This window comes from Balaenoptera borealis (genome assembly GCF_965194805.1).
Source record: "Balaenoptera borealis genome assembly, chromosome: 11".
Taxonomy (NCBI): Eukaryota; Metazoa; Chordata; class Mammalia; order Artiodactyla; family Balaenopteridae; genus Balaenoptera; species Balaenoptera borealis.
The window spans coordinates 42382943-42455031 of record NC_138868.1 but is presented as its reverse complement, the minus strand read 5'-3'; the positions used below and the strand labels follow the sequence as shown (position 1 = coordinate 42455031).

Here is a 72089-nt window from a genome sequence, read left to right as displayed (position 1 = left end):
CTTCCTGAAAGCTTTGGCCCAGAAATGACACACGTCCTTTCTGCTTACATTCCACGGGCAAAAAACGATATGCATGGTCACACCTGGGCGCAAGGATGGCTAGAAAATGTAATCCCTGCCCAGGTAGCTGCTCCTGGCAACAATTTGTATCAAGGAGAAGGAACTGAAATTCTGGAGGACACGCCAAGTATGCAAAGAAAAAGTTTGGAGAATATACACTAACCTATTAACAGTGATTACCTCTGGGGAGTAAGATTAGAAAAGATGGAGAGTCTTTCACTTTTTACTTTAAACAAGTAATATTTTATGAACACATATCAATTATATAATTAAGAAAAGAACGACGGGCAGGTTCATTGGAAATTTCCGAGCAAATACATGTTATGTGTTGTTACGTTTATTATTGTTCTCTTGTCCAGTCCTAGAGTCAGAAAATACCACGTAAGGAAAGAAGGCCTCTCTTACATGTCCTTCATTAGAGGCAGACAGGTGTTAGGGTAGGGGTGGCATGGGGGAGAGCAGAGATTTTTTCCCTTAAAAATGTGTTTAACCCATTGTATAGCACAGGGAACTATACTCAGTATCATAGATAGATAGATAGATAGATAGATAGATAGATAGATAGATAGATAGATAGATAGATAGATAGATAGAGATACATCAAACTGAATCACCTTGCTGTACACCAGAAAGTAACACAACATTGTAAATTAACTATACTTCATTTAGGAAAAAAATTCTTTTTAAAGTTAGGTGACTTGCTCGTAGTCATGAAGCTAGCAGAATCCAAACCCAAATCTGAGTCCAGACCCAAGCAGAATTTTTTACAACCTGAACTGTCTCTCAGCTAACGAGAAATACCCCACATTTTCTGCAATAACTGAATTTCTTACCAGATCCTCACATTAAAAAGGAAAACGTAGAGAGATCCTGTGTGACATCCATTCCTGATATACACTGGGGGCAGCATTTAGAGATGTTTCTGAGTAATTTAAGATTGCTTATAGCCAAACTCTTCAGAAAATGTCTCATTGATAAATAATTGGCATATTTGCTCGGCATAGATGTAGAACACATCTATATTGTAGAGCACACTTCCAAAAAGAAAAGAAAAAATAAAGGACTTTTACACCTAACCCCAGACATTGACGTCCTGTTTTGGCGTTAGAAAGTATTACTTTTTAAAACTTCTTTGATATAATTTGGACCCTCTGAACTACGGCAGCACTGTCCTGGAGTGCTGATGGATGCTCCTGGGGGGAGTGTGATGAGCTTGATGGAAACAGAAGAATCATTTTGAATGCAACATAGCAGGTCTTACCTGTTAACCTGAGAGCCTGAGTCTTTTAAACTTTTGAAGACAAGGCATAGTAGGAAACACCTCCCAAGGAAGCTAAAATGGAAAATATTTCGCAAATGGCTTTTGGTACATGCTCTGATCTGCAGATTCAATCATGGAGGAGAGAGTGTTCTCCAAACCATTACTATAATTCAGTGCAAGATGTTTGTAATGTTCTTTGAATAGTGGAAAAAATTTTTTTTCACAAAAGACCAGGCAAGTTTGTTGGTAGCTGCTCTCCTTTTCTCATTTCATTACAGTTTTCCCTATTCAGTGTTTCACCATGTGTGTTTTACTTGTAAGGTCGTAACTCAGTTAAAGCATTCAAGCACTTCAACCTTGTACATTAAAGGCTATCATCAATAAATTCAAATGGGGTTTAAAAATTTGTTTAATATTTGTACCAAAGGAAACTTTAGAGAGGATACAAATTTAGGAAGCTATGGAGTGGTACACTCATACAGACCTACAGGGAAACACTCCATACGCATTTCTATAAATACACAGTGTATTTACAACATGTGTAAAAACATAAATGTAGTTCTCAAAAAACTGAGATGCCATGTCTTAATTCTTTGCCAGATGGAAAGGCCACTCAGATTTTCTAATTTTGTTTGAACACAAATTATTTAACATTTTGCATGTAGTGAATAAGAGGTAATCCTATATATACACTACCAAACGTAAAATAGATAGCTAGTGGGAAGCAGCCGCATAGCACAGGGAGATCAGCTAGGTGGTTTGTGACCACCTAGAAGGGTGGGATAGGGAGGGTGGGAGGGAGGGAGATGCAAGAGGGAAGAGATATGGGAACATATGTATATGTATAACTGATTCACTTTGTTATAAAGCAGAAACTAACACACCCTTGTAAAGCAATTATACTCCAATAAAGATGTTAAAAAAAAAAAGAGGTAATCCTTAGCATGAAAGGGAGAAGGAAAAGATTTACAATCAATACTGTGTAGAAGGAAAGCAAAATTACAAATGCCAGCCTGCTCTGCATTTGGGTACTGGAGGGACAGGGGGTCAGATGAGGAGGGAATAGAAGGAGAGAAAGAACAGGAGGAGAAAGAAAGGAGGATCTGTGAAGGATGCAACCATTCCTAGGACCCCCAACAGGTGATAGTCTCTGAGGAAGAGGAGAGAAATCTGGGTCTGAATCATTTATTCATTCAATAAATTGTTATTGTGTGTCTACTACAGGCCAGGATTCTTCTAGGCACTAGAAATACAGCATTGAACAAACCAAAATCTCTATTTTCTAGAAGAAGGAGACACAAGAAACAAATGAAGCCAGAAGTATATGATGTATCAGGTGGTGAGAAGTGCTTTAGCTAAAACTAATGCAGGGTGAGGGAGATAGGAAGTGCAGAGGAGAGGAGTGGAAGAGTATTATTTTATGTAAGGTAAAGAGTATTTATTTATGTAAGGAATGTGTATTTATGTAAGGTATTTATGTAAGGAATGTGTATTTATGTAAGGTAGTTATTTATGTAAGGAATGTGTATTTATGTAAGGTAAAGAGTATTTATTTATGTAAGGAATGTGTGTGTTTTTTTTATGTAACTGGTCTCATGGTCAAGAAGGACCTCACTGGTAAGGAGCCTTTTGAGCAAAGGCCTGAAGAGACCCTTGTGAGCTAGCATGCAAACAATGAAATAGTTATCATTGCAGAGGATGCTGTTGGTTGTCCAGCCAACATCCAGATATTCCTCCCTTCTCTCTAACAGAACCCCTCTCCACTTGCCAGGATGCAACCTCATGACCAGGAGAAAGCTGGACTCCATCTCTAACTCCAGAGGTGGATCCCAATTTGTCTAAGCCAGTCCTGGCAACTCAACCTCAGTTACCAGTGACGAGTTCAAGAAGCCAGGCTTAAGCCAGTTAACACAGGGAATCCCCCTGGTCACTGTCATTGGTCCAGGGGCAGGCACATAACCTAAGCTGGCCTAAGCAGATTGAAAGAAGGGATTTATGTTTCTGTTGGGGGCGAGGGGGAGGAGGTTTGTTCTCTGTTGTGATGAATGTGAACAAGGAAGCATGTTGTCACAGTTGCTCAGGACATGGTGACACGGCCATCTCCAGACAATGAGGGAAGCCAGGCTACAGACAAAGCCAATACAAAGGAGAGAGCAGAGCTAGAACTGCAGAGAAACAGAGTCAGAGCCCCGATTATCCCATGCCTGGAGGCTGCTCTACTTCAAGCCTTCCTATTATAGAAGATGAAGAATCTCCTTACTGTTTATGCCAGTTTGAGTTAAGTTTTCTGTTCCTTGGTACTTAAAGGTTCTTAACTGTGACAATAAAAATAATAGCAGCTAACATTTCTTGAGCATTACCTTGTGCCAGGCCCAGTCCTTCAATTTATAATTTCATTTGATGTTCTCAACAATCTTATGAAGCAAAAAAACTATGTCCTTATTTGTAAGATGTAAGTGACTTTCCCCAAGATCATATGGTTAGTAAGTGGCAGAAGCAAAACCTTTCACAGCTCAGTGCCTGCACTCATAATCACTATGATAGTTCAATCAATATGCGAGGCAGAGAAATAAAAAGAGGAAGGATTATGTGAAGAAGCCAGAGGAAGAGGCAGGGGAAAATCAAGTTGCTGCTGTAAAAAAGGGGGAGAGGCAAAAACCAACACAAGGGCTTCCCTGGTGGCGCAGTGGTTGAGACTCTGCCTGCCAATGCAGGGGACAGGGGTTCGAGCCCTGGTCTGGGAAGATCCCACGTGCCGCGGAGCAACTAGGCCCATGAGCCACAATTACTGAGCCTGCGCGTCTGGAGCCTGTGCTCCGCAACAAGAGAGGCCACGATAGTGAGGGGCCCACGCACCGCGATTAAGAGTGGCCCCCACTTGCTGCAACTAGAGAAAGCCCTCGCATAGAAACGAAGACCCAACACAGCCATAAATAAATAAATAAATAAATAAATAATTAAAAAATAAAAACAAACCAACACAAGTCCTCCATGGAGGAAATGTACTATACATTAATAATTACATGACAAGGCTATGAGTGATGCATGTCTTAAGAGCTTATAGTCAACGACTAGGTGGGAGAAATGAATCACTTCAAGGACATCTATCCAGGAACATCTCCTGTAAGGAAGCCTATGAACTAGCCTTGATGCATGGGTGTGATTATGTTAGGTGAGGAGAAGAAGGCCTTTCCGATACATGGAAAGGGGTGAACAAAGGCAGGGAGGTGAGGGTCCTTTGGAGATTTTCCTGGTTTGGTGGGAAATTTTGGGAACTAAATCTGGAATTTAGATGGGGGCTAGATCCATAGATGACAGTCTGCTGAAGCACTAATCCTTTATGCAGATTTTTTCCATTTTTGAACTCAAAGAAGAGAATACGAATTTTGATAGGTCCAGGGGTAGGATTATTCTCCCCACGTTACCAGTGGGGTAACCCAGGTCCAGTGCCAGAAGGACCTGCAGAGGGGTCATCCCACCCAGAGACAGAGCAGCACAAGACGCCCAGTGTTCTGCCGAGGACTGTGCCCCCCACCAACCGAGCACCCACCCACAGCAAAACCAAGTCTACGGTTAGAAACCACCAGGACAACAGCTGTGACTCAGCCCCATAGCCGGCCCCCAAGGAAACCTTTGGAGGGAACTCTGGGAACAACCATCCAGGCTGAGAGAAGGTATCTGACTTGCACGATGGTTAAGAGCAAAGACTCTGGAGTCAGACAGGCCTGGTTTTGAATCTGTTTCATGACTTCGGATGATACCTTAGGCAAATTAAATAACTTCTCAGAGCTTTAGTTTCCTCATCTGTAAAAGAAACTGGAGAACAGTACCTACCTCATAGGATGGTTAATGAGGTCTGAATGAGGTCATGTAATGCATATTAAGAATTTAGCACAACGTCTTTTCCAGAGAGGGTTCCATAAATGTGAGTTTGAGGGTGGTACAATGTGATGTAGGCCCTAGAGTCAGACAGACTTCCAGAGGTCAAATCCTGGCTCCAGTACAACTACTGTATTTCATTAATTCTGTAATGTATGCTCCCCACCCCCACCCCCTTATTTTAAACATCTCTGCATCAAAGCATCTTAGCACTGTAACGTGGTTTAATTGCCAATGTCTCTTAGCAGTACAAGAGACAATAGTGAGACTTACAATCAACGTCTTACATTGGGCAGATAACAATCTTCTGGTACTTCAGTTTCTTCAGTTGTAAAATGGGGATAACAATAGTATTTACTTTACAATGTTGTCAGGAGGGGTAAATTAGATTTATTCTGCAAATTTCTGTCACATAGTGAGGGCTTAATAAATTCCATGCATTGCTACTATCTTTATGACTATTACCTAAATGAGATAATGGGGGTGGTGGGAGTCACATGGGCTGAGGTGCCAGAGGCAGAAGCAGCCCGAGGGGGTGTGCAGAAGTGAAGGTAAGTATCAGAGGGGCAGTGTCAATTCTCAGATTCAGGAGGGGAGTGTGAGGAACAGTAGGAAGCCACACAAGAAGCCAATGGGGTGTAAGGTGGATCAGGGCATTTGGTTTTCAGATGAAGACTGGAAACAACGCTGGGGTACCCAGGCCCAGTGGGGATGGGATGGTGAGTTAAAAGGGCTGGTCAGGCTGGGCTGCTCCTCTACTTGATTTCTTTGAACTCTCATGTTCTCTAACTATAATAGCCATCATTTATTAAGTGCCACCATGTGCCAGGCACTGTGCTAGTTGATAAGTCCTATCTCATAAAATCCTGTTGTCAACTCTATGAGATAATTTTATTAGGTCGATTTTATAGAAGAAACCAAAGCTCAAAGAGGTGCTTTAACGTGTTCAAAGTCACATGGCTATTATGAGCCAGAGCTGGAATTTGAATCAGGTTTTTTGACTTTACATCCAGTCCTGAAGTCCCCTTGCTATACTGCCTCTTGAACTACACTCTCCACCATCTCTCCATGTGTTGACAAGTAATTTTCCTCTCTCCTCACTTCCACTCCTCCTTCCTCCCCCTACAGGTCTCCACCTCCCCGGCCCACAAATGCCAAGCTCACAAGTCATCTGTTTTGCCAAAATTCTGTTCTGATTTGATAAACTCTGGCCGGGCCAGCTCACTCAGCATGATTCAGCCAGAGAGAATAGCGAGGCTGCATGCTTGGCATACCCATCGTCTGAGCTCAGGCAGAATGGGCGGCGCAGGAACCTCAGCCTGACAGATGGCTCCACTCGGCTGTCTCCCCGGGCCCGATGCCAGGGGCAGCGCTCGCTCTCTGCAGGGGGGTGGGTGGGCGCCAGGTCCTGTGATTCTCACATGCGTGGCTGTGTGTGCGTGCCTGTGGTTACATATGGAGCATGCGTGGGCCAGGCTGTGTGCCACCCAGGCCGCATATTTGTATGTGGCCGGTTTGTGTGTGCATGTGTATCTGTGTGCATGCAGATGAATGGGTATGTGTGTGCCTGGCTGCGTGTTTCTGGGTGTGCATGTTGTGTGTATGCAGAGGTGTGTGTGCATTTGAATTTTGAGTTTGCATTCATTCTGGTATGTGTGCTCAAGAACGTGAAATGTTGAGAGGGACAGAGAGAAAGAGAGAGAGGACGGTCCTATGCCTTGAGAAGTCAGCCTTTTGAACGTCCCTGTTTGCGGTGGAGAGCTCCTGCACACAGCCCCCTCCAGCTCTCTCCTCATCCCAGAACTGAGTGACATGAGTCGCAATCATCCCATTCCCCATGGGAAGTCATCCCATTCCCAAGGTGAAGTTTAAGCTCTGAACTGAGCTTCAGGTTTCTGAAAACAACTTCCTGGCTACGGTTTCTCTCGAAGGTAGAGGTACTTAAATTCTTGTGAATCCGGCCCCCTCTGAAAATCTGTTAACTAGAATGGATCTCCTTTTAAGGAAAATATCCTCAAAACATATAATTTCACATATCATACAGAGAGCTCAAGGGGCCCTCCAAAGCCTATTGTGGACCTCTCTGGGGGGGAGAATTCTTAGGGTTTGGAAGGGTTGAAATAGAACCAGGAGAGAGAGATTCCCTGGAGGCTAACAGTGAATGAAATTTTTTAAATGAGGGAGTGATCATTAGTGTCAAGGGCTAGAAACAAGTCAAGTAAGGGGAAGATTGATGTAAAATCATGCAAAATCAAAAGATAGAAAGAAAACTATAAGGAAATATGAAATACACAAAACACTAACCAGAGTTATTACTATAGGGGAATTATGGGAGTTTTTATATTCTTTTTCACATGTGTTATCTAAATATTCCCAGACCAATCCAATGAGTGTGTACCAAATTCGCACAATAAGAGAGAATACCTGGCGGAAATTGTGGAGGCTATTGGAATAGACGACTTCCACTTCCAGCCAAGATGGCATAACAGGACTGGATTTAACCTCTTGCCTAAAATAATTATAAAACAAGACAAAATATATGAAATGACTGTTTTCAGATATTGGACAACAAGCAATGGAGGGCACTGATTCCTGAAAGAGGGAGGAAAAAAAAGGAGTCCTAATACTAGAAATATATACTAGATAGGACTAACAGATTAGACACTGAGGAAGAAAATACAGACATATCTCAGAGATACTGGAGGTTCAGTTCCAGACCACCACAATAAAGTGAGTATCTCAATAAAGCGAGTCACAAGCATTTTTTGGTTTCCCAGTGCATATAAAAGTTATGTTTAGGGCTTCCCTGGTGGCGCAGTGGTTGAGAGTCTGCCTGCCAATGCAGGGGACACGGGTTCGAGCCCTGGTCTGGGAAGATCCCACATGCCGTGGAGCAACTGGGCCCGTGAGCCACAACTACTGAGCCTGCGCGTCTGGAGCCTGTGCTCCACAACAAGAGAGGCCACGATAGTGAGAGGCCCGCGCACCGCGATGAAGAGTGGCCCCCACTTGCCGCAACTAGAGAAAGCCCTCGCACGAAACGAAGACCCAACACAGCCAAAATAAATAAATAAAGTGAAAAGAATCAAATTAAAAAAAAAAAAAGTTATGTTTACACTCTACTGCACTCTACTAAGTGTGCAATAGCATTATGTCTAAAAAAAACAATGTACATACCTTAATTAAAAATCACTTTATTGCTAAAAAAATGTTAACCATCATCCGAGCCTTTGGCAAGTCATATTGGTTACATCAAAGATCACTGATCACAGATCACCGTAACAAACATAATTATGAAAAACTTTGAAATATTGTGATAATTACAAAAATGTGACACACAGACAGGAAGTGAGCAAATGCTGTTGGAAAAACGTCATCAATAGAATTTCTTCATGCAAGGTTGCCACAGACCTTCAATTTGTAAAATGCACAATATCTGTGAAGCACAATAAAATGACGTATGAATGTATTAGTGAATTTGAAAACATAACAATAGAAATTAAACACAGGAAAAAACACTGAAAAAAATATGGAGCATCACTGAGCTACTAGAAAACTTCCAGGGGCCAAATATATGTATAATTTGAAATCCTGAAAAAGGATGATAAGAGGACCGAAGAAATATTTAAAGAATGAATGCCCAAAATTTTGCACATTTGATGAAAGCTGTAAACCCACACACAGATCCAAGAAGCTTATGAACCCCAAAGCAGAAGAAATATGTAGAAAACACACTAAGGATCAGTATCTCAAAAATATATCAGCACTCTTACATTCATTGCAGCTTTATTCACAATAGCCAAGATACGGGTACAACCAAAATGTTTATTAATGGGATACTATTCGGCCTTAAAAAAGAAGGAAATTCTGCTATTTGTGACAATATGGATGAACATGGAGGACATTAGTTTAAGTGAAATAAGTCAGACACAGAAAGACAAATACTGCATAACATCACTTACATGTGGAATCTAAAAAAACTTGAACTCATAGAAGCAGAGTAGATCAGCAGTTTCCAGAGGCTGGAGAGAGGGGGAAATAAAGAGATGTTGGTCAGGGGCTTCCCTGGTGGCGCAGTGGTTGAGAATCCGCCTGCCAATGCAGGGACACCAGTTCGATCCCTGGTCCGGGAAGATCCCACATGCTGCAGGGCAGCTAAGCCCGTGTGCCACAGCTACTGAACCTGCACTGTAGAGCCTGCAAGCCACAACTACTGAGCCCATCTGCCACAGCTACTGAAGTCTGTACACCTAGAGCCCGTGCTCTGCAACAAGAGAAGCCACTGCAATGAGAAGCCTGCACACCGCAACAAAGAGTAGCCCCTGCTCGCCGCAACTAGAGAAAGCCCACGCACAGCAACAAAGACCCAGCACAGTCAAAAATAAAATAAATAAAATTGAAACAAAAAAAAAAGAGATGTGGGTCAAAGGATGCAAAGTTTCAGGTGTACCAGGATGAATAAGTTTTGGGGATGTAATGTACAGCATGGTGACTATAGTTAATAACACTATATTGTATATTTGAAATTTCCTAAGAGAGTAGATCTTAAAAGTGTTGTTGTCATCACGCACACACACACACACACACACACACACACACACAAAAGGTAACTATGTGAGGTGATGGAGTTGTTAATTAGCTTGATTTTAGTAATTATTTCACAATATATATGCATATCAGAACATCACATTGTACACCTTAAATATTTACAATTTTCATTTGTCAATTATACCATAATAAATCTGGAGAAAAAAAGAAAACACACTAAGGTACAGCATAATACTTATACCAATGATAAAGAAAAAAGTCTTCAAATGGTTAGAGAAAAAAACATGTTGCATACAGAGGTATAAAGATAATGACAACAGATGTCTCATATGAAATGATGCAAGCCACAGGAGAGTAACATTACATTTTTAATGTGCTGAAAAAAAAGTGTCAACCTAGACTTCCACACCTAGAAAAATCTCTCTCAAAAATAAAGGAAATCAACATTTACTATGAAGCCACAGTTATGAAGGGATGGTGGTATTGGCCATATGATGTCACTTGTATGTGGAATCTAAAATATGACACAAATGAACTTATCTATGAAACGGACTCACAGACATAGAGAACAGACTTGTGGTTGCCAAGGGGGTAGGGGGTGGGAGAGAGATGGATTGGGAATTTGGGATTAGCAGATGCAAACTATTATATATAGAATGGATAAACATAAGGTCCTACTGTATAGCCCAGGGAACTATATTCAATATCCTGTGATAAACCATAATCAAAAAGAATATGAAAAAGAATATATATATGTATAACTGAATCACTTTGCTGTACAGCATAAATTAACACAACAGTAATTAATAAAACATTTAGTTGTAACTCAACTATACTTGAATAAAATAAATTTTTAAAAAAGAGATGATGGTATTGGCACGAAGATACACATTTAGATCAATGGAACTGAAATAATAGTCTAGAAGTAAAACCTTACATTTATGGTCAAGAACAATTCAGTGGGGGAAAGGATAGTCTTTTCAGCAAATGGTGCTGAGACAATTGAATATCCACATGCAAAAAAATTAACTCAGGCATTTACTTTACACTATACACAAAATGTATTCAAATGGATCATATACCTAGATGTAAGAGCTAACATTATAAGACTTCTAAGAGAAAATGTAGGAGAAAATCTTCATGGCCTTGGGTTGGGTAAAGAGTTTTTAGAATGACATTAAAATCATGAACCTAAACGAAAAACTGATAAATTGGACTTTATCAAAATAAAAAACTTTTGTGCCTCAAAGACACCATTAAGAAAATGAAAAGACAAGCCATAGGTTAGGATAAAATACTTGCAAATAATACATCTGATAAAGGACTTGTATCTAAAATATATAAAGGGGCTTCCCTGATGGTGCAGTGGTTAAGAATCCGCCTGCCAATGCAGGGGACATGGGTTCAAGCCCTGGTCTGGGAAGATCCCACATGCCGCGGAGCAACTAAGCCCGTGTGCCACAACTACTGAGCTTCCGCTCTAGAACCCGTGAGCCACAACTACTGAGCCCATGTGCCACAACTACTGAAGCCTGTGCGCCTAGAGCCTGTGCTCTGCAACAAGAGAAGCCACCTTAATGAGAGGCCTGCGCACCGCAACGGAGAATAGCCTCCTCCGCTCGCTACCACTAAAAAGAAAGCCCGCATGCAGCAACGAAGACCCAAGGCAGCCAAAAATAAATAAATAGATAAATAAATTAAAATATATATATATATAAAGAACTCTTAGAACTCAATAATAGAAACAAACCAATTTTGAAATTGGCAAAAAATTCTGAGAAACATTTTACCAAAGAAGATAAACAAATGGCTGATGAGCACGTGAAAAGATGCTCGATATCATTTGTCAATCGTGTGCAAATTAAAACCACAATGAGAAGCAAATGATGTACTCACCAAAAGGGCAATAATAAAAAAGATATGCAACACCAAGTGTTGGGGAAGATGTGCAGAAATTGGAACCCCCTGCATTGCTGGTGGGAATGTGCAATAAAATGGTACAACCACTTTGGAAAACAATTTTTCTGTTTCTCAAAAAGTTAATCACAAACTTACCACACAACACAGAAATTCTATTTATATAAATCTACCCAAGATAAATGAAAACTTATGTCCACACAAAGACATGTATGCAAATTTTCATAGCAGTATTATTCATAAGGCCAAAAATGGAAACAATCTAAATGTTCATCAATTGGTGAATAAACAAAATGTGGCATATCCATGTAATGGAATATTATTATTTAAAAGGAATGAACTATTAATACATACTACAACATGGATGAACCTCAAAAACATGCTAAGTGAAAGAAGCCAGAAGTAAAAACTACCTATATGATTCTATATATATGAAATACCTAGAAAGAGCAAACTTAAAGAGATAGAAAGTAGATTAAATGGTTGCCTAGGTCTGAGGTAGAAGTGTAGATTAATTATTAAATGGGCATTGGGGAACTTTTTAAAGTGATGGGAAATGTTCTAAAATTGGATTACAGTGATTATTGCACAAATCTACTAATTTACCAAATCACTGAAATTTTACATTTCCAATGGGTGAATTTTGTGGTACTTAAACTATACCTCAATAAACCTGTTTCAAAGAAACAAAGAAGAAATAATTTTGGACATAAAAAAGTTGAAAAAAGTCATTATCAGCAAACCAGCACTAGAAAAAAGGTTAAAGGAACTACTCCAGCAAAAGGAAAATCATACCAGGTGGAAATCTGGATCTACACAAAGGAATAAAGAGTACTAGAAATAAAAATATATGAGTGTATTAGTTATCTATTGCTGTGTAACAAATTACTCCAAACCTTAATGGCTTAAAACAACAAACATTTATCTCACTGTCTCTATGGGTCAGTCTTGGGAGACAATTCTCCATTGCATATCTGCACATCTTGTATCAACTTTGTTCCATACTATCTTTTTAAGGATGTTTGTATAGTAAAGAGCCTAGGAGGATGGAGAAGGTGTCTTCCTCCATGGCAGAGGGCAGATTCTTTTCTTGTTCCATCTAATAAGAAAATGTCTTTGTCTGGGGCAAAGGTTGAGCTGGTTTGCTGGCAGCCTCCAGCTTTTAACCATACACTATGAATGTCAAAGTTGATTTCAGGATGTTTTCTCTTGTGTGCTCTAAACACAAACTTAAATAGTTACTATTATGTTATTATGCTCCAAGAAATACCTATCCCAGGGGCTGGGGGGTACAAAAATGGAAAAGATTGTCTAGTGGGAACAAGGTAAATGTTGGAGGAGAGAACTTCAAAGTAGAGAAATACACTGCATAGCAGGACATGGTCTGATAAAGGCTCTTTGGTGTGCAAGACTGTGGCTAAGTTAGCTGAGGGAACCAGAGCTTCCTGTCCCTTGGAGATGACCTGAAGATAGGATTATGCTAAAAGCTGACATGGGTCCTTCAGTGAGAAGAGAAACCATAGTGTGGCACCCACAGAGCCATTGCCCTACTGTCATTCAAGCTTAAAGGAAACAAACCCACAGACAGGTCTTGACACTGGTGATGGTGAGAACATCCTTGGGTGTCCCAACAGCTTGGAAATGAAATTTCCAAGAAGGCAGAAAATAAGGAGAACTTGTTGGCTTTATTATTTTTTATTATAATTATAAAAGTAATGTGTGCTTATTATAAAAATTTTGAATAATAGAGAATATAAAGTTGTAAATAAAACCCTTTCCCTGCCAATCCCACTCTTCAGAGACACCTAATATAAAACAATAATCCCTTGCCCTGCCTCTCCCCTCCCCATTCCCCTAAGTCTCCTTCCCCAGAAGTAACAATTTTAGATCCTTAGCTGTTTCTTCTGGCATTTATAAATCTCTGTTTTTCCTAAATAATATGTTCTTATTGCTACCTTTTGATTAATCAGTTTTAGACATAGGGTAGTGACTCCTTTTTAACAGAATTTAGCTCTCTTCACCTCCATCCCTTCTGTTTCTTCTCCCCCATCCTACCAATAGAATTTTATTACAATTTTTGGTTAAATCAGTTGTCATTGTGCCTATGCAAATGCTATTTACAATTGACTGTTGAAGTATACCAAAATTATATACTTTTTCCTACTTTTGCTTTTCCTAAAGTTAACAATTGCCTTGGTTTTTTCATATGCTTCATTTTCTTTGTAATTATTACCTATAGCTAACTCTTCTGATAAATTCCAATAATCTTTCACTACAGTATTCCTCGTGGTCAATGGCATCAGGTAGTCTATCAGTTCAAATTTTCCTCCTGAAGACAGCCCTCTTGGAGACCTTCATTTTCCTAAGGGAACTGTTTGCACTCTAGCCCTCATGCTCAGATCTCTTCCTGGGACTTTCCTTCCCTGTCATCCTGGGAATTCTTTTTTTTTTTTTTTTTTAACTTTTCCTGAGTTGGAGTCCCTGTTGCCTAGAATTGGTATCTTCCTCTTTCTTGGGTTACACCCCTATTTGGGAGCTCACAGGTACCAAGGGCTTCACCAGTTTTAGCCCAGTGAGAGCCCACAATGTTGCTCTTTTGAATCACCTTGCTCTCATCAGGACTGGTTGTCCTCTACACCTAGTGCAAAGCTGTGATCCTAGGACTTCTCTTCATTGTCACCTCTCAGGTGCTCTTAATCTCCTTCTTTGTTGGAACTTCTGTTTTCTTGGCTAGTATTTTCTTATTTTGATGAGAAAGGGTGATTTCAGACACGGCATGCCTGAATATGTCTTCATTTTATCCTCACACTTGATTATAGTTTCACAGGGTATAGAATTCTCAGTCAGAAACTATTTGCCTATAGAATTTTTAAGGTTTTGCTCCATTCTGTTCTGGCTTCCAATGTTGCTGTTAAGAATCCTGAAGCCATTCTGATTCCTGAGTGTATGTAACCTATTGTTTCTTATTGAAGCTTTTAGAATCTGAAAGTACACAATGATGTTCTGAATTTCACCAGTTTCCACATATGGATATATTTTCAGTCAATGTGCTAGATACTCTGTGAGTCCTTTCATTCTGGAAAAATGAGACCTCAAGTTATGGGAAAATTTCTTGAATTATTTCTTTTATGATTTCCTTCCCTCAGTTACTCCTGTTCTTTGAGTGCCTATTATTTGAATGTCAGAATTGTGGACTTGTCCTTTAATTTTCTTATCTTTTCTCTCCCACCATCCATCTCTGAATTTTCCCCTTACTTTCTGGGAGGTTTTTTCAATTTTAACTTCCTGCCTTCCTACTGAATTTTGCATTTCTACTATCATGGTTTCAGTTTCCACAGGCCCTGTTTTGTTCTCTGAATGTTCCTTTATTGAAAAATAGCAAGGAAATTCTTCTCTTATCTCTTTGAGCATATTAATGATAGTGATTTAGAAGTTTTCCTTTTCCTGTGTTATCTTTCTTTCCTTTAAGTTACTTTTATCTGCTTGTTTGTTTTGGTCTTTATCTTTCCTGTTAGAGGTTTTACTCAGATGTTTGTTAATTTTTGACTGTCTGCTCTGGTTGAAGAAGGGACACAAGATAGATTTGAAGCTTTGAGCACATGGGTGAGGCTTGCTGGAGTTTCACTGTGGGATAACCTGACTAGGCCATTTGTTGGGCAGCCCCCCCAGTGTTAGTATGCTCTATCTGTTTCCCCTTTGGCTGATCAGATCCTTCAGAAAAAATGTTTTAATCATCTGTTCAGAGGGTAGATACCTGGCTGCTTGTCTTCTGGGAGCCAGGAAGGGAAAGAGAGCTAGGAGGTCTCAGCATTCAGCTTCACTAGACATATATTTATTAGGCCACAACTGTGCCATGCAGCCCTTAATACAGGGAGTTTTCTTCTTTTTTTTATTTTCTTAATTTTTTTTTTTTTTTTTGGCTGCGTCGGGTCCTAGTTGAGGCACACAGGATCTTCGCTGAGGCATGCAGTTTTCTCTCTAGTTGCAGCATGTGGGTTTTCTCTCTCTAGTTGTGGCACATGGGCTCCAGGGAGCATGGGCTTCTGTAGTTTGTGGCACATGGGCTCTCTTGTTGAGGCACAAGAGCTCAGTAGTTGTGGTGCGTGCGGGCTTAGTTGCCCTGCGGCATGCGGGATCTTAGTTCCCCAACCAGGGATTGAACCCGCGTCCCCTGCATTGGAAGGCAGATTCTTTACCACTGACCACCAGGGAAGTCCCGTTCTTCTTCTCTTTAAAAAAATCCTTTCTAGACTGAAATAACCCAGCAGTCTTCCTCTAGAGTGGAGTAAAGGCAGTTACTCAGGGGGGATAAAACATGAAGGAAACTGTAAGAATCCATTTCTTAGGCAGTGTTCAATCAATTTTCTTAAATTTATTTCTCACTTCCTTTGTCCTCAGTTCCTGAGCTTTTTGAAGATTCTGTGGTATAGACCAGGTTAGTTGTCTGCTTTTCCCTCTCTATGTGTAGGATTTCGTTTCTTAGATCTGCCAGGTCAGTTTACTACTTGTCCATCTGCATTCCAGATTCCAAATTTTTATTGCTGTTGTCTCCTTTCCCCCCAACCTTGTGAATCTCTGTTATTATAAATCCCTTTACTATGGTTTTAATGGGTTTTCAGGAGGGAGTAAAATTATATGTGTGCAGTCAATCCACCACCTTTAACTGAAAGTTCTTAAACACTTTATGTTAACTCATGGATGCAACTCTGAAGGCTGGAATTATTGTCCCCATTTTACATGTTAGAGGGAAGTAACTTATCCAAGATCACACAGCAGGTACAAACTCGGGTCTGTCTTAAAACATTTTCTATTTATATACAAGTATATAGAACAGAAGTTGCAAACTGGAAACCTGCAGACCGACACAGCCTATAGAGATTTTTGTTGGGCCCCCAGAGGATTTTTAAACTCAGGAAATTTCGCATAAAAATCAAGTGTTTGGCTTTGCTTGAAAAACCCAAAGATCGGGACTTCCCTTGTGGCACAGTGGTTAAGAATCCACCTGCCAATGCAGGGGGCATGGGTTCGAGCCCTGGTCCAGGAAGATTTCACATGCCACAGAACAACTAAGCCCACGTGCCACAACTACTGAGCCTGCACTCTAGAGCCCCTGAGCCACAACTACTGAGCCCGCATGTCACAACTACTGAAGCCCGCGCGCCTAGAGCGCATGCTCCACAACAAGAGAAGCCACCGCAATGAGAAGCCCACGTGCCGCAATGAAGAGTAGCCCCCGCTCACCACAACTAGAGAAAGCCTGTGCGCAGCAACAAAGACCCAATGCAGCCAAAAATAAATGAATAAAATAAATTAATTAAAAAAAAAAAAAAGGAAAAAGAAAAACCCAAAGATCTGGCAACAATGGATTGCATTCCAGCAGGACAAAATCAGATGGAATGGAGTTGCATCTGCTCCCTTTAAATGTGGGACCCTCTCTCTAGTTTGCTACAGTCCCAGCACGTCTTAGGCTTTACTGTAATACTCATATGTTACCTGCCTGGGTCCTGTTTTAATTTGCACATTTTATAAATTTTTAGTAAAAAAAAATGAGTCTTACTAGACAACTGTTCTGAACCTTGCTTTTTCACTTAATTTTAGTAAGTACTGCTTTGTGTCTGTTTATCTGCCCCGCTTACAGCTGTTGTCCTCTTACGATGCAAATGAATCAGATACACAAGTGAAGGCCTCCTGCAATCAGGTCCTTGCTATTTGAGCCTTTTTCCCCTTCACCCAGAGTTGACTGATCCACGGATAGGCACCTAACCCAAGCTGAGACAACCAAATACTCTCCTGGGAATTTGAAACTTGGACCATCAAAATTACCAGAGCTGCTCTCATTCCTTCCCTAAAAGGTTTGGTTATCCAGTAATTCATTAGTTTCTATGAATGAACTACCCCTTCCAATAAATTTCTTTTTCTTTTGCTTAAGCCAGAGTTGCATGCTAATTTCTTATAAACCCTTCTCCCCTTTTCCCTACTGATGCTGCTACTCTTTCCAAGCTTTATAAAAGCAATACCATTAACAACTTTAAATTAAAACAGCTTTAATGAGATGTATCAATAATTCACATACCATATAATCCAGCCATGTAAAGTGTAAAATTCAATAGTTTTTAGTATATTCAGAGTTGTGCAACCATCATCACAATCAATTGTAGAACATTTTCATCACCCCAAAAGAAACTTTGCACCCATTAGCAGTCATTTCCTATTTCCCCTCAATGCCCCTCCACACTTAGCCCCAGGTAACCATGAATCTACTTGCTGTTTCTATAGATTTGTCTATTCTGGATCTTTCATATAAATGGAATCATACAATAAGTGGTATTTTGTGACTGGCTTCTTTCATTTTGCATAATGTTTTCAAGGTTCATCCAAGTTGCACTGTGTATCAGGATTTCATTTCTTTTTATTGCCAAATAATATTCTATTGTATGGATATACCATATTTTGCTTATCTATGTTTTTATTTATTTATTTACTTTTGGCAGTGTTGGGTCTTCCTTGCTGCGCGCGGGTTTTCCCTAGTTGCAGCGAGGCGGGGCTACTCTTTGTTGCGGCGCACGGGCTTCTCACTGTGGTTGCTTCTGTTGTTGCAGAGCACGGGCTCTAGGCACGCAGGCTTCAGTAGTTGTGACACACGGGCTCAGTAGTTGTGGCTTGTGGGCTCTAGAGCGCAGGCTCAGTAGTTGTGGTGCATGGGCTCAGTTGCTCCACGGCATGTGGGATCTTCCTGGACCAGGGATCCAACCTGTGTCCCCTGCATTTGCAGGTGGATTCTTAACGACTGTGCCACCAGGGAAGTCCCTTGCTTATCTATGTTGATGGATGTTTAGGTTCTTTCCACTTTTTGGCTATTATGAATAATGTTGCTGTGAACATCCATGTACAAGTGTTTGTGTGAATGTATTTTCATTTCTCTTGGATTTATACCTAGGAATGGAATCACTGGGTCATATAGTAACTTGATGTTTAACTTTCTGGGGAACTGCCAGACTTTTTTCCAAAGCAGCAGCACCATTTGACATTTCTACCAGCAGTGTATGAGGATTCCAGTTTCTCCAAATCCTTGTTAACACTTACTATATCTGTCCTTTTGATTACAGTTATCTTAGTGGGTGTGAAGTGGTGTCTCACTGTAGTTTGTTTTGCATTTCCTTGATGTCTAATGATGTTGATCATCTTTTCATCTGCTTATCGGCCATTTGTATATCTTTTTTGGAGAAATGTCTATTTAGATCCTTTGCCCATTTTTTAATTGGGTTGCCTTTTTATTATTGTGTTGTAAGAGTTCTTTATATATTCTGGTTACAAGTCCCCTATCAGATATATGATCTGTAAACATTTTCTCACATTCCATGGGTTGTCTTTTCACTTCCTTCATGGTGACCTTGGAGGTACAAAAGTTTTAAGTTTTGAAGAAGCCTAATTTGTCTATTTTTTTGTCACTTGTGATAATTAACATTTCAACATATACTCTTCCAGATATTTTCTATGTATTTGAACAAATATGAGATGATGTATACTTCATTGCTTTATGTACTTAATAAATTGTGAACAATTTCCATGACTGTACATCATTATTGTCTTCATAGTATACATTGCACGAATTTACCACAGTCTGTTTAAGCAGTTGCCTAGAGATAGACATTTAGGTCATTTCCAATATTTTGCTATTATAAGCAATCCTTGTACAAGCATCTTTGCATACATGCCTAAATTACTTGATGGGTGAAACCAGGACTGAGGCATGTGACAGATGCGTGATGAAGGTCAAAGAGGAGGAGAGCTCATCAATCTTGTATTGAGTAAAGTGTAAGCTGTGTAAAGAAGAAGACTTGAAGGTAAATCTGGAAAGGTAGATTGCAGCTAAATCGCTGACAGTCTCGAATGTCAGTTTGATAAGCTTAGATTTGGAAAGCCATAGAAGCCTTTTAAGTGGGGTTTTGACTTGATAAGAGCCATTCGATTTCACTTTGATAGTGTGAGAAAAAAGCTGACCTCCAAAACCTATGTTCTAGAGAAATTGGAGGAAAACCAAGAGATGCTAGTATCATAGCAGCCAGAAGAGAAGAAGCTTCAAGAAGGGAGTAGCCAACTAGGTCATATGATACAGAGAAATCAAATTACATGATTTAGCAATAAAAGAATTGTGCCATTTGCCTGAGTAAAATGTCAGTGGAGGGACTTCCCTGGTGGTCCAGTGGGTAAGACTCCACCCTCCCAATGCAGGGGGCCCGGGTTCAATCCCTGGTCGGTGAACTAGATCCCGCATGCGTGCCGCAACTAGGAAGTCCGCGTGCCACAACTGAGTCCACATGCTGCCACTAAGAAGTCCACATGTCGCAACTAAAAGATCCCGCATGCTGCAATTAAGACCCGGTGCAGCCAAAATAAATAAATAAATAGATAAATATTTTTTTAAAATGTGGATAGAGAGAAGTCTGAGAGCTAAAAGTGTGTCAGAAATAAAGTAATTCTTTTTAAAAAAAAAGCACACAGGAGGTGAGGAGGTAGAGGCAGTAAATGTATTAGTTAGGCTAGGCTATCCTGTAACGACAAACCACCCCCAAATTTCAGCACCTTATGGTGTTTCTTTCTTACACCCTATGTATTGGACGGACTGATCTACACTGTCACTTAGGAGCTCAGAGTGATGAAGGCTCCATCACCTTGACGTTGTAACTTGTGGAAGACAGAACCCCCTCTACAATTGCCTCAGCCATTGAAGAGCTCACTGGAAGGTCACATGCCAGCTACTCTATGCTTTGGTCCAGAATGAGATACCAGCCCCAGTCAAAGAAGCTGGGGAATGTGGGGAGTACCTGGAATATGGGGTGAGCACCACTATCCCTGCTACAGGCAGTGTAGACTATATAAAATTTGTTATAAAAGGGAAGGAGAGAGATAAGGTAGTAGCTAGGGTGGCAGGAGGTGAGTGGATTTTGTTTTTTGTTTTTCTGATTGTAAGAGAATTGAGTTTGTTGACAGGACAGGAGTTGGTAAGCAATGGAGCCTGCTACTGGTCCTGGAGAAGGTGGAAGGGGGAACGATGGGCTTCAGAAAGAAGACCTGGCCCTCCTTCTTTGAGATTGGCAGGAAGGAAGGGGAGGAAGTATAATTAGCTTATATGTGGGTGCATGAGCAGGAAACTGAGGAAGTTCACACCTGATACTTTTAGTTTCCTAAGAAGTAGGAAGGAGGTCAATTGCTAAAAGTGGTGCTAGTGGTGATACTGGTGGGAGGAATCTGAAGCAGGTTATCAGCATTTTGGAGTTTGGAGGCTCTTAAACCTATCTCCATCAGCCCTTGAGTGGACAATTACAATAGCTTCTTATCTGGTTTACTTACCTGCACTCAACCCTGTTAATATACTACTAGTGGGTTGACCTTTTTTAAAAGACACGGCAAATCAGATGATGCCATCTTCTGCATAAAATCCTACAGTGGTTCAAAAATCCTTAAAATGGCCCAAAGATGTGGCTCACATTGACTTTTCCAACCTTGCCCTCAATCCCCTTCATACACTCTCACAAGGTCCCCTTTCATTCACTCCGTCCTCTTGTCTCAGGCCCTTCACAGATACCCTTCCCACTACTTGGAAAGCCCTTCCATTCTGCTTCTGCTCCTTTCAGTAAGCTAATTTGAACTCTTCCTTTAGGCCGGAAATTAAATGTCACTTTCTCAGGGAGACCTTCCCTGACCCTTCAGACTAGGGTACCTCTTCATATAGTATGCTCTTGTACCTGGGAGTTTTTTCCTTTGCAGCCCTCTTCACAACCGTAATTATATGTTTGTATATAGTGGACAAGGTCTCTCTCTTCCTCTAGACTATAATTCTATGAAGGTAGGCACTGCGTCTGCTGTTTCTGTCTACTGTTATATGTTTAACACGTAGCACATCACCTGGTGTATAACAGATGATAAATAAATCAGTTTTGTTAATTAATGAATTCATATCTATTGTGACGAGATGACCAAGGTTGCAATACCTCTGAGAGTCTTGTCAAGGATAAAGACCACAGAATTGCTTTAGACCCAATCTGTGTGATTGAACTCAGCACCGCAGGTATAGAGGTGGAGAAAGCAGAAGGTTGCACTGATATGAAGTTTAGAGTTTTCAAAAGAGGTATGATGGAAGAAGGAGGATAATGCTGGCTTTCATGCTGTGCTCTAAAATCTAGGCAGAGTAGGGAAGGAAGGGAAGTATTAAGGGAAGTGATGGACTTGGGAGGACAGAAGCCTGGTGGTATCCTGGATGCCAAGGGGCAGGTGCGGTGGGGTAAGAGTGAGAGAGCTAGGGAGCCAGGAGATGACAGTCAGAGGGTTAGTATACTAGATCTTAAGATCCCTACAGTGGAGTGGCTCCAGGTCTAGAGAAGGCCCAGGGTATAACCGTGGTGTGAAGTGGTGGTTATTGTTGCCAACACTATGGAAGAAAGAGGCTAGGATGTTAAATGGCTTCACGTGGTACAGTCATCTGGGTGATGGCAGGACTTGAAGTAGAGAATTTAGGGACAGAGGTGGTCAGAAGGTAGCATAAATGGCATGAGCCTCAAACACAGGCCCTCCCCTTGTTCCTTCCATCCTTGGATCACTCATTCAAGAGTCGAGGCCCCAGGACAGAATGTCTGATGGGCTGAGCTGGATGGCATAAGCCTCGAAGGAGAAGTGAATTTTGCATGTGATAGAAATGTGGTGGTAGGTTAGTGTCAATGGGGAATGACGAGGCTGCCAGTGGAGGCTCCAGTGGAATATGTGAGGTAGCTTCTAATCAAGAGACTGGAAGAGGGGCTTCCCTGGTGGCGCAGTGGTTAAGAATCCTCCTGCCGACTTCCTGTCTTACTGCAAAGCTCATGGCGGCGCGCTGCTCACTGGCTACCAGGCACTGCGCGCCGAGGGCTTCCTGTGCGACGTGACTCTGGAGACCGAGGGCAACGAGTTCCCGGCGCACAGGTCGCTCCTCGCGTGTTCCAGCGACTACTTCAGGGCCCTGTTCAAGAGCCACACCCGGGAATCCCGGGCGCCCGTGATCCACCTGCATGTGCCGTTGGCGGCCGGCCTGCAGCGCCTGCTGGACTTCATCTACACCGCCTGGCTGCCGCTCTCCATGGACACCGTGGAGGACACGCTGGAGGCCGCCAGCTACCTGCAGGTCACCGAGGCCCTGGGGCTGTGCGGCTGCTACCTGGAGCGCCAGCTAGGCCCGGAGAACTGCTGCTTCGCCGCCAGCGTGGCGGCGCGCTTCGGCCTGGTGCACACGCTGGGCGCGGCCGAGCGCTGCACTGTGAGCCACCTGCGGGAGCTGCTGGCGCGGGGCGCGGGCCCTGCCGGGCTGCTGGAGCTCAACCCCGCGTCGCTGAGGGCCGTGCTGGGTGCCCCTGACGTGGCGCGCGTGCCCGAGGCCCGGCTACTGGGCCTGGGCCTGGCCCTGGCCCTGGCCCTGGCCTGGCTGCGGCAGGAGCAAGAGGGCGAACGGCTGGCCCACTGCGCCGCGCTGCTCGAGCGCGTCCGCTTCGGCCTGGTGCCCACCGACATGCTGCGGCGCGTGTACTCGGGCTCCGGCCTCACCCTGCCCTCCCAGGTCAAGGGCCTCATCATCCAGGCCCTCAACTACCACACGTCGCCCTCCCGCCAGCCGCTCATGCAGGGCGAGCAGACCACCGTCCGGAGCCCCCAAACCCGCATCTTGTTGGTCGGGGGGTGCAGGGGGCGGGAGGTGGTGACCGAGGAGGTCGTGGTCCCCCGGCGGGCAGCCAGGGGGAGGGGCGCCGCGCAGGAGCCCGAGGAAGAGGAGCAGGTGGAGGAGGAGGAGGAGTGGGAGCTTACCCAGGACGTGGTGGCCTTTGACGTGTACAACCACCGGTGGCGCAGCCTCACGCGGCTTCCCGCTCCGCTACTGGGGCACAGCGTGTGTGCCGCGGGCAACTTCCTGCTCGTCCTCGGCGTGGAGAGCCCGTCGGGCGGCGGCTCCTCCCCCACAGCCGACGGCCTGCGGGCGGTCATGGCCCAAGTGCACCGTTATGACCCGCGCTTTCACGCTTGGACGACTGTGCCCGCTATGCGGGAAGCGCGGTCCCATTTCTGGTGCGGCGCCGTGGCCGAGGGGCTCCTGGCCGTCGGGGGCCTGGGCGCGGGCGGCGAAGCGCTGGCTTCAGTGGAGATGTACGACCTGCGCCGGGACCGCTGGACGGCGGCCGGGGCGCTGCCGCGGGCCCTGCACGGCCACGCCGGGGCCGTCGGGAAGTGCGGCGCCGTGTACGTCTCCGGGGGCAAGGCGGGGAGAGGAGAGGGCGGCGCGAGCAGCCTCCGGGACGTGTTCTCCCTGGGCCCCGGGGAGCAGGCGTGGAGCAAGAGGGCGCCCATGGGCACGGCCCGCTTCGGGCACCACATGGCCGCACTGCGCGGCGCGGTGTTCGCCTTTCTGGGGCGCTATGAGCCCTTCTCCGAAATCGAGCGCTACGACCCCGGCACCGACCAGTGGACTCGGCTGCGGCCGCTACCCTACGACCGCTTCTGCTATAGGCTGGCCGTGGTGGAGGAGACGGTGCTGCTGCTGGACTCACGCCAGGTGCCTACCCGCAATGTGGTGGGTTATGACCTCGACCTGGACCGCTGGGAGGACACTGGCTGCGCGCTGCCTTGGGCCTGGAGCGGCCTGCAGTGCGCAGTGCTGCAGCTGGCCGAGGGTGGGGATGAGGAGAGGGAGGGAGAGGCCGGAGAGGCGCCAGATTTAGTGCTGGGCTTAATGGGTTAGTGAGCAAGTCGCCCCTGACCAGGCTTACAGAGCAACCCGTGCGTGGGCTTTTCCTTAGGCTTGGTCAAAGAGGAACATTTCCCCTTACTCTGAGAATGGGAGACAGGACGGGTCAAATTTAGAAGGATATATGAATCATCTTCATTGAACTGGGGATTTCTAGAAATTCTCATGCTGGGCTAGAGATGGACTTTGAAAATAAAACATGACCCTATTTTCCCTCTTGTAGTTAGTGTTTCCCAGGCGCTAAACAGTGATTACTTCTGTGCCAAACAGCCAAAAAACGTACCATAAGAAGTTATGTACAAGACCAGAAAATTGTTAGCTATAAAGACTGTAATAAATGGTTCTAGAAGATGGCATTATCTGAATAAATAAATATTTATCTGAATAAATAGTGAAGGGAAAGTGCCTTGGTTAAACACATGCAATCACTGTAGGGAGAATTATGATTTTATGATCCAGAATCATGGTTATAGTTCTGCTCTGATGGTTTAATATAGATATAGAACTGAGAGGGAAAAAATCTCTAAGAAAGCACCATTTTTTTTTTGAGAAAATAACCTAGGTTAAGTTTTTCTGTACTTCATCCTTACTTACCCTAGTCTGCTTTTGCCCTGGCTTTTGGCAGCTCATTGGTTTTATTTCTGCAGCCCTTAGCCATAATAATCAGGCTTCTTTGGTTTAGTGGAACACCTAACAAAAACAAAACTCTATTTTGTTCATCCTCTTTAAATGTTCATTCTGCAGACATGCTGTAGGTAATATTTGTAAAAAAATATTTTTTAAGTTTATTTTTAATGGTACCCCCCCCCCACCCTCTGCCCCACATTCCCAAAAGAATCACAGAGAAACTAAAGAGGAGTAGGTGAAATTTTAAAGTTCCTGTCAGGTAAATGGGAAACCAGCTTGATTTTGTAGGATCTCAGAGAAGATTCTTGTATACACTGGACAGGTGCTTCTTCTGGCTTGTACCACCAATGGAGTGACAAAGTTAAAACTTGTAACCGGGGGTGGGGTGGCGGGGTGGTGGCGGCTGTGTGATTAGGTCACAAAGAAATGTGATGAGGACTGCATGAATAAAATAGGTGCTTTATAAGGAAAAAAAAGAAAAAAAAAAAAAGAATCCTCCTGCCAATGCAGGGGACATGGGTTCAAGCCCTGATCCGGGAAGATCCCACATGCTGCAGAGCAACTAAGCCCGTGCGCCACAACTACTGAGCCTGCGCTCTACAGCCCGTGCTCTGCAACAAGAGAAGCCACCGCAATGAGAAGCCTACGCACTGCAATGAAGAGTAGCCCCACTCACCGCACCTAGAGAAAGCCCGCGTGCTGCAACGAAGACCCAACGCAGCCAAAAGTAAATAAATAAAATAATTTCTATAAAATAAATAAATAAATGCATAGTGAAAAACTACAGTGAAATTAAAAAAAAAAAAGAGAGACAGTGAGACTGGAAGAGAACATAGAGGAGGTATGACCTTGAGGGAGAGCCAAGTTACCACTTAGCAAGTTTTCTTTAGATGAAGAGAGTAATCTGCCATGAACTTACAGTTTATAGGAGAGGTTTTCGTCTGTTTACTTGTTTTCCAACAGATTGAGGGTGGTTCCAGCAGTGAAAGTAAAAGTAACAACATGTAATAAAGAGAGGGCAGCCTCTGGGTCAGAGATCAGAGTTCCATTTCTTGCCCCATCACTTACTTGTTGAGCATCCTTAGCCAATTTCTTCACCTCTTTGAGCTCAGTTTTCACATTTGCGAACTGATCAAAGTCATAACCGGCTTACTATGAGGATCGAATACAGAATCAGATGCAAAACTGCATTGCAACCTGTAAAGTGTTGCCCACATGTGAGTTATTATCATTATGGTACAGTGAGTTAATGGTAGCCTGTGGATGAAAGTTCTTTAACTCTTGACTCTCACCTTAGAACAGTGTGGGAGGAAGGTGGGGCAAAGGCTCTCTCCATTTTACAGGTTCATCTATTCAGGAAACCTCACTGAGTGCTAATCCCATGTTAGTTACTGAGCTGGAAAGGGATAGTAAGATGAATCAGACACAATCCACACCGCTGGAGTTTATAGACTAATGCAGGAGACAGAGCGGTAACATGCTGAGCTGTGCTATGTGGTGTAATATTGGAACAGAGAGTGTTGTGTGAGCACAGAAGAAAGAACAACTAGGGAGAACCTGAGAGAGCTCTGTAGTACAAGTGGCATGTGAGCTGGGAATTGAAGATTAAGCCAGAGAAGAGGATATGCCATGCCAAGTAAGTTAGTGGTGGAAATCCACATAGAACCCAGGGCCACAAACAGGTAGTTACATGCCACCTCCCCAGTGCTCTTGGAAAGGGAAAAAAAGCCTCTTTGGTCCCACAGAGGAGCTTATTCTCTGCTTTGCTAAGGGCCTGGCTGCCATGGGAACGACACCATTTTTGCTTAGTCCCTTTGCAGTTTGCTGTCAACAACTTACTGTCCGGGTGCAAAGGCACAGCTCAGATCCCCCAGATATGAGGCATCATGCTTGTTTCCGCCTCCTAGCCTCTTCCCAATTGTCTGATGATGCCTGTTACTGGCTGACTGCCCTGCCTTATATGGGAACCAATGAGAGGCCAGCAGGTCAACTTGTGAGCATTTCTCCCAGGAAACCAGCAGGGCTTCAAAGGAATCATGACTTGTCGCACACCCCATCTCCCCTCACTGTTTCCTTCAATAACCTTGAGGAAAAACCAGATCCTGTCTGGTTCCCTTCCTCCTCAGTCCCTTAGTTCCCAAACTCTGATGGTACCCTTCTCATTTTTTCAAAGGGCATTGGTGAGGACCAACCTCATTCCCAGAAACTTGGGCCCTTGTCATGCTTAATAGCCAACAGTAATAAAAACCATGGCCTATCTATTTTATAGATGACGAAACTGAGCCTCAGAGAAGGTAAGAGGTGAGGGCCTTAGTTTGGGGGAGCCCTGTTGGAAGGACACCGGAACATGGGACCTGGACTGCAGCCTAAGGCATGAGAATAATGACAGCCAAATTTTGGCTGTCCAGCATCCATTTCCTCCTAACAGCACCTTGATCTCTGTACACACTATATGCAGTCTTGGTGGGAGTGGACATGCAGATGCCTATCTCCACTCCAGTCACTGAAGGGCTACAGAGTTCTACCCTGTGAGGTTGAAGGGAAATAGCAGAAGTTATCTTCCTGCTGAGACAAGCACCACACCTAGCCAACAGTACCTGCTCAGCAGATGTCATTTCTTCTTCAGCTGTCTGTTACTTATTATCTGTGTGGTGTTAGGCAAGTCACTTAACAATCTGTACCTCAGAAATGATGTGTGTAAAATTTACCAGCATTCCTAACCTGTATTACCTACTCTGATTGTCATAATTATAACTTTATTAGCTCTCAAAACCGTGAATGAGTTGAATCAATTGTGGTATATCATCAGCGTGACCGAAACTAAAGTAATGTAGATGCAGACATTGACTTGTTGATATAGAAATTTATATCATTTATATGAAAAGGTCACATTATGATCATTTTTTGAATAAAATAAAAATATAAATGAATACATATCTGAAACGCTATATCCCAAAATGCTAACCAGAATTTATCTCTGGATGGTGAGACTGTGGACAATTAAAAAAAAAATTTGCCTTTCTTCATTTTCTATCTTCAGTGAGCAGACATTATTTAGCAGTAATTAATTTTTAAGTTAAAAAAGGCCATCACTTAGGGGAGAATCAAGGACTCTGGCTTGATTTCAGCCAGGGGCAAATTCAAGGGGATTGGGCAAGGCAGCCAGTTTCCATGAAATAGATATGGATTCAGATTGGCAGTCACAGCATACTTCTGGATGGCACACTTCTGGTTGAAAGGAAGGTCTTGGGCGTGCCTAGATGCAGAATCCAACCCTCTAGGGGAGCTGGAGGCCCGAGTTCAGAGAACAATTTTTGTCTCTCCCCTGTCTATCTCTCCTACTGCATCTCCACCATTTTATCCCTCTGTTGCAAAAAAAGAAAAAAAAAAAATAGCCATTTGGTTCCTCAGATATGCCAAACTCACTTCCACCTCAGGGTCTTTTAACCTCCTTACTTCTCTGAAAACCCTTTTAAGTTACCCCCCATCTACCAGCCACTATCTATCCCATTAGCCTATTTATTTCCTTCATAGCACTTATCCACTCTGAAAACACCTTATTTGATTGTTGTCACAAAAATGTAAGCTCATGAATGCAAAGATTTGTCTGGCTTGTTCACCATATACAAGTTGTGACAAGAATAGACTTGCACAAAGTAGGAGCTCATCAAAATCAAAACTCATCAGGGAACAAAAATATTAAGCAGGGAAACTGAGGCAGAAATCCAATTGTGCTACTGGGATCCAGGAATGTGGAGGGTCAGCAATTGTGAGTTCACATTTTGGGGCTGGATTCAGAGTCAGGAATATAAGGAAATCAATACTATTTCCTTTGCAAAAAGCAGTTATCATATTAAAAGAAAAAAATAAAAGGGTGATGACACTTCCAGGGGAATATGACACAGTCTGTATGTATGAGTTTATTGGAAGTCTGGGCTAAATGAGTAACTTCCTGAATGATATGAAAAGTGATGAGGCTTGTGGCATTCTGGAAAAATTTGACACAAATTGTGCACTAAAGCAATTCCATGGAATGATGTTTGATAGTTTAAATGGTCACTTCATTTAAAAGGTTTTGGCCTGAAGTTACGACAACTGAAAAATTTTCACACACACCAAAATTCCTGGTATATAGCTGTAACTCAGCTTTTCTGGGACGCAAAGAAGCAGGTAGCTAGAGTTCTATGCCACACCCTCTGTGAACAAGTAGGACAAATGAGGAGGGGGTGCGTAGGGAAGAGTTGAGACTTATTTGACACCTTTTACATGCCACATACTAATGGCATGAAGTTTCTCATTTAATAACCCTGCAAGGCAGGCATTATTTATTTCCATTTTCAGATGAAAAAAATTAGGCTGAAGCAGGTTGACTTGCCCAAGATCACAGTAAATAAATTACAGAGGAAAATCTGATTCCAGGTTTATTTGACTCCAAAGCCTGCACATTTTCTACCACACTTGCCTCCCTAGCATTCCTGGAAATCCCCTTGATGAAATGTATTGCTCATCTTTAAAAATAAAAAAAGAGAGAGAAGGCAATAATATGGCCTAAAAGGAGGCAGGAAGTAACAGGAAAAACTAAGTAACCCACAAACTATTAGGCTGAAGCAAATGACATTGCTATTATTTGATTTTTTTTTTTTAAGCTCATAAAAGAGGCAATTTCACATGGTTCAGCCCCATGGTATATGTGCTGTGGATGAAGATCACAATGAAAATACTATTATAACCACTCTGTCACTCATTTGTACACAACTTTACATATTACATTTTATTGCAATTTCAGTAACCCTTTCAGATGTGTAGGGTAAGGATAATCATTCCCATTTTATATATGAGGAAAAGCAGATTTGGTAACCCAGCCTGCCTTACTGGAGCAGCATTTGCCCTTAGGCAAACCTGTAACTTTTTTTTTTAAGGCTTCTACCTGCCCCCATGCTGTCCCACCCTCCACATCTTATTCTGTCAAAATAATTTTTGATTTGACTCCTATGACAGGCTCCTAACTGGTCTCCCATGACCCCAATCTATTCTCCAAACCGTAGCCAGAGGTTTTTCTAAATGCAAATCTGATAGTTTCACTTGCCTTCTTAAAATCCTTAGTACTTCATTCTCTACAAGATGACGTTCAAATGCCTCAGCCTGGCCTTCATGATCTGACCCTTGTCTACTATCTCCAGTCTCACCGTCTGCCCCCAACACACCCTATGTTGAGAAGAACCCGCCTCTCTGTGCTATGCACTTCTGTGACTTATCCAACTGTTCTGTGGCTGGAATGGCCTTCCTTCTTCCCCATCCCTTATCTGACATTCAGCATGCAAATTTATGCTTTTCAAGGCTTAGTTCAAATGTCATGTCTTTGTGAAAACTATTTAGACTTTCTTCTGACAGTCACCAGTTTTCTGTGCTCTTATAGCAGCTGGTGTATTTTTATAAGACTTATTAAACAGTCCTCTGATCGGGTGTTTATGTGTCCTTAAAATACGCACCAAATTGTATCTTACCCTCAGTAACTTCAGGACAACGCACAGCACTAGACATGTAGCTGGCATTATCAGTCAGAACCCAGGGGTCCTAGAAAGTCCCTGCCTTCTGCCTTAGGTTGGGGAATACGGGGAAAATCTTACTTACAGGTTGAGTGCCCCAAACCAGGGCACACTCTTCCATGGCTTTTCCATAGTTCTCTACAGTGAAGGCATAAGCGAGGGACTACCTGAACTTGGATTTATACTTCTATTACCAAGGCTTATTTTCATTAAATAGTGTCTATGAGTATACAGTCTGTATGAATTACCTAAGAACATCTGCATTTTATAAGTTACATTTCACACAGACACCTAGGCCAGTGATGGAGCACCTAGGAATCAAGTTGTCCTTTGTTGCCACCATGATAGTGACACATTTAATTCAATTTGATGAACAATGAACAAGTTACTAACAGAAAATATAAAACCACCAGGAGCACATATGGTCACAAAGATGAGCTATTAGACCAAGTAACATTCAGCTAGCCAAACATTCCCATAATGCTTCTTTATTACTTTTAAAATTTGGGAGCAGGTTTTAATGTGTTAACATTTATGGAGAAGAAACATAAAATTGACAAAATTCTTTCTACCAAATTTTCTTGGACCTGGGAAAAAAGACCACCATTATTTGATTTTAGCTGTGGGAACACATTGGTCCAGCTTGTGGAATCCTAGTGTACTAGCAGAGAAAGTCTGAAAACTACACTCTTCACAGTCATACCTTTACTCAAAGCATGAGTGATAGTCATACATTTACTGAAAGCAGGGGGTCATTAAAAAAAAAAAAAGTGTGACCTTAAACAACTTCATAGAGAGAGAACATTTTGATTACAACAAAATTCACTTTTTTATGTTGTTGGGCTTTAAGAAACTCTTTGCATAGCTTAGTAGAGTTCAGAAATCTTCCTAGACAGACTCCTTGAGCCACATAGCATTTTCCCCATGTTCTGGCTGGTGCAATCCTATGCGTTAAGATTCAGCCTCCACCCTCTTTATAGGAGAAGGCAGTGCTTACTTACAAGGAGATGCTAGCTCTCTGGGTGGCCCAAGACGTCAAGATTACAGATCTAAAAATCACAAGAGCTAGAATCAGGGACTCTAGCTAATGAAATATCTTAGCCACACCCAGTGACCTAAGGTGGTAAACAACATTTATTTTCAAGATGTACTAGTGATATGACTGTTGTGATATTTTGATTTTTTATTCACCTGAAGAGACAGACAGGCAGTATATCTATAACATATTCTGATTCATCTTAATGTAGGAGACATTCTTACAGAGTGGTGTCTTTTTTCTCCTCTAACATTCTTTTTTTTTTAATTGAAGTATAGTTGATTTACAATATTTTGTTAGTTTCAGGTGTACAGCACAGTGATTCAGTGATACATATCTATATGAATATAGGAAAATTCTTTTTCTCTTCCCTTATAGGTTATTACAAAATTTTGAGTATAGTTCCCTGTGCTGCATGGTAGGTCCCCGTTGGTTATCTATTTTATATATTTTATACCACATAGTAGTGTGTATATGTTAATCCCAACCTCCTAATTTATCCCTCCCCCCCCTCACCTAACATTTCATAGGCATGTGTCCACACCCTGTTCTCTCTATAGCTACATTCTTCATTTGGTCATTCAATAAATACTTATCTATCTACTGAGTACTCTGGTACACATCATATATACTTAACATCATTTGCTTATCAATACCCGTTTTGGGGTGTCTCCTTTTTAATTGTCATTATTTATAATATTACAATTTTTGGACTTTTTTTCTTTTTTTAGTTATGTCTCTCAAAATGGTATTACCAGGGAAAGGTCTGACCAGGTCAAGGAATCATATAGCTACTCTCGTGTGTGGTTAGGATTAAAGTGTAGGCTTTAAATTTAGAATCATATGTGAAGTTTATTGTTAGACCACTGTAATAGACTACAATAAAGATGACAAAAGTCTAAACCAGAGCAATGGCAGTAGGAGTGGGAAAAAAAGATTAGAAAAATACTGAGGAAGGGAGAACATTGGGCTTGGTATCTGATGAGATATAGGGGGTGACTGTAGAGTTAAGGGTGACTAGTGAGTTTCTAGCATAACTAACCAGACAGGGAACACAGCAGTGGAACAAGTTTGAGGAGTGAGACAAGTTCCATTTCATAACGTTGATTTTGAGGTGTCTGTGGGTAATAGCCAGGCGGAGATCTCCCAGTTGATTTATAAAGTTCGTTTAAGAGGTATATGTAAAAACACAAGGCTTTTTTTTGTTTGTTTTTATTTATTTTTATTATTATTTTTTTATTTAGTTTTGGCTGTGTTGGGTCTTCGTTGCTGCATGCAGGCTTTCTCTAGTTGTGGTGAGCAGGGCCTCTCTTCGTTGTGGTGCATGGGCTTCTCATTGCGGTGGCTTCTCTTGTTGTGGAGCACAGGCTCTAGGCACATGGGCTTCAGCAGCTGTGGCTCGCGGGTTCTAGAGTCCAGGCTCAGTAGTTGTGGCGCACAGGCTTAGTTGCACCACGGCATGTGGGATATTCCCGGACCAGGGCTTGAACCCGTGTCCCCTGCATTGGCAGGCAGATTCTTAACCACTGCGCCACCAGGGAAGCCCCACAAGGCTTTTTAGTATGAATTTTTTGAACTAGAAACCCTGGAGGTCAGTTAACTGTATTATTTTATAAGGAGATAGGCCCAGACAGATACATCTATTCTCAGAAAGCTACTCAGAGAACTGAGATTCAGTTTAGGAGAATCTCATTCAGGGCTGCTTCAGCCCACCATGCTGTATTTCATTTGTCTGTCTTGTTGGTTTTACAATCAATAAAAAAATAGTTTTCTCAGACTCCCACAATTATACACAGAACCCAGAAAAAAGGCACAAATCCCACTTGCCTTCTTTTGTCACTGCATAACTAACTTCTTAATCAAAGAGATTCTGCCATGCCAGAGATAGAGAAAAGACAGAGAAAGTGGTCAATTACTAGAAGTGACTTTTGATCTAAGTGAGCAACTCTAATTATCACATTGTTACTGTAATCTGGCTGCACATATTTCTATACTCAGTTGTTAAAGAATCAGTCATTCGACTGTCATCCTGAAAGCAAATAAAAACAGTATGTTCATCACAGACCACCCATGATATGAGGTATATGGGTTGTGACAGTTACATTTAGCTGTGACAACAACAGTTTACAAGCAAAAGTGCTAAAGTTAGTTAAAACCTGACATGATAGGGCTTCCCTGGTGGCGCAGTGGTTGAGAATCTGCCTGCTAATGCAGGGGACATGGGTTCGAGCCCTGGTCTGGGAAGATCCCACATGCCGCGGACCAACTAGGCACGTGAGTCACAACTACTGAGCCTGCGCGTCTGGAGCCTGTGCTCCGCAACAAGAGAGGCCGCAATAGTGAGAGGCCCGCGTACCGCGATGAAGAGTGGCCCCCGCTCGCCGCAATTAGAGAAAGCCCTAGCACAGAAACGAAGACCCAACATAGCAATCAATCAATCAATAAATCTTTAAAACAAACAAACAAACAAAAAACCTGACATGATAAATACTGTTATAAAGAATTCTTGAGAAATAAAGCTTCTTTTAAGTAAATTTCTGGTGTTAAAAACAAAAACAAAGCATTCAAGTAGTGTAAAATTAGGACCTAAATTCTGAGGGAGGTATGAAGATCATGTGGAGAATAGCTTTCTGTCTTCTCTGCAGTGTAAGGAAAGAGAATGGGGAAAGAAATAGAATGAATACTTATTGATTAGCACCTACCATGTGCCAAACATTCATCATAAATACATTATATCATTTCATTCCTCACATCAATTCTATGAAGTAGACATTATAAGCACCTCACAAATGAGGACACTGAGGCACAAAGACACTGAGGCACAAAGAGATGAGGCAGTCGTGTCAATGAATTACTAATTGCAAGGCTTTCATGTCAGATATAAAACCCTGGCTTTATATCTGAGTTCAACTCTTAATATTAAGCCTTAATTGATAAGAAGTAACACCTGCTCTTATGACTGTAGTCATCATCTGTAAATGATGATATTAATAGTATTTGCCTGGTAAGAGTCATTGGGAGGATCATATATGCCATGGAAAAAGCACTCAGTGTTATGCCTGCCACACGTAAGCACTCAATAAATCAGCTACTCACCATTGTCTTAGACCACACAGCAAGTAAGTTCAGACAGGACTGTACACTTCTCTGATTCTAAACTGAACTTCTGCACTATACCCGGCTTCCTCTTCAGGCTCCTGAGATTCCTGGGAGTGGAGAGTAGAGATCGGGGCGGGGCGGGGGGTGGGAACAGATAACATTGAGAGTCTGGAGAGGGCAGTAAGGCAGGGAGCTGATATGCCTGACCCTACTTTGAGGACAGCATTCAGAACTGTTAGGACAAAAGAACAAACTATAATTTTAAACCCAATCTTGGTTTAAGGGAAAGGCTATAAATAATTAGCTAAGGACATTTACCAATGTGGAAGGAAAAGGTCACCAGTAGAACCACTTACTTTATCCAATATATAGCACAGATATTTCACACTTGATAATATTTGAATTTTAAAAAATATTTTGGTTTTCTTGTCTTTTTAGATATCCTGAAATGAATTCCTGTCTCCTGTATTATTTATAGATCATGTGGAAAAGTTTCTCACAGCTAGCAAAATATCACTAATATTAATCTCCTTACTAATAAAAAATTATATTGTTTTTTCTCCTTATAAAAATAACTCTATAAACTCCAATCACTTCTAATCCCAAAATGAAAGTAACTGCATACGGCTCCCTCTAGTGTCAAGACAGCAAAATATAAGGGCCATTTAATTTTCTTGTAAGATTTACAGTTTTTCATTCAATACATTTACATATTAAGCCCTTACTTGGTGCCAGATACTGTGTTTATTCTCTTACTACACATCATGGTCCTAATTATATGATATTTTGTAATGTGAGCATATAAAATGTATTTTAGATCCCTATTAAGACAGCAGTGTAAACAGCTTTTCTAAACAGTGCTGCTATCTCACTCAGTTTACATTTAGCAAGTGTACAAAGCTAATAAAATGCTAATGAAACAACTGTTTTAACTTTTTTCTCTTTGTTCTCCTTATTTACGAATTTAAGAAAATGGCAATGTGAGCCAATCTGATCCTAACAAAAATGCCCAGAATGTTAAGCAATTTTCTGAGAGTATAAACAGAGGTATATTCTAGGACATACAGAGGCATACATCCTTGAGATTTAAAATGCAGTAATGATTGATTGTGAATACAAAACCAAAATGTTTAATGTGCTAAGCTGCTTTTCCTGCCTTACGTATTGTCAATAGGTGTTCTATGGAAAAAGGATTCCCCGGTTATGTAAGATTAAGATATGCTGGGTTAAACCAAACTAATCTGCTCTCTTTACTGAAGTGCCTCTCAAAATTTTTAGTATGCTAATGTGCACGGTGAACCCCCAGTACAGGACAGTATAAAGCTTTTCCCAAACTTACTTAACTATGGAATCCCTTTTCTCTCATATCTAATGACATCAAGGAAGCTATGTTCAGTGGAACAGAACTTGGGAAATGATCTAATCCAAAGTTGCATCAGTTCCTCTGCTCTCATCACAAATCTCCAACCCTTGACTTTGCATCAAACTGATCCCCTTCCAGCATTCCTAGTATCTTTCCCATTTGGTAGCCACTGACTTTGCGAATCTCAAATGCCCTATAGTCCTCTGGTTCTCTCTGATTAAAAAAGCAAGTGGCTTCAAAGTTTCTGACATCATACAAGGTATCAATCTCCTTCACATGCCAAACAAATCATTCCATTCTCACTTAAGTGCTGAAATAGGAGATGCTGCTTTCACTCCTTCACAGACCTTATCTATGGACTCATCCTGGATGCAGCCTGAATCCTAGCTGGAAGACAAAGTATAATAGTTTAGTGTTCAGACTTAGCTAAAAGAGCAGACTACCTCAATCATCCCCAAGGAAAGCAAGGGCCAAAAGAACAGCACAATCTGACCCAAGGGAACTCAGCTCAGAAAGGCATTTGGAATCATATTGGGAGGTGATGGTGCCCAGCCCTAGTGTAAAGTGAGGAAAAGGGGAGGGGTGAGAGTGAGGCATAGAGGCAACATGGAAACAGGACAGCTTTCTGAATCTTCTGGAGTTGAATCCTCCCAGTGCAGCTCAAGTAACTGGTTGGAATCAATTTAATTCCTAACAAACGTAAAAGAATACCCAAAGCTAAAGGTGAATGATTAAAAAATCTATTTTGGATTATCTACTTTTCATTATGATTCAGGATAATTAATAGTGTGTTTATTTTAGTCAGAGTTCATAGTACTCTTTTAAAATGAAGATGGACCTGTTTTCTCAAGGTATTTGATACCATCTTCCTGGACCTAAATTTCAGAGAAAAGCCCTTTAGAACATGGTAAGGCATTCTTACAGATACTGATGTTAGAATATTAAATTAGTAAAAATCAGTCAAGTAAATCAAGGCCTATCTCATTTCATATCACTGCATTTGTAAATTCTCTTAATAAAGTTCATATATTCATGACTCAAATAGCAATTTAAATTTATAATAGAAATCTATAACCCAACTAAAAGAAATCCATTTCTCATAACTAAAATTATGTAATTACACATTTATTTATAAAATAACAAAAGATTTAGGAATAGATCTGTTTATTGTACTGTGAAAATGGTCTTGATACATGTGAGAAACATTATATACTTTAAGGACAGCATTCAGAACTGTTAAGACAAAAGACAAACTATAATTTTAAAATCAATCTTGATTTAAGGGAAAGGCTATAAATTATTGGCTGGAATGCATTCAGCATGAACTCAGATTCTATATAACATAAAGCACAAAAGAGTACAAAATATGTTGGAGTCCAGTAAGCCCATACCTAAATTTTAATTGTAAAGCTGCAAGGACTTTTTTGTTTATTCTTATATACTAGTTTTCTTCTGAGACAAGTTGATTTTATCTCCAAGACTTAAGGCCATTCCCTGTAAGAAAGAATGAAGATGTTTATAATTATTGAAACTATGTACAATCAGTAGGTTATTCTCTCTTAACCAAGCCTCCATGCAATGATACCACATCAACAATGAAACCAAGGATGTACAAAAGAGACTCACCAAAACTTTACTTGGTTAAGTACTTTTAGTGCTAGATTTACAAATAGTCACCAGATTTACAGCTTGGATTTCAAAAACCTCTGAAGAACCCATGTCACAAACACCCAATAGGAATTAATCTGATTTTAAGCAAACAAACAGAATGAGTGGCCCAAAAGGTGGGCTATTTTAATGAAGTAAAGTCATATTTCTATTCAAGGATACTACTATTATGAATATACGTGCATCTAATGCATGAAACACTGGTAAGAGAGGATGCTACATATAGAAATAAAGAGACATAAATTATTTCTCTTTTTATTTAGTTCAGAGACCATCTCAAAAAAAACCAACTGTTACCTGACTCTTTGCACGAATTCTTATGTGGCCAGTAACAGGGGCCTCCGGTCCCTGTTGAATCGGCTTCTCAATGCTGACATTTGCAAGTGCATCTTCTCCAAATATGGAACGAGCATAGAGGTTGGCTGCCATAAAGCCACAGTAACCAGAAAGTGCCTGGAAGAAATTTGTGATGAGTTCAATACTCTACTAGAGAACTACACATAAGCAAGACCAAATAGCATAGGAAAATGACCACTTGAAACAGGACTTATCATATGGTAGTAGTTACATGACTGTGTGAATTTGCTGACACTCAGAGAACTATAAATGTAAAGAGTGTGAGCTTTACTGCATCTATATTATACCTCAAAAAAACTGATTTTAAAGAAATAGCACCTATCCTCATTTGTATTTATATGTTCTTTGTTTAGAGCTGTCTGCCTGCCTCCCATACCAGACCCTGAGCTCCATGAAGGAAGAGACTGCTTTTATTTTGTTCTTTATTGTACATCCAGCAGCTCACAGAGTACTGGGCATATAATGTTTGTTGGAGTATTTGTTCAATAGACCAATATATGAATTAAAACCTACTTGTCTGGCAGCATTCTTTTATGATTAAATCAATATTACAAAGTTAGCAGAAATTATATAAAGAAAAAAAAATTCCTGGGAATTCCCTGGCAGTCTTCACTTTTTGGTCTTTCTTTCTAGTCTTTTTTCATACATACACAAACATAGCAGAAAATCAAAGTACATCAACAATTCCATACTTGAGCAGATATATTATGACCCACAATCAGAGCCAACAGAAGAGATCATGGACATTTTCTAATCCAGTATCGTGAACTATTTTGGAATAAGCCTTTAGCCAAAAGGGAGAAGACTGAAAAGAAAAACCAATGTGACTATTCAGTTGGGTCACTGCACTAGCAACAAGCAGATACTGTTCCTATTCCAGTAGAAAGCAGTAAGCAGATTCATACATTCTATGGGATAACTTCTTTTAGCTAGTCCAGAATGACACTGCTTTTCTCAGGCTAAATAATATCAAAATACACTAGAGGAAATACAAGAAAGCCAAGAATCTACCATCTTACTCTCTATCAGATTTAAGAAGTACACGGGCAAATTTTACCTTCTCCGGAGTGAGGCATTTCATGTTGGTTGACTTTAATATGTGCTGTAAATAGTCATTTAAATCAACTATATTTGTGTTAACCGTCACCTGTACAGAGGGAGAGAAAAAAGTCGAGGTTATAGCTCTTACTTTAAGAAAGTTGTGAATTTCTTATCTTGGGGTTGAAAAGACAATCGCTCGTATGTCATAGAATCTCCTTCCAAGTATTTAGGTGGAAAGGGTGGGCAACAAAAAGTAAATGACACCTTCTACAAAATCAACAAACTGTAGGTTGGTATCAGAACTTTCAGATACAGATAACTTCAAAGACAATCAACATGCTGTATATAAAATATTTCTAATAAAAATCAAGGCTTACAGGAACAAAGTTCCCTAGCAGGCACTGACTTTGCAAAGCTTCTACTGAACACTGGATTCAATGGCAAGTTACTATTCGTACATACAAGGGATGGAACATTGTTTATAATGTCTTGAACAATCAGATTAATTATAGAACTGTTACTCTCACCAATTTAAAACCATAACTTAACCAAACCACTTGCATGCTTTCCAGTTAAAGCTAATTTGTAAGCACAGATATTGAATGACTTTGCTTTTCACATCTGACACTTTTTAGAGGGATTAATTTTATCAGAGAATCCCTCAACACTAGCCAAAAAGAAACATAAGGAGTTCAAGGAAATCTCCCAAGGACTAACTTTGTTCTCCCATTCAAATTCGGCCCACATCTGACGGAATTCAGCATCAGTGCAAGTTGCAGGCTGGATATAGTCCATGATGTCAATGTGAATATCACTGAGGACCACACAATTTCTGTCACTTGCTGCTCCAGAGACATCATAAACTGCAATATACACATATAAAAAGATCCCCAATCACCAAAGGCAAATTTTAATTAAAAATTTTTAATATTTCCAAATAACAACTCTGACATTAGCAAATAGTTTTGCTTATTATATAGTGGGCTCTATGTTTTTTTTTTTTAATTTTTTTTTTACCAACATGAATTTGAAAATATGTTTTCTTTAAATGAATGTAATTAAAATGACAGTAATATAGTATTTTTTTTTTTTTAATCAGTCATCAATTTTATACACATCACTGCATACATGTCAATCCCAATCACCCAATTCAGGGGCTCTATGTTTTACAAATTATTACCTATTTAATATGACCATCATTCCTATGTTATAGTATTATTATTTTCCATCTTATAGAGAAGTAAAAACAAAGAGAAGTTAATTAAGTGGCTCAAGGTCACAGAACTGGTTAAGTGGTGGAGGCCAGGATTCAAACTCAGTGAGTGCTTACATAGCAGTTGCAGTGTTAGACACTGTAGAAGGATACACAGGTAGTAGTGTTCTCATGCAGATGCTTAACTAATATTTCTGGATGAATATTGCTGAGCCATAGTACTTAATGATACAAGACCTTTTCTTCTGTAACTGTTTCTTCCATGGTAGAAAGTCATAATCTGACTGAAGCCTACCTTTTTTTAGCCTGTTTTCTTGACATTCCCCCACCCTACTTTTAGAGAAAACTAAGGTTACCAAGAATAAGTTCCTTTAATTTTCAGCCCCACCTCTAAAAATAAATGTATCTTTCTCTGAATCAACTTTCACCTACTTACCTTTCCTATCAGACAACTATGGCCTCTGCTCTTCAAGGTTCACACTTGCTGCCATCTGTGATGCCTGCTTTGGTTCAGGACCTCACTCCATCAATCATTACCTCTTTCGTCTTTACCTTCATATTCTTTACTGACTTTCTTCCCTTATAGTTTATAAACATAGTCAAGGTCCTCTCATCGTCAAAAAAAAATCTTCCCTCATCCTTTATTTCTCTTCTGGCTACTGCCCTCTCTCATTCTTATCAAAACCAAGGTCGTACACTCAGAGTGGCCTACACTCACTATCTTTATTTCTCCACGTCCTATGCAGCCTTCAACCCACCACCACTGCCCAAAACAGGTCATAAGAAACGTTTTAGTATCACTGATTGTCAAATCCAAAGGGCCCTTCTCTTAGGGATCTTCTGCAGCTGCCGATACTTCTTCAGAATTTTTCCTTGCTTCTCTAACACACTTCCTTTGCAGGCTTCTCCTTCTCTGACCAGCTTTAATACTGCTCTGAATAAAAACTCCAAACAGCTCTTAATATTGCTGTTCTCTTGGATTCGGTTTTCAAATCTCCCCTCTTCTCACTCTTTATGCCCTCTTTGGGTGATTTCTTCCATTTCTATGGTTTTAAAACAAATATTCATCTCTACTTTAGACCTCTTGTTCAAGTTCCAGACTCATCTCAAACTGCCCTTCAATAACTTAAGACACTTCATTACTTAACCTCAAGTTTAACTTATCATCTCTCTCAAATTTGTCCTTCTCTCCTATGTTCCGTTTTGGTGATTAACATAAACATCAACCCAACATACCCAAGCAGGAAATCTGAGCGTTGCTCTAGCCACTTCCTCTTCAATCAGTAACCATGTCCTGGACATTCTATCTCCTTAATATCTATTATATTCAGCCCTTCTCTCCATCCCAGCCACTACTGTGTTGGTTCAAACTCTCCATCATCTCTCACCTGTGCTACTGCAAGTCTACTAGCTAATCTTCTTGCCTCTTCCAATCAGTCTTCTTTAGTGCTGCCACAGAAATATTTAATCATGTAACTCACTCACTAATAATTCCTCAATGGCTCCCCTCTATATCCAGGATAAAGTCCGAAATTCTTAGCATGACAAGTATAATATAGCTGCCACTAACCTTCCCAACCTCCTTCTCTTCTACCACCACCCTCTAGCGCACTCTAAACTCCAGGTATATCAAACTACTTGCATTTGTTCTAACTGAATCTCTATCTGAAGCCCATTTACTGATCTTTTAAAACCCCACTTGAGCTTCAGCTCCTCCACAATGCCTTTCCTTTACCTTTCCTCCCAACCCCCCACCACTCTGAGAGAACTGACACAATCTCTTCATAGACTTCCACTTCACCCAGCACAGGCTTCTTTCATAGCACTTACCGTTATGTACCGCACATATCTACTTCACATATCTGTTTTCCCTTACTCAACTAGAAGCTATCTGAGGACAGAGATTTTTTTGTTCCTACCATAGAAATTGCTTTTAAAAAAAAGAAAGCTTATTGACTGAATACCTCTGTACAAGCTAATCCCTAGGAGTTCCAGCAACAAATGCCTATACACAGTTTGAGACTCAGTTCAAATGTTATCCTTTGATAACATACCTTCCTCCTTTATAAAGCCTTCTATACTGTTAGCACTTTCCCTCTATGATCCCAAAGCACATAGTGTATAAACTAGCCGTTATCACATTGTATTGTAATCTATTATTTATCTATCTCCTCCTTTTGCTTGACAGTTTGAGGACACTGACTCTATCTGGTTCATTTCTGTATATCCAGAACATAGTACAACACTGAATAGCGTAGCAGATGCCCCATAGATGAATGAATGAATGAATGGATTCAAGTCCTGTCCTCAAGAAATGTCACACAGCTACTCATTACAGAAATTCGTTAATAAAATATCCAAACATCACATGCTATAAAACAATTCCTTACCTATATTGCCAAAAATTATTCCATTTTCTGTTGATGCTACTTTGACATTAGCTTTAATATTTGCAAAGTCATGTGGAGCAAGAGTCAAAGGAGATGGCTTTTCCACAAGTTTCAGGTCCCCTGAAAAAAAATTTAGACATGGCTAAAAAGACATACATATTAACCTCTCCAGTCGTAAAACCTTAAAATGTATATAGCTCAATAGTTTCTAGCAGAACAAGGAACAAGAGAAGGGTTATGATTCAAATATAAGGACAAAATAAAGAAATCATTTAACACTATTATTCACATCAAAATGCACATTTTCTTTTAAAAGGTAATGGGCTTCTCAGAATAATTCTATATTTAATTCATGTGTGTGTGTGTGTGTGTGTGTGTGGGCGGGGGTGGGTACTCTGGGCATACTGCTTTATTTCAGTGAATGGATACAGACGTCTCAAAAGCTTAAGTCTTAAACTATACACTCCATTACAAAGATAAAACAATCTGAAGAAAGGACTGCAAATTCTTAGAAACACAGTTCTTTATATAGGCCTCAAGCTATGCTGAGGAAGACAGGGCAAAACTATGTTCTACCTTGATTTCTTAAAGTCCCTTAACTCTTGCTTAAGCCATATGGAATTTCCTAGGTGCAGTGTACTGTTCCTGTATACAATTTATATTTTCCAACTTCAAAGCCATATGTATAAATGATCAGAGAAAGTCTGATTTCTTCTTCTGATTAAGAAGAAGAAAAAAAAAAATCTCACACTGCTAAATGTGATAATGATGTATTACTTTGGCCACACATGGTATGTATTAGTTATGGACTCAGAAAATACCTCATTCTGTACTAAGGCAATTAAAACTTTAAACTACTTGGTAAATCTGTAACTTAAACAGCTCTTATTTAACCTAGAAAAACTGACATATGATAGATCAAGCTCACTGAATAAACCCATCTAGAAGTACCAAGAACATAAGCATAAGAAAGTCAGTATCACAGAGGTTCAGAAAATTGGAGTAGAAGGAGACTAAATATAAAATGTAAAACTAAGACTTGATTCAAAATGTCACAAAGGGCTCAAGAGAATTCTTATACTAAAACTTGTGCACTTCTCTTAACAATCTGTCATAAAGATTTACTATGTAACGATATCTTTCCCTTATAGTAAATTTCCTCACCCAGAGTAGCTAACTCTAATGTGCAGTTCTGCAAGGTATCACTGGTTTGGTTCACAACAAGTACGTCCAGGACGATATCATACTGGTTGACATGAACATAAGCTTCTGCATATACAGGGTCTGAGAAACCTGTCAATTGGGTGACCTGTCAAACAAAAATAAAGATAATCAAATGACTGAGACAACTTAACCAAACATATCCTAGCCAAAGGACTAAGTCTGTTAGGTAATTAACAGATGTGCTTAGATTAGACCAGTCATTTGAAATGTATAATAAAATTGTTTTGTAATGTAGAGATGGTAACTGAAACTTAGACATTAAAAATAACAGGTCCTACACTTTACAGCTCAGTAGGTAGAAGGACGTTAAATATGTTCAGCAAATACATTAAACATTACCCCAACTTAGGAACTTAATAGATTTTCATACATTTTCAGTTAAATCCCTAAGCACCTAAACTCACTAGCTGTTACCCAAACTCAGGAAAAATAATTACAAACAAGAAACACTTGTAATTCCACAAAGATAAAGTTTTAGATGTTCCCCCACCAAAAAAAATTTTTTTAAGAAACATCCAGGGTATATATAACATTTTAAAAATGTAATACTGTCACCAAAGACATAAGCAACAAAAGAAAAAAATGGGTAAATTGGACTACATCAAAATTACAAATTTTTGTACATCAAAGGACACTATTAGCAGAATGAAAAGACAACCCACAGAATGGGAGAAAATATCTGCAAATCATACATCTGATAAGGGACTTGTATCCAGAATATATAAAGAAATCCTACAACTCAACACAAAGAAAACAACAAGCCAGATTAAAAAATATGCAAAGGACTTGAATAGACATTTCTCCAAAGAAGATATATAAATGACCAATAAGCACACAAAAAGATGCCCAACATCACTAATCATTAGGGAAATGCAAATCAAAACCACTACAAGATATCACTTCACATCCACTAGGATGGTTACTACAAAAGAAATAAAAAGTAAGTGTTGGCAAGGATATGGAGAAATCAGAATTCTTCTGCATTGAAGGTTGGAATGTAAAACAGTACAGCTGCTATGTAAAACAGTATAGTGGTCCTCAGAAAATTAAAGCAGAATCACTATGATCCAGTAATTCCACTTCTGGGTTTAACCCAAAAGAAATGAAAGCAGAACCTCAAAGAGATATGTGAACATCCACATTCATGGCAGAATTATTCAGAACAGCCAAAGGTGGAAGCAACCCAAGTGTCCATCAACAGATGAATGGATAAACAAAACGTGGTGTATATTCACAGTGAAGTACTACTCAGCCTTAAAAGGGAAAGAAATTCTGACACATGCTACAAAATGGATGAACCTTGAAGACATTAGGCGAAGTGAACTAAACCAGTCACAAAAGGATAATACTGTATGATTCCACATAAGGTACCTAGAATAGTCAAATTCATTGGGATAAAAAGTAGAATGTGGTTGGCAAGGGCTGAGGGAAGAGGGGAATGGGGAATTATTGTTTAACGGGTATAGAGTTTCAGCTTTGTAAGATGAAAAAAGTTCAGGGGATATAGGCGGTGGTGATGGTTGCACAATAATGTGAATATACTTAATGCCACTTGAACTGTACACTTAAATATAGTTAAGAGGGTAAATTTGATGTTATGTAAACTTTACCACAATTTTAAAAAATAAATTGGAAAATTTTGTAACTGTAATATTGTCAATATCAATTCCCAATTCCAAGGGAGAAAAGTGTTTCAGTAGTTCCTATTCTGCCACTGATCTTATCTTGGGCAACAAAACCAATTTGAGACTGTTACTCATCTAATGGAGGAAGGATTAAACCAGATTTGTAAATTTAATATCTGAGTAGAGAGAGATTAGGACAATTTTCCTAATGAAATCCTATTCGGAACTCAATATATTAAGACTATAAAAGTGTAACTGTCCTGTTTAAAGTAGCAGGGGACAGGAGAAACTTGAGGGCAGGGTGTGGGGGAAGAGGCTAGTGCCCTACCTTTTAAAAGCTTTAGTCAACCACTAAGGATCCCTCAGCGCTATGTTTCAGTTTATGGTAATTTGACACACAACTGGAACAAGTTAAAAATCATCTCTGGGACTTACAGTACCATCATATAGTAAAGTATCAGGTTCCACCGAGTTTCAATTCATGTTTAATGAACCTATCAATCAGAGTAACTTGACAAAAACTGATGCTGTACTAGTTATTCTTCCTTTAAAAAAATAGCAAGACCAACAACTTCCTGATTACTACTTTCTTAAGTAGCCAAGTTAAATAACTCGCCAGTGTATTTGACATTTTGTTACCTTGTTAAGTTTAGATGCTAGGGGATCTGCTGCCTCTTTCCTCTGTGTGTTACCCATTGCTGCCAGCAAACTCAGCTGAAACTGATCTTCCTTGCAGTTCATTTCATTCTTAGCAGTTAGTTGCATGAAGGAAATGGGGTCATCAGGCTGTACTGTCACATTCCTCTTTTCAGATTCTTTCTGTGTTGAAAATACAATATACCAACTTTCTTTAATATGGAAAAAAAGATAGCTTTTTGTAGGCCTTCAATAGGGACAAGCCCTCACACGTAGAGGACTGAAAAATCAACAGCAACAACAATAAAACCAAAAAGCACTGTTATGGCTTTATCATATATACCTTACCTTTTGGGATAATTTCTCTTCTTCAAGTTTAGCAGATAACATGTGAGAAAGGGACTGTCTGCATTCCTTATTGAAAATGTCATTCATTAAAGGTGAACATTCAGATAAGACCTTGAGGCACAGGGAAATTCGATCTACATCATCATCTGTAATTGGCTTCTTAGGAAGAGAGGATTTTCCCAAATGCAGGATAGTGGCCATGAGCAACATTGCCTCAGCAACAAAAGACTAGATAAGGAGAGAAATGGCTTATTTATTGTCAGGCTTCTCCAAATGCAATAATGTCACTTTATTATAACTCAGAATCCAAGAAATAAACCTAATTTTCACTTCACCTGAATAAGATTTCAAATATTTTAGATTTTATCTCCCTGTTTTTTTGCACCTTTTTCCTTCCTTTCTATTCTAACTGCCACCCTCTAAAACCTTCATTAACCCTTAATTGATAGAAGTGGTTTTTAAACTATTTTCTCTTACTCTAACCCCTCACAGGCCAATGCTATCTTTTATCTTTCCAACTACGTAAAAAGAATGATACACTTTTCATGGATTGTTAATATTCTGCTATAATTGCTTTCTTACTCTACCTATATAGGTACACTTATTTTTTTGGCTTAACATATGAAAGTAAGAATCTTTACCTCATAAATGCTTTAGCATACATCTCTTAAGAATCAGGAGTTTCCTTTATAATCACAATATCATCTCACTTAAGAAATGTAACAGTTCCAAAATATATCTACTACACTCCAAATTGAACTAAATCTTCCTATTTGTCACAAAAAAAATTTTTTTTTAAATCCAGGATCAGTTTCATGCATTTTATTTGACTATTATTCTCCTTAGCCCCTTTTAACCTAGACCAGTCCCCTGGTTTTCTGTGTTGTTTTCCATCACAATGATTTCTTTTAAAGAGCCCAGGCTAGCTCTTTTAGTTAGAGTACAAGATGGGTGATGTTTTGCATACCTTATTGTATTGCACTAGGAGGCACATAATGTCAGGTTGTCCTGTTACTGGTGATGCTAAGTGTGATTACCTACTATCTTAATCTTTATTGGGCACCAATCATTTCACTCCACATGCAAATACCTTCAATGATTTCCTACGGCCTTCATGTTGAAGTCCATATCATTCAGCCTGCTATTCAAGGTCTTCCACCAGTGAATTCGACTTAACTTTTTTAGTCTCATGTAGCATTATCCTGACACATGCTTTATGTCTTTGTCAAAATGTCTTTGGCTAAGTATTGATCAGCATACATACGTGAAAAAACTACCAGAAGCCTGGGAAAGAACCTCAGAAGAGTAAGTGTGATAATCCTTTGAGCCTAGATATTGTCTCCAGAAGGAGGGGAAAGAGGAGGGGGACAGAAAAAAGTAGCTAAAGAAATAACGGCCAAAAAATTCCCGAATTTGATGAAAACTACAAAACCACATATCCAAGAAGCTCAATGAACCAAAAGCAAACAAGAAAACCACACCAAAGCATATCCTAATCAAATTACTGAAACTTGAAATTATAGTGATAAGGAGAAAATCCAAAACCAGCCAGAAGAAAACGGGACACATTACACACAGAGGCACAGGAGCTACATCTTGATAGTACCGAAAGCCAGAAGACAATGAAGCAACATCTTTACAGTACTAAAAGAAAAAAACCGTCAACCTAGAATGCTATATCTGCAAAGATATCTTTCAATAATGAAGGAAAAGGACTTTTTCAGACAAACAAAAACCAAAAGAATTAACTGCCAACAGACCTGCACTACAAGAAAAGTTAAAGCAATTTCTTTAGGCAAAAGGTATATGATACAAGAGAGAAAGTCAGATCTACATGAAAAAATGAAGAGTGTCAGAAAAGGCATAAATGAAGGAGAGCCAGTATGGTGATAAACAACCAAACTTCCTTCTGCCTTGTACCAAAGGTCACAAACTTGCTGAACCAGGTATGTTACCAGAAACCCGGTTCTCTAAAGCAGGTATCAGCAAATGGTCTCCCAACTTGCAGAACTGAGACATAAAATGCTGGAGATTTTTAAAAAGCATAAATTAAAGAACAGACAAGACCTGAATAAATAAATAATGGCCCACAGAGAGTTACAAAGTAAATTACTGCCCATAAATAAAATTAGTCAATAAAAAAGAGATAATATACCTTGTAATTTACCTGACCCTCTAAATCTCATTTATGGATTTATAAGAAATCTATATGATGGAAATTTTTTTAAAAATCCTTTGAAAGTCCCTAATCTAAAAATAAAATGTCTAATTATATGGAGATTTGAGTAAATGAAAGAATCTAATGGACTATTATGCAGCTATTAAATATTATTATGATTAGGAAGGGTTTAGAATAACATGGGAAAATGTTATAAAGTTAAGTGAAATGGCAGTATTGTAAAACACAAAATGATCACTACTAGGGGAAAATGTGATCATTATTAAAAGCCATAATAAACTCTTTCTGAGGAAGGAAAGATTTTTGTTACTATATCTGGTAATGTAATTCCATCTTTTGATGTTTCTATCTATCTCCACCACAATATTAACAAGATTTGTACTTCAGTGCTTTAACCATGAGTGACTTTTTTTCTCATTGGTTTTTATTACATCACTCCTTATTTTAGCAATGTGAAAAAAGATAAGAACAAAAATAAAATAAAAACGTTCACAATTTTACCACAGAGATTTTTTTTTTTTAATGAAAGCAAAGTAAAGATTTTTTTCAGGCAAATGTAAGCTGACAGAATTCATCAGCAGCAGACCTGCATTATAAAAATAATCAAGTTCTTTAGGAAGAAAGAAAATATCAGATAGAAATCTGCATTTATACAAAGTTATGAAAAGCACCATAAGTGGTAAATATGTGGGCAAATAAACTTTTTTCTCATTAAAAAAAATACTTGGAAGAAAATTGACTATTTATAATGGATGAATGGATATACAGAAACAGCAGCCTTAAAAAGGAAAGAAATTCTGACAATGCTTCCATAAAAATGAACCTTGAAGACATGCTAAATGAAATAAGCCTGTCACAGAAGGACAAATATTGTATGATTCCATTTATATTAGGTATGTAGAATAGGCAAATTTATAGAGGGAGAAAAGTAGAATGGTGGTTGCCAGGGGCTAGGGGAGGGAGTATGGGGAGTTACTGTTTGCTGGGTAGTTTCAGTTTGGGATGATGAAAAAGTTCTGGAGAGGGATAGTGATAATGGCTGCACAACAATTTGAATGTACTTAATGACACTGAACTGTACATTTAAAAATAGTTAAACTGGTAAATTTTATGTTATGTACATTTTACCATGAAGAAAAATATGAAAAAACAAAACCAAAAACCCACCCAGGAAGGTACGTGAACTTTGTCCTGTTCCCAACTCTCAACTTCTTACAACTTGCTAAGTTATGTCCACCCCCTTCCTTACCTGAGTCTGGACACTAGATAAATAAGAAATGGTGCATATATACTAAAAAGATAACTGACTATTTAAAGCAAAAATAATAACAATATCCATCATAGGGTGGATAACATGACATGTAGACATAAAATATAGGACAATAACACAAAGGATGGTAGTAGGGGTTGGGTGGAATGAAAGTACATTATTGTAAATTAGTATACAGTCAGAATGGTCAGACGCTACGACGAAGGTATGAACTGTAGAAATGGGAATACATTTAAGAGGCACTTCTAGGATAAAACAGACAGTAACTGACAGGATAAAGATGCTAGAGGGAGAGACATTTCCTTCACTGGGCCCTGACTAATCCCAGCAAGCAGAAATAACCTCATAAACCCTTGCATCACTTCCACTGGACTAATCACACGCTACTGTTATTACATTACTTTGTCAATTTTACAATCATTAGGTTATATATATGTTATGCTATATCACTTTGTCCATTTTCCCAACTAGAGCATAAGCTCTCAAGATTCATTTGTTGGGTAAATGTAGGATAAATGAACTTACATTTTGCTTTTTCTTCTCTTGAACCAAAGCTACATAGCGCAAGGCAACCTTGGTCAGAGTTGTGGCAAGCGAGGCAGCCACAAAGAAATCTCCATCCAGAAGGAATCCTCGCAGGGGAGGTCTGCAAAGCAATCAGGAAAAGTGAAAGCCACAAACTTCTCAGCCACAGGCAGCTTGTGTGTAAACGACTCAAGGAAGCCTACTGAATGCTCTCAGTGCCACCCTTCAGTGATACGGATCTCAATTATGGTTCCCTCTTTAGCTCTCAGAATAAAAAAGGAACAAGGAAAAAACACATGGCTTTAACACTTATCTTCAAATGATAAAAAAGCTAAATGAATAGGGAAAGAGAAAATGGTTAAAGGTGCATATACCGAAACCAATGAGCTACATTCAAACCCCAGCTTATCTATTATTTATTGTGTCCCTCTGAGTAAGTTGCAAACCTCTCTTAAGCCTCAAATTCCTCTATAAAATGTGGTTAATCAACAGGATACTGTCAAAGACTATATGAGACAAACTATTTAGCCCAATGCCTAGTACATAGTAACCATTAAAATTTTAGGCAAATTTTCATCAACTTCACTATAAAATTGAGAACAAAATAAGGAGGAAAACATCAAAATTTTATTCCATCAATTAAAGTGGAAAATCTTCAAAATGTGTTTTCCAAAGGCAACAAAACTCAAATATCATCAGTTACCTTCACTTAGCATTTTCTACATAAGTAAAATAATTTTAGTTTAAACAGAACACAGTTATTTCAATGAGAACAGTTATAAGGAGCAGAGGATTAAAACTATTAACACAATTTCTGGGAGAAAGAACTTAAAACATCGTTCTCCTTTCAAGTGTCTTATATGGCAAAAATTTCCATTCAGGTCAAAAGAGTAAACTATCAATAATAAGAAAAAGAAATCCTTTGAGTGTTTTAGACACAGGAGTAATCATAGAGGTGTAGTTGGCAGGGCACAGGTGCCGCAAATTACCTTTCTTCCTCTTTCTTTGTGGGTCTGGAACTGCTAAGGGCACTCTGTGTTGCATAGGTGCCCATTTCAGTTACCAACTTCTGAACTGGCCCCACAGTTATTTCTTCTTCAGGTTTTAATTCACCAGCTTCTTTTTTAATTTCTGACTCTACAATTGGGATCTAAAAATCAATTGGAAACGTCAATTTAGCAATAATATCAGTAGCAAGCAAAACATATTTAAATATTCAATCATTTCTATAGTTCTCTACAGAACTATTCCCACAATGGGATTTTTGGAACTTGGGACTCTGCTTTCAATTTTCATTCCTTCCCAGGATAATGTAGTGAGAACAGGGGCATTGGAGTTGGATGCCACTTTTAGTTGTATGGTTCTGGGCAAATTAATTAAACCACTTTGAGCCTCAGTTTCCTAATCTGTTAAATGGAAATCTTAATTCTTTCCACACAAGTTACTTAATAGGAAAATGCTTAGGACACTGACTAAGACAAAGGAGATACTCACTAAGCCTTATTTTTCTTCTCCATCCCTTCCCTTGAAATACTAACCAAAACCAGCACCCATCCTTCCATAAAATGAAATAAATCTAACTTATTTGTACATAATAACTTCATCAACTTCCTCTTTTAAACCAAATGGATACTATGTATTTATTTCTCAACACCACTCTATCATCTAACTTAACAGCTCTAAGAGTCTTCAATCATTATCTATCGACTCCTTTATTATATAGATGAAAAACCTGATATCCAGTCAGGTTAAGGAACTTATATCCAAAGTCCCAGAGCTAATTACTGGCAGAAGAAAGACTGGAATCCAGGCTCCTAACAAGCACTGTTCTTTCTATTCTACCATATGGTTGTTTGCATGAGGAAATACTGCCAGTTTTAGTACATAAATACATATTCTAAAGTCAGCCCTGTTCTTATAATATATGCATTCTTTTTTCATAACACAGAGGATTAAGCAGAGTTTTACAAGTCTTTTTCTTTTTTTAAAACACAGAACTTTTTGTTCAAATAAAATCTTACCCAGAAGGGTAAATAATACAGACAAAAGAACAGGTGTTATGGCTCAATGCAGGGGAGGGCAACTCTCCTAATTTCCCATTGCCCAAAGGCTTAATTATCTGTGTAATTAAAATTTTTTCAGTGTTCTTTAGCCCAAGCACTACTAAATAAAAACACAAAAGCAAATCACCACATAAAAGTCAGTTTACTAAAGTAAAAATCACCATATAAAGTAGCATTTACTAAAAGTAAAACATACCTCTCCAAGGGACCTGCGGACCTCAGTCATCACACTCTGAATGTCTTCCTTGGTACTACAGTATTCTCCCAGGATCCATAATGCTCCTCGGTAAATCCTATAGCAAGAATACAAGTTCTGAAACACTGATTCTGCCAACAAGTCTTGAAGCAGTGATCTTTCTCTGTGAATTTAAGCTTAAGCAAGAAAACAATATTCTGCAGTTGTGAGGGACTATGGATGAAATATTAAGGAAGAATATAACAAAGACACTAAGTTTCTTTGATTCTCTCTTGAAATCAAAAGGATTAAAAGGAAAGTAAGTGTCTTATCCATCATTTTTAGAACATTCTACAACTGGTAAACCCAGTAGTAAAAATAAAATACCAAAATGTTTCCCAGAAAGGTGTTATCTCCCATTTAGGACCAAATCTAAAGTAAATTTGATTTTATAACTTACCACTACAAAAAATGTATTATTTTAATATAAAAAGTAATTCACTGAAGAGGCAGGATGCTGAAAAGAACAATGAAAAAGGAAGGAATGCAGAGGATCACAACAAAAAGACCAAAAACATAAAGAAAGCAACAATTTTCTAATTAAAAAATGTTAAACTGAATAAAGTCTTCAGTCATCTTTTCCCTAAGATTTTCATTAAATTTATTCAAAAAAATTCTAGAAACTGAAGCTCTAAGAGATTATGGCTGCCAAAAGCTAAACTTTGATATGTTTTTTTTTTCCAGAAAGGAAGCAAATCTTTCTCACTTCCATAAATATCAATACATTTTCATATCATAAAACCAATTTTGTAGTCCCTTCTTTTCTATACAGGCAGATATAATGCAAGTCTACTACAGTCTATCAGATGATTTACATGAAGCAAAACTTGCATGCAACGTCCTTTCTCATTAGCAAAGGCTATCTGAAAGGAAACAACTCAGATTTAGGTTGTATTTTCAATCCTTCACTTCAGTAAATGCTAAAGGGGGGATATAAATAATAATGGTATCCCCAAAATGATACCTTTTAAAAATACGTTCCTTAGTCACTTTAGGATTTACAATGTTTTAGAGGAAGTGAGAATAGAGAAATCTACCTAAATCACATGTACCAAAAATTTTATTTTGCCCATAGATTATGGGTTAACTAAGGGTGAGAGTAGGGGTGACATGTTTCTGACATTTATTTTGTCTTATTTTGTCTTGACTGTGTTGAGACACCTCTCCTCCCCTATACTGTCTATCAACTGACCCTTAAAAATAGAAATTGGTAAAATGCTTATTTGACTTTACATTTAAACAGATTTTAAACCTACTTGACAGATTTGATAGCATGAAAGACTTCAAGCATCTTCTCAACAATAAGCATTCTCAGGTTATCAAAGCGCTGAATGGCTTCACGAACAAACTCCAAGACATCAGCAGCTGCTGCTTCATTACTGTCACTGAGAAATTCCATTAACTAAAAGAAAAAAATGGATAACGATTACATATTTTCAGAAAGAAAATTATCTAAGGTTTAATAAGTAAATTAAACAAGTTTACAAAGAATATAAATAATACTTTTCAAATACACAACAAAATGTAAGTTGAGAGACAAGCACCATTATGTAAACAAAGTCATGATGGCTTTTCAGTTTATTACAAAACACAAGATAAAACAGAAGCTGGAAATCCACAATTCAAAATAAATTAACTGGACACATCTAAGTTGTAACTAAAAGTAAAATCATTTTAGAGAAAATTCAGAGCTCAAAGTCAAAATTTCAAATTACAATAACATACCTCATTTATCTGACTATGACAGAAAACAAAATATTCTGGGTATGTTAATTTTTCCTCTAATTAAATCCTTCAACTTTAAGAGGTAAAATCCCACTGAATGATCTATACTCACAGAATAATTTTACTTTAGGGAACTGTAACAAACATTAATTGCAATAATATGTGGAAGTATTTTTGTCACTATTTTTTTGTTTGTTTATTTTTTTGGTGAAGATGTAAGAGAAAGAAGTCAGAGTCCTTATCCTTTTGAGCTTAATAGTAAACATAAAGATCCCTTCTGACCATGAGATTATTGATTACAGACAGTTGAGATTTCCAGAGTTTAACTGTTAAATAACTAGAATTTCTTAATTTTTATTTTTAGAGAATTTCAAAATTAAGATCATTGGAATTACATACCACAGGAATAACATTTGCAGCCATATCTGGAAATCGGACGGAACAGGAATGCAATGTTCGCACAAGGAGTTGTCTGTATTTGTCAGTATCTTCATGCTCTGACACATTATTTGTTTTAATCACTTCCTTCTTAAGGACAATAACCAGCTATAGAACAAAGTAAAAATAAGTGAGAATGACATCATGTTTGGCTTGACGGCTTACAAAGTGCTGTCAAAGTTTTGTTTTACCTCTTCGACATTCCTAGAGGAGACAAGATCCAGTGCTAACTGCAGAGTTTTCTTGCGTACTTCTAAGTCTGGTGTGCTCAGTACTCTTAGGATGTCCATAACCAGATCCTGAAAAAGAACAAAAAAATCCAGAATTAACACCAGTATTTCTAGTCACAAGAAGAAAATCCTAACTGTAGAATAGAGGATTCTGTCCCTCATGACCTTAATTCTTTGATCTATAACAAAATCATTACTGGTGGAAAAACCAGATAATTTGAGTCGCCTGATATAAGGCAATATGAAGTATATAATATCACATATGATGCATTCACACTGAAAATGTTTACTCGTGACTCTATCAAGCTTTAGCTCAAACTTACAGTTTATAGGAAATACAAAAGTCAGAGGAACAAGCTAAATGACACAAAGAAAGTAACCAGACACATCCAGAAGGAGACCAGACATTTGGTCTGGTCTCTTGAACAAGTCAGTGTCATGAAAAAACGATACTGCTCAAATTAAGAGACTTAAGGAACCATATACATCACAACCACATACATCACAACCAGATGTGATGTTTGGTCATGAACTGGAAAACTAAACTAAAGGGCGTTTTAGGGACATTTGGGAAAACTGGATAATATTAAGAAATTATTAGCAATTTTGTTAAGTGTGATAATGTTATTTTGGCTCTGCAGGAAACTGTAATATTTTAAAGGAGCATAATTAAAAATCTATAGCAAGTAAGTATTTTTAAATATAGCAAAACAAAATATGTTACTTCTTGAAAACTTCCTATTTTTAAAAATTTCTCTGATAAAAATGTTCTATAAATTTTAAGAATGAATGAACTGTATAACCTTCACTTACATCTGCCAGTTGTTAATATCTTGTTACATTTGCTTTGTCATACTCTCTCTACTCCTAAATGTTTTAGTGTATACTCAAGAATAAGAAAAATTTCTTATATAACCACCGTAAAATTCTCAAATTCAGAGAACTTAACATTGATAACAATACTATTAACTAATAGAGTCTATATTCACATTTCTCCAACTGTCCCAATAATGTCCTTTATGGCAAATTTTTTGTTGTTATTCTGATCAGCATTGTTATTCAGGATCAGCATTGAATTTAGCTCTATTTGTACCATGGGGCTTTATTTTTATAACAATCATTCTCACAGATTAAATAGGTATGCTGATAATTTTCTAGAATTTAATCATCTTTTATTCTCAGTTGGTATAATTATTTTCCAAGAAATGTAAATTATATTAAAATTAAAACAAATATATCTCTACTGCTAAGAACACCAATTGCAGTACAAATAGAAAAGACAAAAGGTAACATATTAATTCATGTTAGAAATGTTTTTTTATAACAAAGACAATACCCCAAAAGGCTATGGTGCTTCAAGAGTTTCACCTTAGTGGACCAAAATTTAAACTGCCAAATCTCCAAGCATTTAAGTTAACCAAGACAGTAAGTCTTAGGAATTATCTCAATTTGAAAAAAGATTTTATTGAGGATTTCTCTCTTTTACAAAATACTTACCTGTAGTACTCGTTCATGAGCAGGATGTTCTTTCAATTCTATCAATCGATCCAGAACTATGAGCTTTACATTGTTGTCACTCTCCTTAATAATTAAATCAATGTAACACTGAGCAGCAGCCTATATGAAAAAAGAAATATATTTTAAGAACACATTCACCTACCTTAAACACAGAATCTGAAAATAAGAAACAAATAAAGCCTCCAAGAAACCAAACTACATTTACCACTCCTGCACTAAAAGTTTATGCATTTTTCCCAGAGGAATGTGTCCATCTATTTCTCAAGTTCTAACAAATTTCACTATTTTTTCAAGGTTACAAAAAATCAGAAGCATCACAAATTAAAAGGATGAAAAGGGGCTATTACAGGCAGAAACACTTGTTAACGGGCAAAAATTAAGGGCTGAACCTAAGGAACAAGGCAGAAAAAAGCTGACAGAGAATCCCAAATAGTTTAGCTATTGAGCATCTTTTAGTTTAGGTGCAAACTCTAACACACCTGCATTACAGTACAGAAAAATCAAGAATATAAAGATGGCCCTGAGTCATTAAAAGCAAAGGACAAAGGAGCAAACCTGAAAGAGCTCCCAATGACCAAAGCTGGAACAATTTGATCAACAAAATAAATAATAATATTGGATTATAATCCTCAGAATAAAATATCCATATTGATATAAAGAAAGAAAGAAGGAAAGGAGAGAGGTGGGGAGGGAAGAAAGGATGAAGGAGAAGGGACAGGTCCTCCTTGTGGAAGAACTCCAAATAATACATGTAGAATAAGGGTAATAGAAAATCACCATTAGAATATCATAGTAGTAATTGCTGTAGAAAAGATTCACTGATAGTTGCTAAAATTAGTTGGTGTAAGTCTGAAGAGAAATAGGATATTTGTACAGTTTCAAAGTATCTTCTCAAGATACTGATTGATTACAAAAGGAAGAATCATAACTCAACAGTGGAGAAATCTGGCAGGCACCACCCTAACCAAATGATTAAGGTTAACATCACCAGTAGGACGATGTATCAGCATCATATACTCCTAGATATGATACACTGAGAATGGTGCATCACTTCTGTGGTATTTCCGCCCCCCCGCCCAAATGCATAACCTTAATCTGATTAGGAAGAAACACCAGACAAACCAAAATTAAGGGATATTTTACAAACAAACTGACCCAGTACTCTTCAAAAGTATCAATGTCATGAAAAACAGGGAAGGGCTGAGGAACTGTCACAGACTGGAGGACGCTAACACATGATAACTAGATGTTACTTGGGATCCTAAACTGGATCCTGGGACAGAAAATGATCTTTAGTGGAGAAACTGGTGAAATCTGAATAAAGTCTATAGTTTAGCTAACAATATTGTTCCAATGGTAATTTCTTAGTTTTGACAACTATATAATTGTTATGCAAGACATGAACATTATGGGAAGCTGGGTGAAGGGTAATGGGAACTTTGTCCTAGTTTTGTAAGTTTTCTCTAAGTCTAAAATTATTTCAAAATAAAAAGTTAAAAAGAATTTTTTTAAGTATTGGTGGCGAAAGCAGTAAATTCTCCTATTTATACAATCTGGCTTTCTAGAACACTTCATTCTATGAATATAGCAGGGGTTCTTCACATAGTCTTGATAGAGTAAACTAAAAAAGAGAAATATTTCATTGTTGAAAATATTCACTGGAACTTTTTTAGGGTCCATCCTTTAGGATCCAGTATCCATTTTCCTAGATCTAGTTTTTAATGTGATTAAAGTATGGGGGGAGATCTTAAAATACCAGTATCATTCTCCAGAAACTAGAAATACTGCTATTCTCTGTCTCTCTTGCTCTCTCTCTATATACATGTGAAAGCAGAAAGAAAGAAAAGAAGGAAGGTCAGACTATGTAAGAAATCAAATAATTTTCTAATATTTGTAGTTATTTCTATGCCATGTAATGCCGTGTAACCACACAGTAAACTGCAATGTCACTAAATCGTAAGTCATAAGATAGCATATCTATCATCTAATTGGCACCCCCCCCCCCCAAGAAAAAAAGCAATACCTTGATTGCAGTAGGTGCACTAGAGAGTGTCACTAATGTTCCAGCGGCTTCATATTTTACAGCAGGGCTAGATGACTGTAGTAAGTTATAGATGCAGCGAATGAAACGAGCCCTTTCTGATGGATTAGCATGACAGACCTGGAGAAGAAAACATTTAGGTTTCAATTGACTGCAGGAACACTTGCTTTCAAATAGATTTTTTAAATAGATATCAGCTTACGGGATGCTAGTTTTCTTAATTTGAAAGCTAAGAATAGCCTTATAAGGACACCTGAAGATGTCGGCCAATGTCGGATGAGACGCTGTGACACAACACTGGTAATTTCAGAAAGAAATAGGTTTTACTTCAAATAATTGTTACAGCTACTCAATCCATTTATTCATTCAATAATACTTTATATTTCCACTCTTTCTATAAAGATTTTTAGATGGCTCATAATTAAAGATATGCATACTATACACAAGTGAAATAGAAAGAGAAAATGTAAAGTAACAAAGGAAGGACAACACATTAACTAAGCACACTAATATGGGTACTGTAATAGGTATTAAATTCGGTCCTACATTTTTATTCTGGATGTCATGTCAAAAAGGGAAACATGATGGATTATATAAATCTCAACAGCTGATAAAAGAAAAATACCAATTCTTAAATAAAGCAAGAAAGATAATCTCTTTTTCAAGTACTACTACTTATTATTTGGGGCCATATTCGATGTTGGGAAGACAACTATAATTTTCTATCCCGTTCTAAATGCATCTTAATACCTTTACCTGTGAAGCAAATATTCCTTACTTTTTCTCTTTTGAAGTCAGTATTTATGTTAGATTTTCCTAAAATGTATACAGTCAAATCTCCATTACTCCAACATGACTCAAAACTTCTTCCCTCTTACTATAACCTGGACCCTACCAGACAAAGAAGTCACTGGATAGCAGAGAATCCCTATTTTTGAGACTCTCAGTGGCATCCCTAAACCATACACATGAATTATATTTATATATATTACACATATTATATTTATATATTTATAGTTCTGGTTTCATCTTAAATGCCAGTTCCAAATGACTGGGTACCCTGTGTTGAAAGGGGCCTCTTTCCTGCAGAAGCAAAGAGGCTGTAATGAGTGAGAGTGTCTGCTAGGGGTATTCTGTCCATGCCATCCTATTCAATAAAAGTCATTCCTAACAAATATTTTTGTTGGCCTCCAATGGTATCAATAGCAAAACTGGATGTTATTGCATCTTTTATTTTCTCAGAACGTTAAGATGCAATCAATTCTTTCGAAGGATATATCAAATTAAAATGTTGCCAATAAAGTACTTCATTTTAAAATCCAAATCTCTAATCTAGTTTTAAACTTTCTGTGAGTCAATGGTTTACAATGTCATATTAACGTATTTAAAGTCTTTCTATTCTCTTTTACAAACAGGAACAAAAAAATTCTTAAGACTTTTTTTTGGTTTGTTTTTAGATTTCCAAAGTGGTCTTGTGTGGGGACTGCCCTGGTGGTCCAGTGGGTAAGACTCCATGTTCCCAGTGCAGGGGGCCCAGGTTCGATCCCTGGTCGGGGAACTAGATCCCACGTACATGCCGCAACTAAGAGTTCACATGCCTCAACTAAGAGTCCACATGCAGCAACTAAGAAGTCCCCATGCCACAACTAAGAGTCCACATGCCGCAACTAAGAGAGTCCACATGCCGCAACTAAGAGAGTCCACATGCTGCAACTAAGAAGTCCATGTGCCGCAACTAAGAAGTCCGTGTGCCCCAACTAAAGATCCCACATGCTGCAACTAAGACCTGGTGCAGCCAAAAAAAAAAAGTAGTCTGGTGTGTATTCAAGAAAAGATCTTGACTTTTATTTCAAAGCCTAATTCATAATCTATTCAGTGACTTAGCAGTACACAACAATTTCTTCGCAGCTGTATTGGGTCAAACCATGAGTTTTCATAGAATTCTTTATGGAGGTTTAGAAAGAATGAAAGTATTTGGAAAATATGATAAAACAAAGGGGGTGGGGAAGACTTTAATAGGCCATGATATAAAATATTTCTACTGTTAAAACATATTATCCTAGCAATTAAGCAGCATCCCAGAGACTACTTAACCTTATCTCAAACTCTTAATTTTGCCCATTAAGGATTAGTCTTACCTTATAAATTAGTTCCACAATAACCAACTGAAGAATGTCTCCAAATGTCTGAACTTGATCAATACAAGTACTTAGGTAATCCAAAGCTCGATCCTGAAAAAATAACAATATATTTATCAAACTCAACCTCATTCAATAAAAGGACTTAATGAACTTTAAAAAATATATACAACTAAATCTAAAACAAATGAGGAAATGAGGGCAAAGGAAAATTAATTGAAGGAAAAAAATGAAGGTTAACACATAATGTAAAAGTCAAATATATTTTCTAGAAATGGGCCACAAATCGAGGGTCTGAATTTTCTAGCAGCTAAACCAAGTAGAAAGACATTATGTATTACATGATTCAGGGTATCCACACAATCAAAACAAACCAACTGCTTATGAGCACAGTTACTCCTATTTCTGAGACCCAAAAGAAAAATCTTATTCTCACACACTGAACACTGTGATATAGAGAACTATGACCTCAACAATAGCTCTACAGTAAAAGTATCAACAAGTTTTATTGAACTATTTCTGATTATGTCCCTTCATGCAGGTAAACAGCATAACAGCAATAACACAGGTCAAGAAAACCAACTCTAGAGAACGACAAACATTGTGGCCCAAATAAGCAGCTTTCTTATAATCTCGTTTACAAAGATAAAATGATAGCATCTAGATTTCAGAGGAATGGATAGATTCCATACTTTCCAGTCTTCATGCATATTTTGATAATAAATACTGGATGGTACAAATTCCGAGATTAGATGCCACCAAGGTATGCAGAGTCACTGCTAACCAGCAGAAGAATAAACTTTAATCACCAGCGAAGCTGGATGTACAGCTGACATTTACTTATGAAGTCTGAAAAGCCTAATAAAGACATATCTACACTGAAGTCCACCCCCTTTTGAAGCTATGGCTCATGGACCCTATAAAAAGCTACTATTTTTCTCTGTTAAACAATTTTAGATCTATACTAAAAGAAGGAAAAATAAAGCCCCAAAACAGAGTGCCACAGCACATGGCCATAATAATTTCAGTCTGGAAGAACTGTAAAGTGGCTGCTATTAAATGCTTCTCTGATGTTTACTTTAAAAAAAAAGAGTATATACTTAAGCAATATTCCACAGAAGGAATTTTTTAAAATTCTATTTTTATATAAATTAAGTTAAAAAATCTAAAAAAGTCAAAATATACAAATCACATGTACTATGAACAAAATTATTGACTAAAAACTTGATTAGGCCTCTGAAATATATTTAATTCTCATTTAAATACAGTCATAAAAGTATTTTTTAAAAAGTACTTCACCTGATCTGCATGAATAAGCATCATAAATGCATTTCTTTTGCAACTTGCATCCTTCTCATTCACCAGAAAATCATGTATCAGTTCAGGAGCATCAGGTATAAGATGTTCAAAATTTCTTGAAATAAAACAGGTAATATCCATATTTAATAAAAATCTACTTTGTTATTTTAGTAACTCTCTGGACACTACCAAAATTAACCTTTATCAAACCTTATAACACTATCAATTTTTTTGCTTTTCAAAACTTTAAATCAAGTAGAAAATTTTGAGTATGAATCAGAAGCTTATATCTTCATCTATTAAGTTATCAAATTATATGTTTTCTAATTCAGTACAGAAAAAGCTGATTTATCCAACATGCTACCTATCAACCGAATAGCTCTAACAATTCTCTTTCATATACTTTAGGGATATAATGTTGATGCTCATAATGACAACCTCGAGGTACTGAAAGATCCTTCATTAAGAATTATTAGAGAAAAAAGTCCCTTGAATTTTATTAATTATGCACTGTATTTATTTACTTATTTACTTACTCCTTATTTTGAAAATTTAAACTGTTTGCAGTATACAAAACAATGAACACCAGCTTAATAAAAACGGTCACCTAGCTTTAACAATGATTAATTCATAGTCATTTTTGTTTCACCTACATCTCTAATTACTTCCTCTCCTTCCATATTATTCTTAAGCCAATCCCACACCATGTTAACACTTCTTCTGTAAATATATCAGCATGCTTCTCTAAAATTAAGGACTCTTTCTTTTTTAAACTAATATTAATATCATTATCATATCTTAAAAACTGTAACAATTCCTTACTATCATCATATAGAAAGTGTTCAAATTTCCAACTGTCATGTCATGATTTTTGTGTGTATATTGTAGTTTAAATTCTGAAATTTGTGTAGTCTGTATGGTAACTTTCAAAGAACTCTACATTATTAACCAGAATACCACTTTTCCTAACAGACAACAAAATCTAATGTAACAGTAAAAGAACTGTGAAATTACTTAACAATCAACTATTAAAGTACAAAGATATTTATATAAATTACATTCTAATTCTAAATAAATTGACACCAGTGACTGTAAAAACCAAGCATTCCAGCCTCATCTAACTCATTCTTTTAAAGTCCAAACTTTAAAACTGCCTTTTTAGAATGGCTTTTAAAGTCCAAAATCTTCAGCTTTCTAAGGACAGCAATCAGCTGAGAATTGCAACCCTTCCTATTAAAAAAAGTTCCCTCCTTAAGGCTTCTAAGTGTAAAAAGACTCACATTCCACAAAAAGAGAATTCTAAAATAAGGTCAAAATCTCAAAGCTATGGGCTAAGCAAGTTAATAAATTAATTAATTGGGCTGGAGTACTAAAATTGAGAATGACAGGTAGTGTCATAAACTGGAAAGTGCACAACCTGTTTAAAGGGGGCCATATTCACTTTCAGCATATTGTCATTATGCAGAAACTAGGACCCAGTGTGGCCAGTTCTTTCAACTTTTCAACGTTAACAACTTAACGATAATAAAGAAAAAATGTTCAGGCTAATCAAAACATATTTGCAAGCTACATACAATCTGCAAGGAACCACTTTGGAACTTCCAGTCTGAAAGACTGAACAGTCCTCACAGAACTAAGCCAAAGGAAGACCTTTATTTACCTATAGATAGTATAGATGGCCAAAACAGCATTTCTTCTAACATAGCTGTGTCGATGCTCCAAACAAGCACGGATAGCTGGCATTAAAGGTTCCAGCAATTCTGCCTCTTTCAATTTGCAAAGAAAACGAAGAGTAGATCCTCGAATAAATTCATTAGGATGTTGAAGGTCCTGATATAAAATTTTATATATGAAATGTTGAGTCCCAACATTTTACAAAAAACCCACAATTTTTAAATACAAAATTTTCCAATAAAAAAGTCAGAAAGTAGGTTTGAGGAAAAAGACCTAGATTATTACACAATTTCCATCACATTCCTGTTGATTAAAGCAAGTTTTACTTATCACATCAATGTCTTATATTCTATGTGTCATTGTTGTGGTTTTTTTTTTATGTGTGTCATTGTTTTTTATTAGTAACATATAAAATGCATGGGAAGTGTCTGAAAAAAGTAACAATAAAACTTTTCACGGTAACTTTTTACAGCTTCAGTTCCAAATATCTACAACCTACATCTTACCCAAGATTTAATTTTAGAAATTAAAACAAAGCCCATTCCACCAACTTTACAATTATTTAAAAGTCAAAGCAGTATTTGGAAATAATCATGGTTTGGTTTACCTTTCTATATGCATCACATACAAGGATCATTTCATGTAAAAGTCTCCCATCTGGAGTTGTTTTAGGAACAATTTCCCAAAATACCAGAAGTAATTTTTTGATGGTGTGATCCTGAAGAGGTAGCACAAAGCGAATGATAGTCATCAGAAGTCCAGGAAGCTTTTCACCATTTAGAATCATAATGATTACTTTCTTCAAAGCTTCAGTCTTTGACTTCACATCTCCTTTTTCTGATTCAAAAATTCCAAAAAAAAAAAAAAGCACAATTATTTCAAAAGAAAATTTCTCAGATAATTTTAAAAGCAATTAACAAAATAAAACATTTTCTCACATTATCAGTGGCAATGGTAACAAAGGTACTAACCCAAGTGACAAGGGTTTTCCACCTGGCTTTGACAAAAACAAGCTGTACGACTTTATACAAGTCATTCATCTCTGAACCTCATGATTCTTTATACATAATATAAAGGCACTGGATTAGATCTTTGGTTCCAAACCAATGGAGTTAATGCAGAAGCCGTGAATCTACAGGTGCACTAAATAATGTATATCTCAAACACACATGTAGCTATTTTTCAAAATTTAAACAGATGCTGTTATGTGCTTCTTGAATTCAAAGTAGCTTTTAGTCAGTGTGTATTTTCTAAACCAAAGTTACAACCACTATTACGGGGGTGGGGGTGGGGATCAGTGACGTGTTTTCAAAATTAGGAAAAACCTCAAACTCAAAAAGGTTGGGAATTAATAGACTAGATTAATTCCAAAATCCCATCGTATTTCTACAGGCTACAAAACTTTAGAATCTTTCTTAAGAAATTACCTAAAAAATTGGAGGAAAATTAAAATGTACTGGATTAGTAACCATTATTTACAATAAAGGGTGATGCATTTAAGATAAAATGCTAGTTTACTGTTACTTAACCTAAAAATATTTGCTATATGTTATGCAAAACAATCTATAATTTCACATTGTTATTACTGCATACTGAAGAATTTACGGTAAAAATCTTCTGGATCCAAAATTCGAAGACAGAAATATGAGACAAGCACACTCTACTACAATTGTTTAAATCATGAAAATAAACATCTGGGAGAGGGAAGGATGAAGAGGGATGATAAAAGTCTTTAATAATCAAGAGGAAAAGAAGAGAACTAGAAGTAAATTTTCAACAGAACATATGTGGCTATTAAAATAGTTCCTGTTGTTGCCAAAGAGACAGAGACTGTGAATGACTAACTGGTAGAGTTATAGGAAGGATTTAAGGTTCAGAAGAATCGTACTAGGTAAATCAAAAGTTCTTTCTAGCCCCCAAAAGCTATATATCTATTACCAACTTGGTATGATATCTTAACATGTTGAATAGAGAATATCCTCAGGTATTTGGACTGAGAACACAGTGAGGGTTACTGCCAAACTTATCCCATAAGGGTCAGTAGTTTTGTTTAAAACAGACTAACTTCTCATGCATCTTTCCATGCTTCAGAGTATTACATCTCCTGCCACACATGAAAAAAAATTGTGTGCCATATCAAATCAAGAAATGAACTAATGTAAAAGGATGAATAAGTATCAATCTGGGCAAATCTTCAGTTTTTAAGTCATGAGGATGACAAAAACAGCATCAGGAGAGAGGACAGTACTACAAAACTACAAAATAAGACAGATAGGCAAAGTTCTAAGTGGCTAAAGTTGTATTCACTGAGTCTAAACAGGTTTTCCTCTCTTTGTCCCAAAACTTCCTTTATGAATATAAAAAAAAAAATTTTTTTTTACCTAATCTGTTTGATCGTGTAAAGGACACAAAGTCCACAAGACAACACCCTATCACTATAATGCTGATGGCTTCTTTTGTTCCAGTTTTAGGCTACTTTTCATGAATTAGCAAATCCAAAAAGTTTAGCAGGATAAAAATCCACTTGTAACTAAAGGTTAAAAAGTTTTAAAAGTAAGTTTATTAAGCAAACTTGTAAAAAGTCAACACCATTTATTTCAAGTTCCCCTAACCCCAATTTCCATTTATTCTAACAATTCAAATTGAGGTGAAGAATGCTTCTTTCCACATACTCAAAATTTTCAGAACTTCTTTTCCTGTGTGAACACTATCAAAAACATAGAAATTTTCAAATATCAATTCAATTCACCAAAATATACTCCAGGGAATGTATAGTCACCAGGGCTCACATCCAGTGATTAAAGGTAAAGGGTAGTTAAAGCAACTCACTATTTCACCAAACAAAAGTATTTGTTACTCAAATTGGAAGCTACTCCTAAACTTTTTCTCATCTCAACTCTTTTGCGATAAAGTAAAAAATATACAAAAAATTCAAGACTACTTATTTATTTATTTGGTAGGTGGCAGGTAGTTAAGAGTATTTTTACAGTTAAGGACAAGTTTTGTTCCAGCAATAAACAGCAATAAAGTTTATTGTACCAGCAGTAAACTTAAGTATTCTGGGGGGTTAAAAATTAAAACTTTAAAATTATGAGAAAAAAATAGTACTGAAAGTTTATTCATTAATTTGCATTCCATTCTACTATCTAACATGAACATGAAAAAAAAAGGAAATACAGTACAGGTGGCTTTTGCAAACTAAGGATATCAGTTTAAATGCCATAAAAAAACATTTCTTTTTCCTTCTCTAAAAACAGACCTCAATAGAAACCTAGTATTGAGTAACCTAAATCAGGAGATATTCCATTACTGCTGATTAAGAGGTGGGAATATGCAAGCAAAACATCATCTCCTTTCAAACTGCAAACTATCTTTTAAAAGATACTCTCAAGGTTTGAAGCATAATTTTCCCTCTAATCTGTTTTAAACAGTAGTTATCAGTTTAAGTTAAACTTATTTTTAGTAGTTCAGTCAAACAAGAATCATTATCTTGGAATATGCATTACTTAAAAAATTTCTGACAGAATCACTCACAAAAAGGAGATACAGTATACACTTTTAAAATTCAGAAATATAGTTTTTGTTTTCTTCTTCGCATAAATGCTTTAAAAATGAAAAGCTTAAATCTTTCTGAAAAATATACATATATCTCAGTGTTGACTTACTTGTTCAACAGGTAGTGAACCCAAAGAACAAAGTTCTTTTGGTTTTACAAGCTAAGTAATATGAAGTTAAGTGCACAAAGGAATTAAAACATTCAAATACACATTCTCAACCTGTTATTTACAGAGAACTGTCAGCTACATTTAAACCAGACATTACGTTATCTTGAAGAATAGTTAAAAACTAAACCATTACATTTCTTTAGCCCCATCCCACCATGTTATAAGCTAAACTGAGATGTTTTATTTCTAAAAACCAATATTGCCGGCCTAAAGGTAACATATTTTCATTTTTAATAAGACAAAGTTCTATTGAAGAGATCCTAATAAAAAAATTAAGACAAAAATTAAGCATTTCTAATTGTAAAGGAACTTGAAAAGCAAATGAGCTTTTTTTCATTTCATTTTCAAAGTATTATCAAAGTTTACCTAGATCATTTTTTAAGCTAATTTCAGAAGGTGGTTCTGAATCCATTGGCACGTTAATTAACGTATAGCATACGTTCTCAGCAGCCGTCATGGTTTCCGGTTATAGCCAACTCTCGATACAAGATTTAAAGATAACGGATGCCAAAAAAAACCTAGAAAAATAAATACAAGGATATCATCACAAGCGAAAAAACAAAACAAAACCAAAAAACAAAAACAGAACCAGTAACTATCGTGATCTTTCTTGTCTTTAGTTCATTCAGTTTGGCTTATGAATTTTAAAGTACTAGATGGGGAGGATCAATCTATGTTATGTTGCATAAAAATAAATCCTGATATATTAAAAAACACACACTTGTCAGCCTTGGCCTAAGGTATATTATCTCCCACCGCACGATCCCGCCCGGGGTTCAGAATGCTGTACTGCAGAACTAAAGTCCACCATACAGTGACAGTCCCCCAGCCCTCCAGCCCATCGCGATATAAAAGTGATTTTTAAACATAAGACACAATCTGAACTTCTGAAGTTAAAAGAGCCCGTGCACGAATACTCTGCTGAAACCTTAAAGAGCTTTAATGCGTTCATCCGTGGGACGCTTCCCCGTCCCTTCCCTCCTGCAAAGCAAGCCCCGGTCCGAAATGGCGAGCCCCAGCGCCCTGGGTCGGAGAAGACCCCCGGCCAGCACGCAGGCCGAAATGGGGCGTCCCGCCCAGAGCCTTCCAGTCCCGCGTTCCACTTCGCCAGGCCCGGACGCTAGCGGCCTAGTCGCTCCCCTTCCGAAGCTTCCCGCTAGAGCGCGTTCCTCCGCCTCTGCCCAGCCCAGGACGACTCTCCGAGATTAGGGGCTTGCGGCCCGCTACCTGACTCCGAGGGGCAGCGGCTGGGGAAACCGGGGGACCGTGTCCTCCGGCTCCAACCCGCAGCAGCGGCGGCTGACCAGCAAAGTCCTAGGCTGACGTGGAAGGGGGTGGGGAACCGACCCAGGCCACAGCCACCTTAGCCCCTACGGCAACTCAGAGAGGACACGCATCTCCGTCCTGCGTCTGCGCGCTGCGAGTACGTCGTAAGCATTTCTAATTCTAAAAGAACTTCGAGTCTCTTCCTCCTCTCAAGCCCTCGGCCGCTTTAGGCCAAAGAGGGAGCTGGGAAAATATACTTAAGTTTTCCCTGCAAGCTTGGGTTAAGCGTTGAGGTTATTTAAACGCTACTTAGAAATTGTATTTTCTTCCAGAAACGGAAACAACCAAGGAGAAGAAGTGCTTGGACAGAAAGGAAAAACATTTTACAGGGCTCTGTGGCCCAGTGGCAAAGAACGCTAGACTGGGAGCTGGAATCCCTTTTCTAGCTTACCCACTAATAAACTGGGAAAGTAGCTAAATACAGTTTGAGAAAGTAATTTCAGTTCTTCTAATAAGAGACACTAGATTATATGAAGATCCATTTCAGTTCTTAACGCTGTAGTCTGAATCTCTGCCTCTGCAGTTAGGCTGGAGTTGCTTGAACATCACAGTCGCACTGGTATGATTTCCGGTCCTTATATAGTAACGGTCCCTTTCATGATCCTTTACAAGCACCTAGATTAAATTTTTTTAATCCTTCAAGGGAGACTGACAGTCACTGTTTTAAAAGGATTTTACCGGTCTCCAAAGACCTAATTGTTACAGCTACAATCATAGTACCTGCGGTTTTGTCCATTTAAGATTCCACGTACCCCCCTCCCCCAAAGAGGGTTTTCTGGCCAATTATTAATAAATTTTTTTTAGAAACCTTAAGCAAAATACTGTGAATACAAAGAGGTCTGACAGAACCTGACCTTATTAATAGGCTCATCTCAATTAGGGAGATAGAACACAAATAGTGCTTCATCTATCTAGAATCCAGCTATTTTGAGATTTCTTCTTTCTGGAACCATCAAGCAAAAAATAAATTCTTTGAGAACCCAAAATATATCGCAAAGGCCATGTGCTCCTCAAATCCTGTACATTCATTTTATTAAAACTATTTTTTGTGAGATAATTGTAAAAATGACATTAATACAGATATCCCATCTTCACCTAGTTTCTTCCAATGGTAAAAAAAATCTTCCATAATTAGAGTACAATATCAAATCCAGGAAACTGACATTGATACAATTCACTCCTCCTCATTCAGATTTTACCAGTTTCACATGCAATTTTACCATTAGATTTGTATGATCACCACTGGTCAAGATATAGAATAATTCCATTACAAAGCTCCCTTCTGCTTTCTTTTTTTAATTTTAATTTTTATTGGAGTATAGTTGCTTTACAACGTTGTTAGTTTCTTGCTGTACAGCAAAGTTAATCAGTCATACATATATCCACTTTTTTTTAGATTTCCTTCCCTGCTATCCTTTTACAGTCACAGCCACTTCCCTCCTTAACCCGTGGCTACTACGACCCTGTTCCCCATCATTATAATTTTGTCACTTCAAGGATGTAATATAAGTGAATTATACAATATAACCTTTTGAGTTTGGCTCTTTTTTTTTTTCACTCAGTGTAATTCCCTTGAGATCAACCCAAGGTATGTGTACAAGAAGTTGTTCCATTTCTATCTTCATTTTTAATACGGAATTTTCATAAATGCAGTTATCTGGTTCCCAAGCCCACTTATCAAGAATTGACTATCTATCAGCATGAAAAGAGGACCCAAAAGGCATAAAAACTAGACTTAGCAATAAGAAAGCTCGGCAGTTTGGGTCTGTGCTGAAAATTGTCCCTGGTGGTGTATATATATTATTGTATATTCTGAAATACAGAGCTTGTTGAACAGATATCAGGCTCTTATACAGCCTAATTCTTCCTCACTTGTTATAACATGAACTTTGTTTTGGGACTTTTTACTCTAGCATGTAATTATATAATTTTGAACACTTTATTTTTTTTTATTGGGGTACAGTTTTACAATGTTGTGTTTGAACACTTTTTAAATTATAAATTGAGAGCAAGGACCTGTCATATACTAAGAATTGAAAATTTTAGATGTCTAGAAAATCAAGGCCTAGAGAAAAGGGACTTGCCCCCAAGATCACAAAATGGTTAAACACTGAAAAAACTGGGATGAGAACCTGAATCCTGTCACCTACTTTACTGTCTCTTATTTTTAACTATACCAGTTCTTCAAAGATGTACATATAGATGCCTAATAATTCCAGTGAATTAAATGTTATCTTTATATTAAAGTGATAGGTTTTATGAGGACATTATTAGGAATTTTATTGTTTATTTAATACAGACTAAATGGAATGCCTGAGTATAACACACTAGATAAAACATGAAAAGGCATCAAAATGAACTCTCTACAGATAATGGAATTGAATCTTACTGGGGTGGGGAGGATTTTAAGTTCTAAAGTCAGTGTGTCAGACTAAAATTACATATTGAAAAAAAAATTACTAAAATTGCCCCCGAAGTACAATACAGATCATTTTTTTTTTTTTTGGCTGAGTGCCAGCAAAGTAGTTGGTTTACATTCAGGGAACAGGCACAAAAATCTCTGTCTCTCACACACACACACACACACACACACACACACACATTTAAACATAATTACTCAACAAAGACAGAGGCTCACACAGTGAAAGGCACATGGGAAGGGAGACCTGCTTGAGGAAAGAGCAATTATGAAATTTCTCACTTATGCTCCCTTGCCCAGACTGTACGCCGAGTCTGAAGGCAGGTAGGAGGACTCCCTCTTTCACTGTTTTGTGTTTGTGAGTTACATATCCTTGATGCAACTACATTGTAGGTCAAATGGTACTGGTGGCCTCATCTCAAGCTCAAATGGCGGTCTCTTGAGGCTGATTCCAGAGTGGAGACCAACATCTCCACATTCCTGTATTTAGTCAGAGGTCATTCCTTCAACAAGTGCCAGTTTCTCTTACCACTCTGCCTTCAAGAAGTCACAGAGAGATTTAAACCTACTAAGTTTCACATAAATTTTCCCACTTAACCTTCACAATAATTCTCCAAAGGATTTCCCGAAGGGAAGGCTAAGTAAATTGCTCAAAGCCAGTAACAGCTAATTAGTAGAATTAG

The 72089-nt window shown here is 38.5% G+C and overlaps 1 protein-coding gene and 1 pseudogene across 3 annotated transcripts; one reads left to right on the top strand and one right to left on the bottom strand.

Annotated features, from left to right (window-relative positions):
• Positions 1 to 21886: 21886 nt before the first annotated feature.
• LOC309606616 (kelch-like protein 34 pseudogene) lies at positions 21887 to 34724 on the top strand (annotated as a pseudogene). The gene is made up of 2 exons: positions 21887 to 21947; positions 22447 to 34724. The product of its transcript is annotated as a kelch-like protein 34 pseudogene (transcript).
• Positions 34725 to 37246: 2522 nt separating this feature from the next.
• COPB1 (COPI coat complex subunit beta 1) lies at positions 37247 to 69011 on the bottom strand. Of its 2 annotated transcripts, none has more exons than XM_082341463.1 (22): positions 68887 to 69011; positions 68028 to 68178; positions 64544 to 64773; positions 63923 to 64092; positions 62263 to 62377; positions 60964 to 61056; positions 58808 to 58945; positions 56764 to 56883; positions 55228 to 55335; positions 54998 to 55144; positions 54130 to 54275; positions 52835 to 52931; positions 51565 to 51725; positions 50576 to 50696; positions 46602 to 46829; positions 46257 to 46436; positions 43933 to 44077; positions 42769 to 42888; positions 39883 to 40028; positions 39182 to 39271; positions 38065 to 38220; positions 37247 to 37593 (listed from the first exon to the last, which is right to left on the bottom strand). In XM_082341463.1, exons 2-22 carry the CDS (start codon positions 68116 to 68118, stop codon positions 37534 to 37536), a joined length of 2862 nt encoding a protein of 953 aa, XP_082197589.1. In that variant the 5' UTR covers positions 68119 to 68178; positions 68887 to 69011; the 3' UTR covers positions 37247 to 37533. The 2 variants fall into 2 exon arrangements, with proteins under 2 accessions (XP_082197589.1, XP_082197590.1); XM_082341464.1 differs by lacking the exon at positions 68887 to 69011 and adding an exon at positions 68590 to 68607 and having other exon boundaries at positions 68028 to 68179.
• Positions 69012 to 72089: the final 3078 nt, after the last annotated feature.

Coding starts and splice junctions, on each gene's coding strand:
- COPB1 (XM_082341463.1), bottom strand. CDS start 68,118: ATGACGGCTGCTGAGAACGTATGCTATACGTTAATTAACGTGCCAATG. Junction 58,946..60,963: donor TTGTGGAACTAATTTATAAG/GTAAGACTAATC, acceptor TTTCTTCTCCAG/GTCTGTCATGCTAATCCATC. Junction 54,276..54,997: donor CTGCAAATGTTATTCCTGTG/GTATGTAATTCC, acceptor TTTTTCTTTTAG/TTAATGGAATTTCTCAGTGA.